Source organism: Dipodomys spectabilis, unplaced genomic scaffold, assembly GCF_019054845.1.
Source record: "Dipodomys spectabilis isolate Male_0828 unplaced genomic scaffold, ASM1905484v1 ptg000159l, whole genome shotgun sequence".
NCBI lineage: Eukaryota > Metazoa > Chordata > Mammalia > Rodentia > Heteromyidae > Dipodomys > Dipodomys spectabilis.
The window spans coordinates 3,389,571-3,461,659 of NW_024870836.1; positions in this window are offsets into that span (position 1 = coordinate 3,389,571).

Genomic DNA, 72,089 nt, shown 5'->3' on the forward strand with positions numbered 1-72,089 from the left:
ATTATCAGATCACTTAGTTGATAGGTTATGGTTTACTTGGACTCCCATTCCTTATGTTGGGTTCCATTCCCTTTGTGGTCTCTCTTTCTTCTTTCAGCTCTTTGTTAATGGATTCCATGAATGCCTTTAGTGATCTTTGTGTATTCTCTTCCTGCTCTCTCAATTCCTGTATTACTCTTTGATTAGCTTCCTCCCATTCGTGGGATTCCTGTAGTTCTCTATGTGTGTTCTCAGCCTGTTCAGGCCATTCCTGCCTTTCTCTTTGAGTATTCTCAAGCTGCTCATGCAAACCCTGTGTCAGTTTTTGAGTAGCTTCCTCAAGCTTTTGATATTCCTGTATAAATTTTTGGATTGCCTCCTCTCTCTCCCTATCACGCTCATACAGAGTCCTTTGTATGCTTTCAATCTTTTGATTTATCATGTTTGCCAACAGTGTTCGTAGAACTATTTGGGAATTCTCCTCTGGATTATTCATTATCTTTTCTGTTCCTTGATTATCGGTATTGGGAATTGAGATACCCGGATTTGCCATATTTCTTGTGTTTTTCCAGCTTATCCTGCCCATTTGAGATGAAAATAGCACCAGGTTTGTGCTAGAACACTATCTTAAGGCAAGCATCAACCCAAGTCTGAATTTGCACAGTCAATAGTCTACAGATGCAATCAAGTTCAACAGATACATCTATTCAACACCAAACAACTATATGTTAATGGGCTACGAACCGCAAAGAAGAATTTGGAAGACCAGAAATTATTAGAGTTAGGGAGAGATGTGGGTAAAAAAATAGGAATAGATTGATGTGGGGAGGCTCACGGAGAGTTAACTAAGTCCTAATCTCAAAGCAGGAAATAGGTTGGGTAGGATGAAAGTAGAGAGAGAGAAAAAAAGAAGAAAGGGAACGGGAAAAGAAAAGAGACCAGAAAAAATAGAAAGGTAGAAATTAATAAAATTATGTAGAATCGATAACAATCTAGATAAGAACGTGAATTTATTGAGCGAAGGGGAGGGATATAAAGGAGATGTGAAAAACTTAAAAATAAAAATGCTTAAAATATTATATAGTTATAAAGAGGTAGTACTGCTATTAAGGAATTTAAGTCTTAGAGGTTTTGACTTGAATAATAAATTTGTGGATTAAGTGTGTACACAATAGAGGATAGGGTCTAATAGTCAACTACGGGTTTATCTGAGGATGTGCAGGACAAGAATTAAGTCACATAAGGAAGAACGAAAGAGAAGAGAAGGTGAAAAGGATAAGAAAGGAAGAAGAAAAAGATGAGAAGTTCAGTACAGCTAAACAAAAAACAAAAAGATAATTAAAAAAGAAAAAAAAGAGAAAGAAGACCAAAAAAGAAAGAAAAAAAAATCATAAGGGGAAAAAAAGTTTCTGGAAAACAATTTTTTTTTTCAAAAAAGGCAAAGATTAAAGATTAAAAAAAAGTTTTAGAAAAGAAAAAAAAAATTATACAAGGTACCAAAAATAAAAAAGAAGACGAAGAAGAAGAGAGAAAAAAAAAAAAAAAAACAACACCAAAAAAAAAAAAAACTTCTTTGATTTTTTTGGGAGGAGTGGGAAAAATCCTGTATCTCCCTTGTGTCCATAACCAGCCTCTTGTTGGAGTCTCTGGTCTGCTTGTGGTCCTGTGGCTTGGTTGGTTTCTTAAATCAGTTTGTTCAAACAGGCAGAAAAATGCTCTGCTTTACACAGGATTTGGCGATCCTCCTCCCAGGCTAGTTCATTGGGAGGCAGATATGTTTTGAGTATCACAAAAGAGGGGGATGCAGTGATGAGGCTAGGTTCTGGGTAGAGTTGAGGCCTTTCAACAAACAGTAGCTTTTCCAGGGCTAGTTTGTGAAAACCTCACAGAGCCCAGCCTGGAGCCATTCTCAGGGTTTCTGTTTACTGAATTTCAATTGATTGTCGAGGCTGCTAGAGGGAGGGGCAGCCTCTGGCTATGATTACCCAGTGAAGAAACCCACTCCTAGGGCTGGCGCCCGAGCTGGGTGACTTTTCCATGGGTGGAGCTGTCTGGCAGGTCAAGCCGCCGTTAAGTTCTTGTGACCTGCTAAATGACTCATTTTATTCCAAGGCCTGAGTTGTAGCTAGCAGCTCCTCTGAGCTTTGTTGGTATCCAAGATGGAGATCACCGGTGCTGTGGTGGGGAGGGGTGGCCTTCCCTCCTCTGCTCCCTGAGAAGGAGTGAGGACGTCAGGCTACTACTCATGCCGAGTCTTAGTTCCTGGGTTGTCTCTGGTCTGCGAACTGCAGGATGAAGATGTCTGCTCCTTATCAGTTCTTGCTGGTGTTGAGTAGAATCCACTTGCCTGCTGCATCTGGCTCCTTCGTCCTGGACTCTCTGTTGCTCAGGTATGACTCCTGCACTCACCCACCGCCGGCTGCCGCTGCCGCGGCAGCTGCTGGCAAGAGCTCAGAAGTGTCTTCTTGCCTGGGTTTCCTTCTCTGACCTAACTCTCTATCCTGTGATGGCACACTTGGTGTAATTCTCTGGCTTAGGACTGTTCACTGGAACTCTAAAACTGCTTTCTATACGAGAGCTTACTTAGACTCCAGATTCTCTTCCACCATCTTCCCCCATCCTATCATATATAATTTTGAAAAAACATACTAGGAATGAAAATACAAAAGTCATAATTTAAAATACAATTTGTATTATAACTAGATAGTATAGCTCAGTCCTAAAACATTGGCCTAACATATGTGAAGCAATTGTGTGATCTCCCAAGCATTACAAAGTACACACAAAACTCACACACAAAAAACCCACATAAACCCCCACACACCACATACACACATTTGTTATTATCATATTAAACAGAGAAAATTATCACAAATAGTAAAAGTATTTTAATATATGAAATCATAATATTGCTCATACTATTTAAAAGTTTAGAAGAAATAAAATATTCACAAGATACTTGGATTCTTATAGATTAAGTAAATTGAAAATTAATAAATAAAAGATATGAGAACTTTGCAAACAAGTCTTAAATAATAAACATTTTGAAATATGTGTCCTTTTATTTTGACAAAAGATTGATGTTTCTGGTGTTTTAACTCAAGATTTAGAATATGATAACCAGGTGCTCTATATCTTGCTAGGGATGGCTGTATCTCTAATCATTTCACTCTGGAAATTTTATGATAAAGTATCATAGTTTTTCAGTCCCTCCCGATTTACAAACCCTATTTACACTTCCGACCATAGTTAGAAAATGGAAACCACAAACCACTATGCCTAGCTCAAACATTTTTTTTTTTATTCAAGTACAAATATTTCCAAAAAGTGACTAGGTAATAAAGCCTTTTGCAGGCCCAGAGTACAAGCCCCACGACCGACAAAAAAAAAAAAAACTATATAAAGCCTTTTTTAATAAAGTATATGCTTCTTGAAAATGCAGTATTTGTTACCTGCACAAATATCTTTAGAAATAATGAGAAAATAAATTTATTTAAATTCACCAACCATATAAAATTTAAGAAAATAATTTTTACATATTCACATGTTAACTATTTTGAAAGCAAAATATATGTCTGAATAATTTACATGTGTTAAAATTATGCAAAACTAAATTAACTAATTCTACAAGTCTGAAAAAAGAATTACCCTAAAGAAACAAAACAAAATAAGTTCAAAATTTGAAATTCAGAAAATAAAATGAAGTGTAATCTTTAGTTGACTTAAGTTACTGTAAACACTCTGTATATCAATTTTATAATAAAAAATGCAAGAACAAAGAAAGAAAAGTACCCATTTGACAATAGCGACAGGATATACCTTAGTAGTTTTTTTTTTGAGTGTGCAAAAAAATCAAAGGAAGAGATAACAATGTTCCTTCAATAATAAATGTACACATTACCTTAATTATGTAACTGTATCCCCTCTGTACATTACCTTTACAATAAAATTATATTGATATTAAAAATAAACTAATTAATATACCAATTAAGAATTCGTAGAGAACTAGGAATGTGGCTCAGTGTTAGAGAGCTTGCCTTGCATGCTTGAGGCCCTGGGTTAGATTCCTCAGCATCACATAAACAGAAAAAAAAGCCGGAAGTGGTGCTCTGGCTCAAGTGGTAGAGTGCTAGCTTTGAGCTAGCCTTAAGGGACAGCACTCAGGCCCAGAGTTCAGGTTCCAGGACAGAACCCCCCCCCCAAAAAAAACAATAGAATTACTAGAAGCCATTGGTTAAAACCTTTTTAGAAATTGACCCAAAGTACCCAAGTAATATAATTTGATGATACTATTTAAATACTTCAGCCTCAGCCAAGAAGCCAAAATTTTAAAAAGTGTTACAAAATAGAGTAATAAATCAGAATATGTTACTATTAATAATAATCATAAGATGAATTTATAGTGGTAGTCAAATATGTAAGAAATGAGGCAATTTGCCATTCGTTTGCACTGAATAAGTGAGAAAGAATTTTCTAGGTCTTTTAAAATATATAAAAATTTTAATGAAGAAACTATTGTCACATCATATGATAACCAGATGAAGCTGATATTAGAACAAAGAGCAGATTATACTAAGTTTTGGATGTTAATGTCCATAAATATTTTGGTTGTGGGAAATTGTGTTCAACTTGAGGTACTGTTTTTGTTAGACTGGTGTCATATCAGTAGTAAATTTTAGGATAGGGGTTCCCTTTTCACAAAACATGCACCTGATCTGTCTTTTTAGCCTTCCCATTATCAATGGCATAAGAGTTGCACACCAACTTGTCTAGATTCCTACCTTGGCTGGCCTGGATTCTGCAGTCCTTCCAATCTTAACCTGTAGATAGTGCAGGATGGTAGAAATAACCCAATGCACCAAGCTATAGATTGAGAAGGAAGTCCATTAAAATTTTGGCCTGGGTTCTGTTCTCAAGCTTCCTCAATAGTTTAGAGTTCAGATGGGAGCCCCTGGTGCCAAGCAGTAAGAGTATTTTTTAAAGCAACTAGACATATATATAACTTAAGCATGTGAACACCTCAGGACAAGAATAAAAGCGCAGTGAAGCATAGAGGACAGGCCCAATTTTAACTAGCTTCTTAGAGGCTGAAGAAGCTTAGCTAGCTACTCTGTAGGCTGAAATATGAAGACCACTATTCAAAGCCAGTCCAATCATGAAAATAAATGCGATTATCTCCAAAAAAAACAGAAGTGGAACAATGGCTCAAGTGGTAAACCACTATCCTTGGTCACAAAAGATTAGGGAGAGTTCCCAGGCACTATCAAGCCTCAGGAATGATGAATGAATGAATGAGCACTAGCACATGCGCGTGCGTGTGTACGCGTGCATGTGTACAAACACACACTCTCTCTCTCTCACACACACTCACACAAATGAGTATTTCAATGCGAAGTTCTTTTTTTAACCGTGCTGTAATCTATTTCCCTGTATTAGTTTACGAATATACAAAATCAGCTAAGCACTTATTTACATACAACTCATTATGTTTCTCTAAAGTCAACTCTCCTTTTGGAAGCAGACTTTCATTTGACCCAAAAGTAAATTATTCAGGTCGATTCATCTCCCTCAATTCTGTAGAATTAGATGATTGTTTAGCTTCCTCCAAGCAATATAATTTTGTGAAATCCTGCATCAAGCAACGTATTTCTTTCACTAGAAGGGAATCCTCTGTCAAACAATTAATAATAGGTTTTTTTTCTCCTTGCTAGCATCTGTAGTTTTATTATCTTCATATATTTCATGATCTGTCTGTGTATGGCAAAGACTGCTGTGAAAATAAAAAGACCCTTCGCAGCACTTATCATTTATATACAATTCATAGATATGAAGGTGTTTAAATATTATTGAAATTGCTTTGGAATAAATTATGTTCACATTGACTATCGTAAAAAATAAGAATTGGTTTCTCAGCACTTTAGGTAAGAACTTTATTGAAAGAAACAAAAGTAAAAGTAGGAACAACTCAACACATACATTCAAATGAAACAAAACAACCCAAGAAAACAAATTAATTCAGTACTCATGAACCTGCAGGAAATGCAAAGACTTAAAAATCATCAGCTATTACAAGCTTATGAAAATCCTGACTACATGGGAATCTCCTCTTGTGAGGATACAGGTTAAAGCCCAGACTGGACAGAAACATCTGTACACAATGCCATGTACCTGTTATTCTAAATTCCAGGAAGAATAACATAACATGGACTGAGAACAAGATCATACACAAGTATCTGAAAAATAATCAGGATAATTTAGGGCTGGAGACATGACAAAGTGATAAGAACACCCATTTAGGAGGCACAAGACACTCAATTCAAACTCTAATATTATGGGTATTAAAGTAAAAAGCTATGATTTTAAATAATTGGAGTAATTGTAAGATTTGAATATTTGAGTGGAAAAATGCATGAGAGAGCAGAAAAATGCATGAAAGAGATAGAATGAACCCATGGTGCAATGCTTTCAACTTAAGTAAAAATGTTTTGTGGTACTTCAGACAAAACAGAGTTAACTTGCAAATGAGCATGGTTGTGCATTTGGGTGATGGAAATACTTTACTTACACAGGTGTAAATTAAATAGATATTATTTGGGTACATTGTACTTCTTGAACTAAGAGCCTGGATGATGTCCCTGAGATTTTTCTCTCAAGGCTACCATTCTACTACTTTGAGCCACAGTTCCAATTCTGATTTTCTGTTGGTTGTTTGGTGATAAGAGGCTCCTGGACTTTCTTGCCCAGGATGACTTCAAACCATGATCGTCAGATCTCAGCCTCCCGAGTAAACAGGATGCCAGACAATAGCCACCGATATTTTTAATAATTTAGTAAATTGTACAGTAACTGAAGTTTTTCATTATCATTATAACTTATATAATATATGTGTGCATATATATATCAATGCATACGGATAGAAATACTTTAACATATTTTTGTATCTACAGTAGATTTATGAAATCATCCTTATAAAATAAAATGGAAACAAAAGTTAATAAGGATCAAAAAAAGGAAATTATCACGTTTCTTGTTGTTGAATGGAATATGAATTGCGAGAATCAATTTGGGAAAACCATCTCTACGTTAACAAAATGGATAAGAGGTATTAATTCCAATCCATCTATTTGCCCATATTGTGCAACCTCACACATGAGTGTCAAAATCAAACAACACTTTTTGCCTTTGCTTTTAACTCACCTGTTATAATTTACGGGTTAGATGATGTAATCAAATAAAGATTAAAATAATGTTATGTGAGGCTATGAAATACAGCTGAAAATTATTTAAAATATGATAATACCTAATTAAATTCCATTTTTCTTACTTTTACTCTGTCATGTACCTCATTCCCACATTAGGAAAGTATATAGAAGGTTCTCATTGAATTATATGTACAATTATGAAAAAATGTATTGAAAGAATATGGGCACAATGTGGTTTTAGCTTATTGAGACATGTAGGGTGAAGTGTGTTTTTGAGGACTAGCAATATATTGTGATGAAGATGAAGGGAGGGATGTGCTTATTCTGGAAAACAGGCTAGAGGATTGCTCCCATAAAGGTAGTTATGAATTCTTCTAAAAGGTTACAGTAAAATCACTTTCACAAGCATGTTCACTGATGCACAATTCACCGTAGCCAAGTTACGGAAACAGCCCAGATGCCCTTTGGCGGAGTGATGGTTGGAGAATGTGTGGCACATATACACAATTGGATTGCACCCATCCATTTTTAAGACTGCTACATTATTTGCAAAGAAATAGATAGATCTAAAAATTTATTAAGTGAACTAAGTCAGAGCCAGACACACAAAGGACCCATGTTCTGTCTCATATTTGGAAGCTAGAAATTTATACAAGTTTACACAGAAATCTTAACCAAAGCATGTGATTTGCAGAGGAGTATCTCAAAGGTGTAATTTCTTATAAAATTGAACTTTACTCCAACAAAATGAATACCAGGACACTATCACTTGGAAGATGTTAGTGGAAGTCAAAAGGAAGAAATAGAGTTATGGAGGAAGAGAGTGTAGGTATAATATTCAATGTAGATGTAAGAAACTAGAAAAATTAAAGTGCGATGAGCTTTGGAAGGGTGTGGAAAAGTTATATAAAGATCCATTATATTAAAAAAAAAACTGATTTGTTGAATGGAAATTCCCTTGTACAAGTATTTAAGATAAGAAAAATATAATTAAAAACAATGGAGACATCTGATCTTAAATTCTATTTCCATCTCTTTTAAAAAATAAAATTATTTGCTCTATAATTTGATCAGAGGGATGGATTTTGTGGCTAGCTAGATCATTGCACATCTGTCTCTCTCTTCCTCTCTCCCTCTCATGGTTCTCACAGGTAATATGATTACTCCATAATTATCTTAATTTATTTTGCTTTTATGTTTTTTGGTTGCATCATTTCACTTTCTGCTCTGTCATTTCCCAATTCATTTACATATAAGGCATTATTTCCTATTTTCTCATTCCTAGAATAAGCTGCACATGAAGACACCACTGATCCTCATTTTCAGTTTGTCCCTTTGAATACGGAGGAAAATCTTTCCTCTGCTCTCTACCAAATCCCTACTCTCCAGTTAGAATAATTTAGAATAGTATAAATGAAAAAAGAGACAATAAATAATAGTGAAAAAACAGATGCAGAAAATTCACCGGATTTTTCTGACTAGTTTATCCAATGTGAACTATTGGGGAAATACATGGACAGCTCATTCTCACTGGCACTCAAAGTGTCTGGTTAGGCAATTCTGATGAAGTTGAGGAACAAGATGAAAAAATGAGAAATGGTATCAATTGCAAGAAAAAATGGAATAGGATCAAGCAAATTTCTTCTTTGTTCTGCTGAAAGTAATCACCCTACTACAGTGCAGAGACTACTTTCCATAAACGCCACTCATGTGAACACTAGGGATAACGATGATTATACACCTCTTCATCTAGAAGCCTACTGTGGACACTTAGACATTATCCATGAGTTGGTGGCTCAAAGCAGATATTCATGGAATAACTGTGAATGACTGGACACCCCTGCACAGTCCTTATACATGGGATAATATCAGAGTGGCTTCTTTATTTCATCATGATGCAGACACCAATGGCCAAACCAAAGGCCTCTTGACCCCCTTGTATCTTGCTGCTGGGTATAGACATAGCAAAGATACGCTGGATCTCCTTCTGTTGACCCATTATATCAAACCAGATCTGAACACAACTTGGAAGAAACTGCATTTGATATTGCCAAAAGGATAAGTATGTATCACCACCTCTTTGAAGTTGTGGAAAGCTGTACAAATTGTTCTCTTAAGTCCTAATGTTTCCATTAAGTTTCTTAAATTTCAAAATTGCCAGTCCATCCCATGTGTCCATACAAAATATTTTCACAATACAAAGCAACAGCAATATTTTACTTTAGAAATTCATGGATTCCATGGTACTTTTCCAAGTGAATTGCCTGAGTTTGATGTCAAAATATATTCGAGGTTTTTGTATACATCTATAATGATTTCTATAGAGTTTGTGATTTTTTTAAATCAGAAATAATTTTAACTTATCTGTTGAAATGAGTAGTATAGAAACTAAGGATATTTCTGGTGCTTGTCTGAAAAAAGTATATTTTAAAATATTTAGTATTCTGTTTATATAATGTCCATAATCTATTTCTTTCTCTCCTAGATATAATACTTTGAATTCGACATTGTTTTTATAATATATGGATTCATTACTAAATGTGTCCTTTCGAATTTCATTCCATATAGAAACAGTTTAAGATTCCTTTAATTCCTAGGTCCTTATAGAATTTTATTTATTTGGGATAAAATGACAATGTTATCTAATTTCATAGTTTTATAAATGTTATGCTATGTAAAGGCCTTTCTGAAAAGGTAAAGATTGAATACACTGATGTCAAACTAACTTTTATTTCTATGAATTACATGTATTATTACACTTGTATATTTGTAATCAATTTTTTCATAACTGTTTTCCATTTCTTGCATCTGAAGAATGGAAAATATGGAATACTTCACAAATTTTCATATCATTAACATGGCTCTCGTGAAAGAGCCATGTTAACCTCTGTATTGTAATTCGGGTAGATGTGCTGCTAAAGCATGTAGTATCCTGTAAATTTAAGTAGTTAATGATGCAATCTTAAGACAGGCATATATCCTTGGTTGCCTATTTGTAACAAGGAAACCTTATTGTTCCCTAAATTGCTATTCATCTTATTTTTGTAAAATTTGTTTATGGTGGAAAAAACTTACATTGTTTGTTCAATTGCTTACATTTGCAATTTTTTGTCAATAGCCATTTTAAGTCTTTTTCATTTGAAATTTGATAATACTTTGAAGCCTTTATAGGGAGGTCCAAAGGTAATGGCTTTTCAAGTACTTATTTATCAACTGAGTTAGCTTTGTGGAGCTAATGGATTCAAAGTAAGCCTTGCTTAAGAGCTACTTCTAAATTTCTCCAGCTTAAAACTTCCCAAATGAGGTCTTACTGGCACAAATGTTTGCCTGACCCATTACCTTTGCTCCATTTAGGAACAGACCAACCAGAATATCTTACCCTGACAGCATAGCTTGTCTTACTGGAGCAGAAATAATCTTAGTAACAAGGGATTATAGAGAGATGAACAGTTCAGACAGAACTGTTCAGGCTAAAAGGTATTTTTTCAAAATATAATTATTTATTATCCCTATCATTTCAAAAGTAGCTAAAGCTTAGAAGGTGAAAAAATTGTTCATATGCATGATTACCTCATGTCCTGGCCTGTCTACCATCCAATCAGGCAGGAACTAACACCACTGATTTTCTATAACTAAAAATATTCCATAGCTCCAGGAGAAGTCCATATGTTTCTCCTTGTTATTAGGCCTTAAATTGGTAATGTTTTAATCACAGTGTTTCCTCTTGCCTCTAGGCTGTACATCTCCGAATGGTAAAGCTTTAAGTTTAATTCTACCAAACACTGAGGTAGAGGTAATGGAATAATATTTTAAAACAGTTGCCTTTGTTACCTTAACCACAACAGAACAATGCAAAGCATTTTCTTATATTATATATATTTATATATTTTATATTTATGTGCTGATTTTATATTTCACACAGTGAATCTTACTGGAATTAATTTATAATTTGACAAATTAATTGATATTTATTACAATAAATAGATTGGAATATAAATAATCAGGATTAGAATATATATTAGAATATAAAAAGTATCAATGCAATGTTTTCAGTATAAACTTGTGATACCTTCTAATTGTTCTTGGTTTCGGAATTCACATGGTAAAGAAAACAATGTTGTTTTCTTTAATCTATAAGGGATTTTACTCTGCTGCTCTGTTTATTGTTTTAACTCGCTGGTCCCAAACTGTTTTTCTCCATATTTCTGAAGCATTCCTACTGATTATACTCAAATTTTGCTGATATGATCTCTAAAAGGTATTATTCTTCCACAGGATCCACGGGTCCTAGGATCCCAGGTCCCAGTTACCTGCATCATCAAATAACTAGGGCAAGAGATCTCACCGAGGCCCATGCAACATACCAACAGAAAGTAATTGAAGACCCATCTCAATTTCTCATTTCCTATATTTCAGGGGCCCAATTCCTTGAAATGCAGGAATTAGCAGTAAGTACTTGGGAAATGCAAGGCAACTTAAAATTCAATATGAAATCACAAAATGTGAAAGTACAGTAATTCAAACTTTCTATTTTCAGATGACCATCCCATAGGAGTGAACAAGACCACAAATGTCACAAAATTATTTGTAATACCCCTCTTCTAATAATTAATGAATGATTTCAGTCCAGCATCATGAGGCCAAAAAATAGTTCCTGGAAAGGTAGATCCATAATTGATCTACCAATGCTAGGAATATTTGTCATACAGTTCAAATATAATTCAGAAAAAACATTGATTGAGAAGAACCTTATTGCTTCAAAACTCTAGTACTTCAGTCAAACTTGGTTCTGTAGTGTAAAAAGTTTGTCATTCTCAAACCAATGATAACCTACATTTAATCTCCTGAAAGTATATTCCTTTTCAAATAAACTTTTTAAAATCACATTTACCAAAATAACACTTTACAAGTAGATGATATTTAGTGACGTTACTAGTTTTTCAAGTGTAGGGAGCAAGTTACAATAGAGTTGATTTATTTACCCAGCACTAATGCCAAACAGGTTCAACCATTCATTAAAGTGTAGAAATAGGACCTCTCACCATTTGTGTTTTTCAGTAGGTGCTTTTGAAAATTTGTTAAATAGATCAGCCTCCCATATTTCAAACCAAAACATTAGCTAATAAAGTAAGTTTCATCACATAAAAAATACTTTTTAAAAAGTCATGAATAGTTGTCCTATCATATGGTGTTTTATGTTTTCCCTATCTGTCTAACATAGTAAGAAATATGACTTTAAGTCTTGAATATGGGTACTCTAAGTCTTGAATATGGGTACTCATCAGAGATTTGACAAACATAAAATCTGTCTTCTTTCTCTATCATATTCCTCTACAGTAGTAAATTTTAGTTTTCCTCTTTTTCCAAAACTCATAGGTAGTAGAAAATATTATCCCATGTAAAATAAAATAATCACAAACCACTTTACAAAGCCATAGGAATACATTCTCAGCCATTTTTAAACTTTCTTGTTGACTACAGATTAATCTTCCAAATGGAGGTGAATAAAATCAGGTCTAGGTGCTTCATGTCTCCAGGCTTGCAAATTGTTACTTCAGATGAATGAATTATGGAAATATAAGCTGACATCAGTTTAAGGATATGCAGAATTTAAACTCCATGGAATGTATATGAACTTTTCAAAGTAGGAGCAGACAGTTTAACAGAATGACTATCAGGAAGTTGAAACCAGAGAGGAATAATTGTAAAGACATAGAATGAATGAAAAATGGCACAAGGGTCAAGTACAGCTAGAATACTCAATGTACACATGTGAGAAAGGAAGTGGTAAATTGGAAATAAATCTTGTAGAAGGGGTTGGTTGAGAAGGATAGAAGGAGTGACTCTGATGCAGGAACATTGGACAATTAGATGGACATACTTAATTGAAACACACTAGCACAACCTTTTGTAATTCAGTGAAAAAATACAACAAAAAACAAAAAGACACAAAAAGCACAACCAAACAGCAATCCCTATAGAGTATGATGATGACTTCTCAAAATTTTAAATAGTTAATGAAGGACAATCTTGTGAAAGCCATACAAAGTTGTTTAAAGTGGGCAGTTAGGGGTAGAGGAGAATTTTTAACAGATTTAAATAGATTGTCTTAGGTTATAAATCACCTATATCTGCTGCAAATATTTTCTTCTGCATGTTCTCTTGGCCTGAACTGTGTACTCCAATCCTGAGCCACACTTGATAGCTTGTAAAGATAGAATGGAAGAAACAAGATCAAGAACCCATTACTCCACCGGAGAGGAAACAGACCTCTCTGTTTTCTCTCATTTCTATTGACTACTTTCATTCATAAGTTTATGTCAAGTGATTTGCATTATATATTTCCTTCTTTGTTCTGGCAAAATAATTGTTCAAAATAATTCAGTAAATATTATATTTCATTTTTTTTCTATCATGCTGTTTACTTATCCAAGCGGGTCCATTAAACTTTCCACTTGCATTTCGGTGCCACAGAAACCCAGCATCAATGTTAATGAGAACAATCTCTAATGTAAAACTTTGTCTCCAAAATACCAGTCCAAGAATCTGTGATCACAAATATTTAGCTATACTTTTTTCTTTTACCTTGAAAGTCTTCTTGTGTCTAAAGTGCCCTCAAAAATCAGTACTCCACCAATTTTTGGTTCAATCACTTCTAACCTCAAAGATATATTTTGCTAACAAGATGCTTAGAGGAAACCGAAGAATACTCCACTTTTATCTTCTCTCTTAAGACTCTCCTTAGATACCATATCAGGAATATTGAAGTTATTCTTTGCAAAATTATTTCAATAGATTATTTTTCTATCCGTCTTGCATTTACTCAAAAAGTTGTATGGAGAAGAATAGAGTATAATCACCCATACCTTGGATGACAGTATCTGTTACAAAAGGACAATGCTCCTATGTCTTATTTCTCTGTCCTCCTCTTAGCTCTTACCTGATTTCCCACTTATCACAGATTCTTGGCTTCAAGCCTAGTGAAGGTGAAGGACTATAAGGGCCTCCCCCATTGCTACATTTTAGGGCTAGATCTCCAGCATGAGGTAATCATGAACGATGCACACAAGGAACACATGTTGGGAGAACAGACTTAAGCATGTCTGGTTTATTTCTGCACAAGGGTTGGGATTTTATAACCCCAGCTTTCCCAACCTCCGGAGTCCTTCCCAGCCAATTACTTAGCAGGGAGTTGATGATGGGCACTGCTTGGTGACAGGCACTGTTTGGTCCCCTTGTGGCATGTAGGGATCTTGGATAGCTCATGGCTGGCAAGCTAGGCGGACATGACTGTGGGTCACGTCTCTATGAGCAGGAGGTGTGCTTCAACAGCTACTCTAGCTGACTCAACCAGATCTGACCGGCTCTACCCACAAATTTCCCCTTTTCTTTTGAAAGGACCGTCATTATGGTGACCCCTGGTTGGAGGCGTTTTTGCCGGGAGTGCAAGCATTTAATAATTCCTAGGAGAGAAAGCCCTACAAGTGCAAGGCCTCTCCAGATGACCAGAGAGGATGGCAAAAACCATTGTTGTAACTTTTTAAGCACATCTTCTAAAAAGGAGGCAGTGGGAATAAGCTGTATGGTGGTTTGGTTTAGGCGGGTAACATCATGCAGCAGGTTTGGGGTGAAGTTTAAGTACTTAAGGGACCAAGGGCCTTTGATGTAGTTACTAAGTTCAGTGACATTGGGTGCAGGAATGGAAAGCTGACAGACAGAAGTAGTCATTGCATTATATAGTCCTCCTTGTTGTAATTGAAGAAATGTAATCTGTTCTTGGAGCAAGTCTATTTGTTGTGGGAGCACAAGGAGGCCTCCCTTAAGATGATTGGCAACTAGTAAATGTTGTAATTCTATGGATGACAGTTGAGGGATGAGCTGGTTTATCTGTTGCACAGTGGACATGCTTTGGGACAGCAATATGGCAGCACTGGTAGATGAAGCCACTGTAGTGATGATTTCGGACCCGATTGCAATGATCAATCCTACTGCTCTTTTACTGCGTGGGCGAATCAATTGAACCTGGGAAAACTGAGTCATTAGTAGCCAGAACAATAAATGGGGGAACACGTACCAAACCTGCAAAAGGCTATGAGTCATTGGGTTGCCAGTGATTGCTGAGAGTGCAAGTAGTGGAGGAGTTGTCTCCTAGACAAAAAAAGAATGGGGCTCTACCCACTACCATTCCTGACACCTGGTCATATCCATATTGGTTACAGCGACGAGTATTGGCCAATAGGAAAGGGGACAAATTGAGGCAGGAATGTGATGAGCAAACGATTGGCATGGTGGCTCCTAGGTCTCCCAATCGTCCTCCTGAAGAGTCAAAAAACTCATTTAGATTTTGAGGTTTGGGATCTTTTTCAGATTGGTTGTATATAGCCGGGTAGAGGGACAACGCGAGCTCCCCAAACACTTTGCCTTGCCAGGAATTGGCACAAAGGCTAATCACTAATTCCTCAAGAGGAGTGCAAATAGTGCCAAAGCTATCAAACTCCCTGGTGGGCACAACTGCATATGAAAATGTATGTCAGTAGCCTGATTACAATTTTTTTCCAGTGGGACAAATGGGGTAGGGTCCTGTGTAGTTCCACCATCCCATCCCATGCGTTACTGTTGCGAGGGTATGGTACAGCCATCAAATTGCTTTATCATCTCGTTTGAAAAACAAAAAGAGATGGCTCCCTTCCATCTAAAAGTAAGGTTTGTTTTTTGATGCCATAAGGCATCTGCTGAGAAAGGAAGGCCAACCCTGCCATTGGAAGAAAGCATTTGAGATCATTAAGATTTGGGGGCTGGGCACTAAAGTTATCTTACCCTGCCCTGAAGCAGATTGAGAATTGGCTGTAATAATGGCACACAATAGGAGGAATAGAGTACCATGCCCCGGGTCAGGGTCTGGGGCCATAACCTGGGCTTGTTCAACCAATATCTTTAGGTCTCCCCAAGTGTTGGCATGGGCTCTAGCTCGAGGTTTGTGTCTCCTCCTCCTCGCACTGTTCAAGCATAGCTGACGCATCTTGTGCTTAGGTGGTGATGGTTGGTCAGACAACTCCAGCTGGGATCCAAACAGGTTTATCACTGGTGTCTGGAAAGATACAAGCAAATCCTGTCCCTTGTGCCATTAAGGGAGCAGGGCTCTCCCATTTTCTTGTGATGGGGTCCCTCCATCTATCCAAAGGGACCGGAGTAGGTGTTTCATGAGTCCCCAGTACAGGGAGGTGGGGGTCCCACATGTGGTGGGTGTGAATGTTAAAAAGATTTTACTATAAGGCAATAATTTAATTGTGTTTGGGGATTTTTAAGCCCTAGCCCCTCCAGTTCCCCCTTTTCTTTTAAAAGAATGGTCTTGATTTCTTTATGACTGTGTTCAACAATGGCTTGCTCTTGTGGGTTATATGGAATACCTGTCTGGGGTGTAATGTTCCAAAAGGTACAAAATTCACAAAAATGTTTGGAGGTGTAAGCAGAGCCATTGTCTGCTTTAAGGGTCCAAGGAACTCCCATAATTGTAATGGCATGTAGAAGTGATTTAACAGCGTGCCTTTTTTTTTCACTGTTAAGGCTAAACCAGTTATAAAGCCTGAGAATGTATCTATGCGTTCAGGGATGTATTTTTGTTTACCGAATTGGGGGATATGGGTTATGTCCATTTGCCATGTGTTATTGGTCTAAGGCCTCGTGGATTTGTTCCCATGGGTTGAAGTCATCCTAAGGGTAAAAGAGGTGCACAAGAAAGAGCAGGACCGAATCATGTGCTTGCATTGTTGGTGTGTTAAATCAGGAAATAACTGTTTGATATAAGCTGCCGATAAATGAAAACGATCATCTAACGTTCGGGCCTGGTCCATGCACATATTTGTGAGTAGTACAGTTGGTGTGACAGCATGATCAATGGCTTCATTACCAGCAGCTAGGGGTCTGGGGAGGTTAGTATGAGATCTAATGTGTTGAATGTACCAGGGTTGGACACGATTGTCTAATACATTTTGTAGTTTACACATTATTTTTGCTACATCATGACCATCATCTTGTAATAAAGCTCCAGGAAGAATGGCAACAGTTTGTACAGTATATAAACTATCAGAAAAAATATTAAGAGGTTCTTTGGGAAAAGATGTGAGGGCAAGCAAAATGGCCAGTAATTCAGCAGCTTGAGCAGACAGGGAATGTTTTTGAAGCATGTATTTTTTAGTATTGGCATTGTAAAATCCATAAATAGTTTTGTTAACATCTGTAAAAAGTACAATGGCTTGATGTATAGGTTGCCCATTGGGACGAGTACAACATTTCCATGAAAGTGGGAGTTCTTGGGTAACTTTTAAAACGAGGTTTTTGGGCATATGATTATCAATGTTAAAATAGTAATGGATGACTTGTAAAGCTAATGCCTCTTCGGTTGTTAGGAAATCAAAGATTGTTTTTGTAATGGGCCATGTAAGATGGTCAGGGAATCGGCCATAAGTTTGACGGCATCATTCCGCACCTTTGATGGCCAGATTGCATAGCATGGTAATGGATGTGCTAATTTTTGGTAATTGGGAAGTGGCAAGGTATACCCATTGTAACAAAACCATGGGTTTGCGTCAGCGCCACCATTAGGCCATTATTATTTAATATAATTAGGTTGATTTCTTGGGTGGTATCTAAAAACACCAAGGGTGTTGAAGGGTGTTGAACATAGTCAATCAGCGACTTGTGAAACTTGTTGAGCATCAGGTGAAAGTATATGAAGGGAAGTTGGGTCAGAGGGTCCTTGAAGCAATTGAAATAACAGTTGGAGTTGTTGGGTGGGGAGACACATAAAATTGCATAACCAGTTGATATGTCCACATAATTGTTGTAATTCAGTTAAAGTATATTGGGATTTAATGACAATATGAGGCCCATTTGGGGTAATTGTTTGATTTAAATGGTATCCAAGATAGGCGTAAGGGGCTTTGAGTTGAATTTTTTCGGGGGCAATATTAAGGCCCAGCACTGTAAAGTTCTCCTTGAGTTGTGTTAAACAGATTTTCATGGTTGTAGCATCTTTATGTGCTATTAAAAAGTCATCCATGTAATGGACACAAAAGCATTTGGAAAGCAAAGTCCTAATAGCATGGGCAACATACATCTGACATATAGTAAGGCTATTTTTCATACCTTTAGGGAGAACTTTCCATAGATATCAGTGAGTACGTAGTTGACAATTAGGTTCCCATACTGAGAAGGCAAAATATTCTTTATCTTTGGGGTGTAGGGGGGTGGAAAAAAGCAGTCCTTGATGTTAATAATGGCAATGTGCCAATCTTTGGGTATTGCAGAAGAGTGTGGAAGTCCGGGTTGAAGCGTTCCTATCTTTTGTATATGACTATGGAACGTAGATCATGGAGAAATCTCCACTTTGCTTGAGCCCTTTTTTGGATAATAGAAATGGGGAATTGTGGGGACTGATGCTAGGTTCTATGTGTCCCTTTTTTACTTGCTCCTCCACTAGAACCTGGAGATGAGGGAGCTTTTCAGAGGAAATAGGCCACTATTCGACCCAAATGGGTTTGGTGGTGTCCCATTGGAGTGGAACTGGCTCTGGTAATGCAACAGTGGCCATTGGAATTGGGGGTAGTGTGGGTTATTAACGGCTCGATCGGTTATGATGTCTTCATAAAAAGCCTTACCATCTGTTGTTATCAGAGTACCCATATTAGTGAGGACATCTCTTCCTCAAAGATTGTATGGAAGGCCAGGGCCAACAAGAGGTTTAAAAGCCCCGGTGGCCCCACCACAGTTTTCCCGTCTTACAGGCCATTGGACATGGAGGGAATCTGTTTTTCCACCGACACCTTGTATGCAGGCGCCAGGAATTAGGTTCCATCCCAATCCTTCTACTTCATCTTTTCTAAGGACTGTACAGTCAGCTCCTGTATCAATGATGCCCTTAAATTCTGTTCCATTGATTTTAAGTTTCATTCTAGCTTTTCCATTTTGGGTAGGAGTAGTCCATAATACTTGAGGTGGTGGCTGTTGCCTTTGTCCTATTGGGGTCGGGGCTGAGGACTGCCGCTTATTTAGTTGAAAGGCTGAGTCGTAGAGCAGCATTCAGAGGTCCAATGAAAACCCTTTTTGCATTTACGACATACAGAAGGAGGTTGTTTTCTTTTGGGTGAGCCCCAGAGTGATGGGCAATCCTTTATAAAATGACCAGTTCTGCCACATCCCCAACAAGGTCGATTTCCCATTCTGCCATTAGGGGGCGCGCGAGCACTGGCAGTCATAGAGGCGAAAGGAGGTGCAAGGATACTCAGCATGAGTTGATGACCCCAAATCTTTGGTGGATAGGATGCAATCAGTGATCTCCATATTTCGTTCAGGGGCAATGGCTTTTCTGCATTCCTGTGTAGCCCCTTCCCATATTAGGCTCTTGATTAGCACATCTCAGGCTCCAGCATGGGATACTTTCCAGGCCACTGCTTCTTGAACAAAGGCAACGAAGTCAGTGAAAAGATCATTGGGACGTTGTATGAGGGGTTTTAGTTGTTTGTTCCCTTCTTTAGAAGGGACTGAGGAGACAACCCTCAACGCACAGAGGCGTACTTGGTCAAAGTACTGTGGAGGTGCTACTGCTTGTGCGGCAGGAGACGCATAAGCTGCCTCACCTTTTAAACAATCAGGGTCCCCCATGGTGGCATCCTGCCCTCTGGTAGTGATATTTTGTGTGCTTTGTTGTTCACATTCATCAGAAAAAGCAGCCTTCCATAAAAGGAAGACCCTGAAGATAATGCTGTGTTCATTAAACTCTTCCAATCATGGGGCAGTTAAGATCAATGCTAAGGGTTTCAAGCATCTGTTGAGCATTCAGGGACTGTAACCCATCTTCCCTGACAGTGGCCCAGTATTTGTCAAGTACTTTTGGGTCATGGGGATACCATTGGTTAGGTCATACAGAGGTTCGGTGGACGTTTACCGGGAATATGAACTGGGGTTCATTTATAGGCTTGGCTGTCGTTGCCATGATAGTTGTGGGGCCCATGAACAACTGTTGTATTACATGGGGAACAATGGGTTTTTGTTCTTGGGCAAAGTTGGATATCTCTGCCCAAGGATACAAAGTTTTCTGAGGGGAGATCCCAGGCTGGCCTAAACAGCAAAAAGAAGTGATTGGGCAGGCTTCCTGGGACTGATAGTGTGGGAGAGGCGGTTTTACAAGCATAGCTGGCCAGCCCCCTGTGTCACTTGATAGTGGAAGTTGTTGGTTATCTGTGTTCTTGCTGGAATTGTTTGCTGTATCACAAGAAGATGGGAGTGCTTGAGCAGCTTCGCAATTTTCCTTTTGTTGTTTCTTCTTGCAGCGAGGTGTTAAATGCCTACAGAGTTTCCCCTTCTTCTTTCCCTGATAGACAGGCTTGAATACCTACTATGATGGGGTAAAAGGTTAGGGGCAGCTCAGCGCCTTCACGGATTTCCTTTTTATGAGCTTCCTGAAGGACGAGGGTCCACCTGTCTGGATCCCAAATGTCCCCGGTGTCAATCCAGGGACACAATTCACTCACTATTTCCCATATTAAACTAGCTTCCTTTTGTGATACTTTTATCTGCCTACTCCAGAACAGGGCAACAAGTGCTCATGATTGAGGCTCTCCTGCTGCGGGGGGAAGGTTACCCATAGAGGCACTAACCTTGCACTAGACCCTAGACCATCTATCTGCCAAAAGCAATCGAGCCTGTCGTTAGGCACCACTTGTAGGGCTAGTCTCTGGCAGGAGGTAAGCTTGAACGAAGCACACAAGGAACACACGTTGGGAGAACAGGCTTAAGCAGGTCTCGTTTATTTCTGCACAAGGGGGTGATTTTAAAGCCCCAGCTTTCCCAACCTCCTGAGTCCTTCCCAGCCAATTACTTAGCAGAGAGTTGCTGTAAGGCACTTGTGATGAGCACTGCTTGGTGACAGGCACATTTTTGTCCCCCGGGGGAATGTACGGAGTATGGACAGATCATAGATGGCAAGCTAGGCAGACATGCCTGTGGATCATGTGGATCATGTCTCTATGAGCAAGAAATGTGCTTCAACTGCTACTCTAGCTGACTCAACCAGATCTGACTGGCTCTACCCACACTACATCTTCATAGTTTTCCTTTTACAACTCTTTTTATTGGATGTGGAATTTATTTTCATGTCTTCATTCAATCTGTTCTGCATTGTAGTGATCTAAATAGGCTCTGTAAAATCACTTTAGGTAGCAAAAATATTAAGACAATGTATATCAAAAAGTTTGGCCTCCCTCCACTGCTGAAGCCAATATGCTTAGCTAGGGCTTCTATGTACGCGTTTTCTTGCCTTTTCAATTTGCTCAATTCTTTTCTGATCCCAAAACTTTTTGGCTTATGTAATAAGAAAAGTCTTCTCTATCTCATGTTAATAAGGATATTATATTTTGTGAGCTACTAAGAAATGTGAAATCATTGGTTTCAAGTATCCAATCAGATTTTCTTCTGTGGTTCAGGGCTTCATGTGCAAAGGCATTGTGGAAAGTATTACAAATAGAAAAGTCTAAACCCAATACCTTCTTTCATTGTTGAGGGCACTTTCTCCCTAAATATTTTGATCCAAATTATCTTTTTCAGAGAATTACTGTTTGGTAATTAAAGTCATTTCACAAATTTTGATGTGTTTTTTTTTTTAAAGAAGTTTGAATTTAAATTCCACTACAACCTTGTTTCACACAGTAAGAGTAGATTTCCTGGGTAAGGACAATTCTCAAGGGAACCTACAGGATTTATAGCAAGGTTTCTGAGGTTTGTTTTTTTAGTGTGAAAATGAGCCATCTTCACCCATATTGCTCCCTGTCAGATAAGTCTCCATGGATTACTTTGCATGAAAGCCTATTTTCCCAGGCAATTTTAAATTTTCATAATAGCTAAGTTGTTAAAAAGTTTGAACAAATTAAAATTTACCTGTTATAATTTTAAAACTCTTTTGAAATTCCTTTATTAGAACCACAAATTCACCAATCCTAACTCCTCCTTTACCATCAAAAACAGTTAACATATTGTTTTTATGATATAGTGTCCATGAAACTATTATTTTCCAGTGGCTATGTTATGCATATATATAACCTTATAATCTGATTCTGAACAAAATGAACTCCAAGATATGGAAACAGAGAGTATTATTTGCGGTTGTTGTTTTTAATGTATATGTGATTTCTATTTTCTTTTGGGTTTTTCCCCTATGCTTTATTCCCTGCTGTATTTGATTTTGGTAGCCTGTGTATTGTGTATATATTTACCTTAATGAGGGAAGGGAAGAGGAACAACAAAATGGTGATACAAAGGACAAAGGCAAACCAATGCAACAGCAATACTCACAAGACAATATGTTGGAAATGTGCATTACAACTTGTGAGGGGTATTGGGGTAAAGGATAACTGAAGAAAATGAGGGATGGAGTAACAAGTTTTTAAAGTTATGTATTCACTACCTTAAAATTGCTATAACCCCACTGTACATCACTTTGACAATAAAATTAAATTTTAAAAATAAGCTGCATGAAATAAAATTAAACTGTATTGGTATAGTAAATATTATTCTTTATGCAGTAACTTTTAAAAAATCAATATTGTTTGGCATCTAATTTGAAGTAATTATCCCTTTTTAATCAGAGGACCATCAACTCGAATGCTATCTGACTAGACAATATTTTCACACTATACTTACCAATATTTTGAAAAAAGAACATAGTACTTTCTCATATTAAAAGCGAAAACAGTTTAATTCTATGGAAACCTATAACTTTTAAAAGTAAATAAGCAGTTAAAAAGACAGGATATATGTGTTCTTCAACTTTCCAATGACTAATAATTACTCATTTCAATTCCGGAAGATTCCATACCTGAGAGATTCAAAACAGTACCGGCTTGCATGGTATGTAATTCTGCAATAGATGCATTTTCAAATGGGGTGTTACAGATTGAGATTCAACACAAAAATAACTACATTCTGGTAGAAGATAAAACTAATTAGCAACGGTAATAATTCTTCAAGAGTAAGCAATTTTTTATCACAGTAAGCTATTATTTTTATGACCACCAATCCTAATATTTATGATATAGAGACATCCTAGCCCAACAGTTTAGAACTTTTAGGGTGCACCTCAAACTTCTCTTAATTCACATCATGAATAGCTTATCTCTATTGTGAAAAAAATGCAACTCTGCTAATGTGATGCCATACATGTTCTGGAAAGAACACCACAATAAACTTGTTTGCATCATTTTCCCACCACTGGTATACTTGAGATTGGAACACTTGCAAATATTATTTATATTTATACTTTTTAACTATCATACAAATTGTGGATGCTAAGATCAGAAGATTACAGTTCAAAGCTCACCGAGGCAGGAAGATTCCCTAGATTCTTATCTCCAATAAACTTATCAGCAAAAATCAGACACAAGTGGCATTGAGGTTGAAGTGGTAGAGCACGAGCCTTGAGCATAATCAGGCTCAGAGACAGTGTCCAGGCGCAGAGTTCAAGCCCTAGGACAAACCAATAAAACAAAAATAAAAATAAAAACAAACCCCAAACCTAACATTTTTCTCATTGTATACAGTGGCAAATAATTAAGGAAATTGCTTCCTGTGTTACATACAGGTAGAAGAAAGAAGATGTCACACAATTATTCTCTTCATACCTTGTTATACCAAATCCTCAAAAAATTGCTCTTATTATAATTTATAAATTAATATCATCAATTTTTGGCAACTCTGTCTCCAACATTCACATTATCATTTTATACATGAACTATTTTAATTATCTATTAACTAAATTCTAATTATGACTCTCTTGAAAGAATATTCTAGGCAAGTAGAATGCAAAATCATTTGTGATTTTGTCAATTAAACCCTCTACTTAAAACGAATTTTGTAGTATCCTATAGAATATGAAATTACAAACAAAATCAAAATATTTATTTTAAATCTAAATTCTAATTCAGCAAGATCCTCATAATCCTACATTAGATGAATGTTATTTTTAGACGAATTATTATTAGATGAATTGCTATTTTTCCAAGCTTAAGTTTTTGTAATCCTTCATCATTTCTTTGGGATACAACAGAATGATGATTACTTACTTTTTCAAATTTTGGATGGCAATCATGAGTCATTTTCCATCTGGGAGTGTTCTGTAACGAAGAGAGAATTTAAAACACAAGTGAAGATTAAGTATGAGTTGCATTTCAACAGGAAATTTGACTTCTCAAAACATAATGACAAAATTAACCCAAACTTCCAACTATGTATTCCTTTCTTGTTTGTTTTGTTTTATTAAGACAAAAGTATACTACCTGGTCCAGGGAAGGTATCACTATGTGATTCCACTCTCTAATCTCCTGTCTTAATCTCAGTGCTAGAATTCTAGGCTTGTATCACATTGCCCTGCCATAGTTTCTTAGTTTATTTAATCTAGATACAGACTACCAATTCTGAACTTCTCCAGGGATATTATACACCAGAATGACTGTTCAGACAGTTTATCTACTATTTTCAAAGATGTTCTAACATTTGACACAGGATATGAATATTTTCAGATGCACCTGCGGGGTCTCTGATTCATTCCTCCATGGATGCAATCCTTTTAATAATGATTAATTGACTCTCTTACTATCTCTGGTCACTACCTATGTAATATTCTCAAACTTTATTGAAGGAAGTTCACTTGAGGACTTTCTAATATTAAATATTATCACTTGTTTCTAGTCTTCTTCAGGCTATATATTCTGTTGTTTTCTAACTTTTCTACACATTCTGAGAGTTGTTTCATTTGTGTATTTGTGTGTGCACATATAAGTGCCTCTGTGTGTATTTGTATGTTTGTATGTATGTATGCAAAATCCTCAAGCTCTTATTCAGCAATCTTGCTCATAACTGATATTCCATCACCTGAGCCATCTTCCAATCCAGGTTTGGCTGCTTTATTATATGTACTGTTGCAAAGAGTATTCTGCCCAGGCTGGATGCAAACTTAACTTCCCAGACTCCTTTACATTCTTAGGTTTTATTTCTCCAGGAGTATCAACTTTTAAACTACAAATATTTTGGGGCTGGGAAGGTGACTCAGTGGTAGAGCGCTTGCCTTGCATGCCTGAGGCCCTGGGTTCGATTCCTCAGCACTACATAAGCAAAAAGAAAAGAGCCGGAAGTGGCACTGTGGCTCCAGTGGTAGAGCACTAGCCTTCAGCTGAAGAGCTGAGGGACAGCGCCCAGGCCCAGAGTACAGGCCCCACTACCGGACCCCAAAAAGAAAAAAAAAAACTACAAATATTTTTGTGAGGATAATGTCTAAGCTGTAGCCTAGATTTTTAACTGAAGAATTCTTTTTTGTTGTTGTTGTTTTGGTGGGTGGTCCGGTGAGCCACCTTCCCAGCCCCTAACTCAAGAATTCTTATAAATATAAATGAACACACACATTACATATCCTGAGTGTACACTGTTAGAAATGTGATTGTAAGCTGGGTTGTGGTGAGATATGAGGATTGGGGTTCAAAGCCAGTCCAGGTAGGAAAGGCCCAGAGACTCTTTTCTCCAATTAACTAAAAGAAAACTGGAAATGGCACTGTGATGAAGTGGTAGAGCATTAGCCTTGAGCTGAATAGTAGAGAGACAGCTCACAGACCCAGAGTTCAAGTGCCAAGACCACGGCCAACAAAAAATATACATATATAAGTAAAGAAAAAATAAAAGAAATGTGATCTTAGCCACCAGTTCATTGCTAGTATAATCCCTGCTCTCACAAGATGAACATTTTTTTCCAGTTAAATCCATGCTCTTATATCTGACTTGCTTTGGAAACAGGATTATTCTTCCATTCTACTTTCTACGAAGTTGCATGATTACCAAGCATGATTTAGAATGAGATTGGCCTCATACTTCATGTTCCACGTATGAGTCTTGCTTTCTGTATATCACTCCCATAAATCTACATCCTGGAATTGGCTTTATTGTTTCAATGTTGTCTTATTTGTCGTCTTCTATATTGTATTGAACCTTTATACTTAAACACAGAACTTCTTTTTCTCCTATTATTGCTATTGTTTCCCTTACTGTTAGCTCATGTCCACTTGGGAAATAATGAATAGCACATACACTCACAAAAACAATGTTCTGAGAACCTTCTTCCCATTTAAAATTCGTTTCAATTTACAGAGAACTTACAAAGTTTGAACTCAATGTTGTCATGTATAATGTATTTATAAGCAATATAAATTTCATATTTTTTCTTTACTAAGTTGTCTCTGAAACACGTGTTACCTCAGGCCAAAGGTGTCAAGTGTGATTTCAGTGAAGCCAGAAAAAATTCATTATACCTCAAGCAGCACCATCGATTGTTACTGGAAGTAACTGTTACTGGATGTGGAAACTGACCCCAGGAGAAGAATGGAACATAGAGGAATAACAAAGTTCAAGTTTCCTTGTGCTTTCCTTTTTAGAGTACAAGAAAAGTATCTCAACGCTTGAAGGAAACTCTGTCCCTGGCTTTTTCGAGTGTGTTCTTTACTCATATAAAATTTTTCTGTAAACTTCTACTTGAAAGTATTTCAAAAGGAAATAATGTACCATTTGAATGCCAGCATAGAACAAAAGGAAATAACGTTGATTTAAATGTGTTCTCCTGCAAAGGAACAAAGACATGGAAGTTATAAAGTGTCATATGGATGGATATTTCACCCCTGAGATGATTCTCTTGATGCAGAAGTCAGTTATCAATTCCTTTGGTCTGGTCCTGCGTTCTCCAGAGCAATAAGGATTCCAAAAAAGCAGATTCCAGTGAGTATGATCAGCAAAAGGTGCCTCTTCTCAGACCAGCACTCCTTTAGGGAGGGTCCCAAAGAAAGATCTGTGATTTTTATTTGCTTTTTTGTTTAGTTTGTGCTGGTTCTGGGGCTTGTACCCAGAGGCTGGATCATGTACCTGAACAGTTGTCTTTCCTGCCCACCTGCTCCCAAAGCTAATGCTCTACTGCTTGAGCCATAACTCCACTTCTGGATTTTTGGTGTTCAATTTGCGATAAGAGTTTGACAGACTCTCCTTCCTGGTTTGGCTTTGAATTAAGTAATAAGAAAGCTAAGTGACATCAACTGTATAGACTTCTCTTTTGAAACAAGAAATATTACATGAAGTTTATTGTAAAGCTAATGTTTGACAATTTTTAAATTAAATAGCTCAGTACAAGTAGGTGCACTGACTCTCCTTGGATACAATATCAGGATCAGTGAAGCTATTCTTTCCAAAATTATTTCAATAGATTATTTTTCTCTTGGGCTTGCATTTGCTCAGCAGGATGTATGGAAAAGAATAGAGTATAATCACCCATACCTTGGATGACAGTGTCTGTTACAAAAGGACAATGCTCCTATGTGCTATTTCTCTGTCCTCCTCTTAGATCTTGCCTGATTTCCAACAAATCACAGATTCTTGACTTCAAGTCTAGTGAAGGTGAAGGACTATAAGGCTTTCCCCACTTCTAAATCTTCATGGTTTCTCTTTTAAAACTCTTTTATTTGGATGTGGAATTTATTTTCATATCTTCATTCAATCCCTTCTAAATTGTAGTGAGTTAAATAGGCTCTGTAAAATCACTTTAGTTAGCAAAAATATTACACCAATCTATATCAAAAGTTTGGCCTCCCTCCACTGCTGAAACCAATATGCTTACCTTGGGCTTCTAAGAATCCGTTTTCTTGCCTTTTCAATTTGCTCAATTCTTTTCTGATTCCAAAACATTTTGGCTTATGTAATAAGAGAAGTCTTCACTTTCTCATGTTAATAAGGAGCTACTAAGAAATGTGAAATCATCGGTTTCAAGTAACCAATCAGATTTTTTCTGTGGTTCAGTGCTTCACGTGCAAAGTCATTGTAGAAGATATTAGAAACAGAAAAGTGTAAACCCAATACCTTCTTTCATTGTTGAGGGCACTTTCTCCTTAAATATTTTGACCCAAAATATCTTTTTCAGAGAATTACTGTTTGGTAATTAAAGTCATTTCACAAATTTTGATGTCTTTTTTTAAAGAACTTTGAATTTAAATTCCACTACAACCTTGTTTCACACAGTAAGAGTAGATTTCCTGGGTAAGGACAATTCTCAAGGGAACCTACAGGATTTATAGCAAGGTTTCTGAGGTTTGTTTTTTTAGTGTGAAAATGAGCCATCTTCATCCACATTGCTCCCTCTCAGCTAAGTCTCCATGGATTACTTTGCATGAAAGCCTATTCAACCAAGCAATTTTAAATTTTCATAATAGGCCAAGTTGTTAAAAAAAATTGAACAAATTAAAATTTACCTCTCATAATTTTAAAACTCTTTTGAAATTCCTTTATTAGAACCGCAAATTCACCAATCCTAACTCCACCGTTACCATCAATAACAGTTAACATGTTGTTTTCATAATATAGTGTCCATGAAACTATTATTTTCTTGAGGCTTTGTTATGCATATATATAACCCTATAAGCTGATTCTGAGCAAAATGACCTTCAAGACATGGAAGTAGAGATTATTGTTTGCGGTTGTTGTTTTTAATGTACTACGTGATTTCTATTTTCTTTTTGTTTTTTTTCCCTATGCTTTATTCCCTACTGTATTTGATTTTGGTAGCCTGTGTATTGTGTATATATTTACCTTAATTAGGGAAGGGAAGAGGAACAACAAAATGGTGTGACAAAGTTAAAAGGCAAACCAATGCAATAGCAATACTCACAAGACAATATGTTGGAAATGTATGTTACAAGTTGTGAAGGGTATTGGGGTAAAGGAAGACTGTGAAGAAATGAGGGATGTGGTAACAAGTTTGAAAAGTTATGTATTCACTACCTTAAAATTACTGTAACCCCACGGTACATCACTTTGACAATAAAATGAAATTTAATAAATAAGCTGCATGAAATAAAATTAAACTGTATTGGTATAGTAAATATTCTTTTTGGAGTAACTTTTTAAAAATCAATACTGTTTGTCGTCTAATTTGAATTAATTACCCCCTTTTTATCAGAGTACCATCAACTTGAATGCTATCCGAATAGACAATATTTTTACAATATATTTACCAATATTTTGAAAAAAGAATAAATATAGTACTTTCTCACACTAAAAGCGAAAACAGTTTAATTCTATGGAAACCTATAACTTTTAAAAGTAAATAAGTTGTTAAGAAGACAGTGTATATGTGTTCTTCAACATTCCAAGGACTAGTAACTACTCATTTTCAAATTCAGAAAATTCCATACCTGAGAGATTCAAAACAGTACCAGCTTGCATGTTATGAAATTCTGCAATTGATGCATTTTCCAACGGGGTGTTACAGATTGAGAGTCAACAGAAAAATAACCACTTTCTGGTAGGGGATAAAACTAATTAGCACTGGTAATAATTAATTCTTCAAGAGTAAGCAATTGTTTATCACAATAAGCTATTAGTTTTATGAACATCAATACCAATATTTATGATATAGAGTCATCCTAACCCATAAATTTCAAAATTTTAGGGTACACCTCAATCTTCCCTTAGTTCACATCATGAATAGCTTATCTCTATTGTGAAAAAATACAACTCTGCTAATGGGATGCCATACATGTTCTGGAAAAAACACCCCAACAAACTGGGTTACATCATTTTCCCCCCACTGGTATTCTTGGGATCGGAACACTTGCAAATACTATTTATATTTATACTTTTTTAACCATCATATAAATTCTGGATGCTAAGTTCGGAAGTTTACAGTTCGAAGCCCACCCAAGCAGAAAGTTTCCCTAGATTCTTATCTCCAATAAACTTCTCAGCAAAAGCCAGACGCAAGTGGCACTGAAGTTGAAGTGGTAGGGCACGAGCCTTGAGCATAGACAGGTTCAGAGACAGTGTCCAGGCCCAGAGTTCAAGCCGTAGGACAAACCAATAAAACAAAAACAAAAATAAAAACAAACCCCAAACCTAACATATGTCTCAGTGTATACAGTAGCAGATAATTAAGGAAATTGCTTCCTGTGTTACATACAGGTAGAAGAAAGATGTCACACGATTATTCTCTTCATACCATGTTATACCAAAGAATCCCAAAATTGCTCTTATTCTAAATTTATAAATCAATATCATCAATTTGTTGGCAACTCTGTCTTCAACGTTCAAATTATAATTTTATACAAGAACTGTTGGCATTATCTATTAACTAAGTTCTAATTATAACTCTCTTGAAAGAATATTCTAGGCAAATAGAATGCAAAATCATTTGTGAATTTGTCAATTAAACACTCTACTTAAAAAGAATTTTGTAGATTCCTATAAAATATAAAATTACAAAAAATTCAAAATATTTATTTTAAATCTAAATTCTAATTTATCAAGATCTTCAAAATCGGACATTAGGTCTGGGATGGTGGCTCAGTGGTAGAGTGCTTGCCTTGCATGCCTGAGGCCTGGGTTTAATTCCCCAACACCACATAAGCGAAAGAAAAAAGCTGAAAGTGGCGCTGTGACTCAAGTGGTAGAGTGCTAGCCTTGTGCTGAAGAGCTGAGGGACAGCACCCAGGCCCAGAGTTCAGGCCCCAAGACCGGGTCCTCCTCCCCCCAAAAAAATCCTACATTAGAGGTACTTTGCAATTTTTCCAGGCTTAAGTTTTGTAATCCTTCATCATTTCTTTGGGATATAACATTATAATGATAACATACTTTTTCAAATTTTGGATGGGAATCATGTGTGATTTTGCATCTAGGAATGTTCTGTAATTAAGAGAGAATTTAAAACACAAGTGAGGATTAAGTATGAGTTGCATTTCAACAGGAAATTTGACTTCTCAAAACATAATGACAAAATTAGCCCAAACTTCCAACTATGTATTCCTTTCTTGTTTGTTTTGTTTTATTAAGACAAAAGTATACTACCTGGTCCAGGGAAGGTATCACTATGTGATTCCACTCTCTAATCTCCTGTCTTAATCTCAGTGCTAGAATTCTAGGTTTGTATCACATTGTCCCGCCATAGTTTCTTAGTTTATTTAATCTAGATACAGACTACGAATTCGGAACTTCTCCAGGGATATTATACACCAGAGTGACTGTTCAGACAGTTTATCTACTATTTTCAAAGATGTTCTAACATTTGACACAGGATATGAATATTTTCAGATGCACCTGTGGGGTCTCTCTGATTCATTCCTCCATGGATGCGATCCCTTTAATAACGATTAATTGACTCACTTACTATCTCTGGTCCCTACCTAGGTAATATACTCAAACTTATTTGAAGGAAGTTCATTTGAGGACTTTTTAATATTAAAAATTATCACTTTATTCTAGTCTTCTTCAGAATATATATTCTGTTTTTTTCTAACTTTTCTACACATTCTGAGAGTTGTTTCATTTGTGTATTTGTGTGTGCACATATAAGTGCCTTTGTGTGCATGTGTATGTTTGTATGTATGTATGCAAAAGCTTCAAGCTCTTATTCAGCAATCTTGCTCATGACTGGTATTCCATGACCTGAGCCATTCTTCCAATCCAGCTTTTGACTGCTTAATTTTATATACTGTTGCAAAGAGTGTTCTGCCCAGGCTGGATGCAAACTTAACTTCCCAGACTCCTTTACATTCTTAGGTTTTATTTCTCCAGGAATATCAACTTTTGAACTACAAACATTTTTGTGAGGGTAATGTCTAAGCTGTAGCCCAGATTTTTAACTCAAGAATACTTTTTTTTGTTTTGGTTGGGTGTCCAGTCATGGGGCCTGAACTCTTGGCCTGGGCTCTTTCCCACAGATCTTCAGCTCAAGGCTAGCACTCTACCACGTGAGTCACAGCGCCAATTTCAGCTTTTTTCTTTTTTGCTTAAATGGTGCTGAGGAATCGAATCCAGGGCCTCATGCATTCGAGGCAAGCGATCTACCACTGAGCCACCTTCCCACCCCCTAACTCAAGAATTTTTATAAAGATAGATGAACACACATATTACATATCCTGAGTCAACAAATATATGTGTGTGTGTGTGTGTGTGTGTGTGTAAAGAAAAAAAAAGAAATGTGATCTTAGCCACCAGTTCATTGCTAGCATAATCGCTCCTCTCACAAGATGGACATTTTTTTCCAGTTAAATCCTTGCTCTTATATCTGACTTTCATTGGAAAAAGAATTATTCTTCCATTCTTCTTTCTACAAAGTTGCATGATTAGCAAGCATGATTTAGAATGAGATAGGCCTCATACTTCATGTTCCACGTAGGAGTGGTCCTTTCTGTTTATCACTCCCATAAATCTACATAATGGACTTGGCTTTATTGTTTCAATGTTGCCTTATTTGTAGTCTTCTATATTGTATTGAACCTTTATACTTAAACACAGAACTTCTCTTTCTCCTATTATTGCTATTGTTTCCCTTACTGATAGCTCATGTACACTTGGGAAATAATGAACAGCACGTACACTCACAAAAAGAATGTTCTGAGAATCTTCTTCCCATTTAAAATTCGCCTTAATTTACAGAGAACTTACAAAGTTTGAACTCAATGTACTCATGTATAATGTATTAATAAGCAATATAAATTTCATATTTTCTCTTTACTAAGTTGTCTCTGAAACACGTGTTACCTCAGGTCCATAGGTGTTCTAGTGATATTTCAGTGAAGCCAGAAAATATTCATTATACCTCAAGCAGCACCATCGATTGTTAGTAGGAGTAACTGTTACTGGATGTGGAAACTGACCCAGGAGAGGAATGGAACATAGAGGAATAACAAAGTTCAAGTTTCCTTGTGCTTTCCTTTTTAGAGTACAAGAAAAGTATCCCAACGCTTGAAGGAAACTCTGTCCCTGGCTTTTTCGAGTGTGTTCTTTACTCATATAAAATTTTTCTGTAAACTTCTAGTTCAGAGCGTTACAAAAAGAAATAATGTACCATTTGAAGGCCAGCATAGAACAAAAGGAAATAACGTTGTTTTAAAAGTGTTCTCCTGCAAAGGAACAAAGACATGGAGGTTTCAAAGTGTCTTATGGATGGATATTTCACCCCTGAGATGATTCTCTTGATACAGGAGACAGTTATCAATTCCTTTGGTCTGGTCCTGAGTTCTCCAGAGCAAAACGGATTCCAAAAAAGCAGGATCCATTGAATATAATCAACAAAAGGAGCCTCTTCTCTTACCAGTACTTCTTTAAAGAAGGTCCCAAAAATTATCTGGGATTTTTATTTGCTTGTTTGTTTAGTTTGTGTTGGTTCTGGGGCTTGAACCCAGAGGCTGGATTCTGTTCTTGAACAGCTGTCTTTCGTGTCCACCTGCCCCCAAAGCTAGTACTCTACTGCTTGAGCCAAAACTCCACTTCTGGTTTTTTGGTGTTCAATTTGCGATAAGAGTTTGACAGACTCTCCTGCCTGGTTTGGCTTTGTATTAAGATAGTAAGAAAGCTAAGTGACATCAACTGTATAGACTTCTCTTTTGAAACAAGAAATATTAGATGAAGTTTATTGTAAAGCTAATATTTGACAATTTTTAAAGTAAGAGACTATGTCTAGCAAAGAAGCCATAACTTAAATAACTCAGTAAAATAGGTGCACTGAATCATTTGATATTTTTTCTGCTTGGCAAGATTATTGATCTTGTCCTAACTTTTGGGGAAACTTAAGGCTATAATTGCACTTTTTGTTGGTTGTGGGGCTTGAACTCTCATCCTGGGCACACTCCCTCAGCTCTTCAGCTCAAGTTGAGCACTCTACGGCTTAAGCTACAGCACCACTTCAGGCTTTCTGGTGGTTAATTGAAGATAAAGGTCTCATGGACATTCCTGACCAGGCTGGCTTTGAACCACAATCATCTGGTGTCCAGAATAGCTAGGATTACAGGCGTGAACCACCAGCACCCAGCTCATATTTGTGCTTACGTGCACTGAATGACACTATGTAGACAAATGATGGAAATTTGAATCAAATGATGGCATTGCAGGTTTTCAGAAAATTTGTGGTAACAATAAATATGTCCTCCTTTTCCAAGTTGTTTCATTAATGATTCATGAGCTATGGGACCCTTAAATTAGCATTCTATGTCATCTGTGTAGGTGTATTTAGTATCAGGAAATGTTCATAGAGAAATATAGAAAGGCTGAGATTTTCAGAAAGCAAAGAAGATAAGGTAAGAATAAACAGCACAGAAGGAGATACATTTATTACACAGAGATTAACAAGTAGCCTAAGAGATTTAGAATGCTAAAGGTAATGAGGAATAAGACTCGTTGATAACTATTTGTTCAATAACCAAAAAGAGTTCTCTAAAACAGTTTCTGGTATACCTTAGTTACTATCATTTATTGCTTAACTCTGGAGTTATTCCTTTTCTTCTGTCACAACTGTTACTTTGCCTCTGCCGTTTTGGTGCCATGACTAACCAAAAAGACTTCCAAATCTCAGACTACCCTTCTCATTGTGATTAGCAGTGACCATTCAAAAACCTGGAAGCTTTGAATTTCCAGAATTAATCTTCACTTGACATCTGAGCACATTCAAGCCATTAATTGCTGTCACCTAATGAACAAAATTTTTTTCAACATAATATCCTAATATAAGTAAAGTACATGAATTAGGGACTATTGTCAGGTGTCAGTATGGCAGGAGCAATTATATATTCCAAGTATGGGTTCTTTATTTTGCATTTACTAACTAAATGTTTTTTGGTTTTGTTTTGGTTTGGGTTTGTTTTTTTTTTTTTTTTTTGCTTTTTAGCTCAAGGCTATCACTGTACCACTTCAGGCACAGCACCACTTCCAGTGTTTTTCTGTTTATGTGGTACTGAGGAATTGAACTCAGGGTTTCATGCCTGCTAGGCAATCACCATATCATGAAGCCACATTCCCAGATCCCTAAATGACTTTCTTAAGTTGACATTACATTTTCATCCAGTAACTATGTACCATAATATTGGCCAGGTGCTAGAAAATGATGTAGAAAAGAAAACAATATAGTAAATCCAGTAAAGCTAGATGGACAATGAATAACGCTCACAGTCTTTCAAGGGCATAGAGGGCTTACCTCATGGAGATGTATCAATACGCTGAATGAGACAGCTCCTGACCCACAGCTCATCTCAAGAATGAGTGGGCCATCTTGGGTTCCAGCCACCTGGGGACGTTGGACCACCTCCTATAGCACCCATTCTACCAGTTCCTGAGAGCGAGAGTGAGAGAGAGAGAGAGACAGAGAGACAGAGAGAGACAGAGAAAGAAAATAAAAATTACACTTAAATCGGGTGCCAGTGGCATAAAACTCTAATCCTAACTACACAGGAGGCTGAGATATGAGGATCATGGTTCATAGACAGCCCAGGCAGGAACAACTGTGAGAATCTTATCTCTAAAGAACCACCAGAAAATTGGAAGTGGCACTGTGGGCTCAAGTGATAGAGCGCTAACTTTGAGATGAGGAGCTCGGGAACAGTGTCCAATCTTAGAGTTCAAGACCCATGACTGAAAAGAAGTGAACTTCCCACAAGAAGTGGACTGAATAGCACACATTGTCCTAGGGAGCATGGTAGAGAAGTCAGGCCAAGCTTCCTGTGAACTTGAGGTCATAAGTGGGTCACCTGGCTTCTCTGTGCCTCTGTTTCCCCAGCTGCAAAACTGAACAAAGTGAAGGATCTCCTTCCTCATGGGGATAGTGTAATAATGAAAGAGAGCCATGTTTTGGTTCATAATCCCACACCTGTTCAATGATTTATAACAGGCCCCACCTGAGCCCTTTCTGGTATCTTCCTGTCATATGCTCACAGAATTGCCAAAACCTTATCTGAAGGCCTCTCCCTCTCTGCCTAGCCATTCTCCAGAGATCTCTCTGTATAAATCCCTTGTTACCTCACAACTCTCCTGTGAGGAGACTGAGGTCCAATGGTTGAGGCCCTACCAAGAGCTGCACGAGTGGTCAAGAATCCACTGCTGTGGACTGAGTTTGGAATAATCCATCTAAACCTATGACTGAGCATGACACCACATGTCTACCATCCCAACTACAGAGGACCAGGCTTGGTGGAGCATACCTTTCATAGGAGAACCGCCATCCAGTCCAGCCTGAGCATATATTTAGTTTCTATCTCAGAAATGATCAAGACAGAAAGATGGCTCATCAGAGCCAGGGAGAGGAAACAAGTAGGGGGGTCATAGTGCTCCCAGAGGGGTGTTTGACCCAGGGTAGGTTGGTGTTGGGACGCCCACTCACCTGTGATGCTGGGAGAAGCTGTTGGCAGCTGCTCCAAATGGGGCAGCAGCGATGGCGACAGCATTGCGGACACATGGGCCCAGAGCAGAAGACTCGGGGCAGGGGCCAGGTCGGGGATTTAGGCAGGCTGGCAGCACACCATTGCCTGAGGTTTGAAACCTGGCACCGTGTAAAGGGCCGGGTTGGCGTGGGACCATCATTTTTTTACTATACTTCAAAGTCACCTCGAGTCTCTTCCTCACCACTCAGCCACCTCTACCTTCCTCAACTGCTGGTAGTGGTGTAAACTAACAGGGAATCCCAGTGCTACCAGGCAGCATGGAATGTGGGCGTGACCACCATTCTTGTATCCCATTGGTCAAAAAGAAGCATGAAAGAGTGGGGGTGTGGCCAGAATCCTGTGAGGCAAGCAGAATGGGGGGAGTCAAGATGACAGCTGTTCTCAAAGCTCTTTTCCCAGGGTATTCTGTCCTATTCAGTTGGAGACAAGAGGGAGACCTGCTTTAGCTGGATGTCTACACAGATTGTTGTGTGTTTCTGTTTGTTGCCAGTCCCAGACCTTGGACTCAGGATCTGGGCACAATCCATAAGCTGCTTTTGTTCAAGGCTGGTCCTCTACACTAGAGCTACAAGGCTTCTGGCTTTGTTGGCAATGAAGTTGGACAGGGGTCTCAAGGATTTTCCTGCTTAGGATGACTTTGACCATGATACTCCTATCACAGCCTTGTAAGTAACAAGGAGGACTGCTGAGAGCCACTGGTGCCTGCCTAATCACTGCTCTTCTTGATGTTCTTGGACAGACTTGTCAGTTGCCTATCCTCGGGTTGAAGTGGTGGGAGCTGGAGCCCACAATTTGAATCCTGGTCCTGCCATGTCCAAATGGTAGGAGATCCTAAGAAACTTGTTCCTATCCATATGACTAACAATGGAATGTGATGTAAGTCATGATTGAGTGAACAGTTCTTGAAAGATTCCAGGATAAAATTATACACAATTACATTACACGACACTGATCAATTTTAGTTAATATTTTATTAAACATTTAAACAATCACATTCATTAAATGGAGGCATAATGAAGTACCTAAGAATTGGGCCTCACATACTATAAAGATGACATTTTTTCTACCAGGACTGGGATTGGAACTAATAGTCTGGGTAACTCTGTTGCACTGTGTGGGAAGGGGAAGCTTGCCTCCTTGAAATCAAGAAATTCATGTATGTTCCTTAGGCCTGAAATCGATCCCCAGCACTAGAAAACACCCTATTCATGTACAATTTACATATATGTTTTATATTTATATACATATGTTGACTCCATAGTGTGTTCAGTGTAGTTATTTTATTTTTGTTGTATTCATGTATGGACCATTTATTTTATTGACTATTATAGCACATAGAACATTGATTACATAGGCTATAGGTCTACATATGTATTCTACTTCATACCTGACACCCATAAGATTCACAGTAAAGGAAAACATGTGTCACAATCAGCTTCTTACTCCAAAATTCATTGTTTGGCAGCACTGGCAGCTGAACTCATGGCCTACAAGGCCAAATTCATGAATGGTTGAGTGTAAACATGCCATCCTCGGGCAAATTGAGCTGACAGGTTGTTCCCAGGACCTGAGAATGAGCCCCAGGAGCGAACGAAATAAGAACAGATTGACATGCAGATGACAATATGCCAATAAATATATATCTTTATAGAGTGCCACAGATGTCTATACATTATTCAGTTATATAGACTACATTCCTACCAGTTCCTGGGTATTTCTTATGCGTCCATGTAATTAATGTTATTGTTTTCATCCTGAAAATATTAATGAATGCACTCAGTGTCCTGAAATTATTGTGTTCCTGTAAGTAATAATATTCTTTTAATGATTCATAAATATTAAATAAAATCAACCAGCCTTCTGAAATGCTGCTGTTTAATTTTATAGGATCATCATTCACAAACAACTCATTCAACTGTGACATTGACAAAATTCCAGTGTTATTCCTTTGGATGGGAACCAGTTTATTAGTACCTCTGGCCATTGGTTGGTGTCAGGACGGGGATTCGAAATGAGGGCCTATGTTGCCATGTGGGCCTATGGCTTCCCTGAGAGTCTGCCAGCCTTCAGCAATGCAAGGTGAAGTACCCTTTGCAACAGTGTCATTCAGACCCAGAAGGGTCACTGTGCAAAGGAATAGAACATAAAAGGCCACATTTTTTTCTGTACATTGTTTTCCCTGCAACACTTGGGGTCTAGGATCACAGAAGCACCTGTGTGTCAAGTGGCTGCACCCGATCCTAGCGTGATCGAAGCTGAGGCAGACTTGCCAAGACCTGAGTTCAAGCCCCACACTGAGAAAAAAATTAGCTCCCTGGCTTGCAATTCACAGTTTATTCATACAGGCTTTGGATTTCAACTCAGTATCTGGGTAAATCTGCAGCAATGTGGATAAAGGGGAAGATCACCTTAGATGAAGATAAAAAATCAGGTCTGTTCACTAGTCCTGAATTCAAGACCTAGCCCTGGAAAACATATTATTTATATATATTTTAAACATAGGATTTATACTTACCTATAGATGTTCAGTCCATACATGTTTGGTGTGGTTGTTCCTTGTATCTTTTGTTTTATTCATTTATTTACCATTGATTTTACTATGATGAAACCCATTCTGTTTATTACATTGATGACAACCTATCACAGAATATCTAGATTTGTAGAAATGTTCTCCATCATGCCTGACCCACAGGATTCTCAGAGAAAAGGAAAAAAAGTTTCAAACTCTCCTTCTTACTCCATGATCCACTTGGTAGTGCTGGGATCTGACCTCAGGGCAGAGCAAAACCAATTAGCCAATCAGTCAAGGTGATCATATGAGCCTGTGAGCAACTAAGGAGTGTGGCCATTCCCAGAATCCGACATTGATGCCCAGGGTGGTCCACTATAGTCATAAATTCATAATTTAAACATAGGATCTATATTGACATACATGTGTGGACAGCATCTTGTGTTCAGTGCAATTATTCTCCTTATTTTGCCTCTAATTCATGGAGGTAATGTGTATTTTAATAAGTATAGTGACAGGTATAACTGTGCTGACATGGATGACAGGGTTGTCTATGCATTCTCCATCATTTTTGAGACCCAGAACTTTCACAGGAGAGGATAAAAGGCACAACAACTGGCTTCTGACATCAGGATGAATATTTGGTCAGTGCTGGGATTTGAGCTCAGGTCTGAGTAACTCTGTTGCACTGTGGGGGAAGGGGAAGCTCACCATCTTTGAAGACTAGAATGTCAGGCCTGGTGTAGGGCCTGATTTGAAGCCCCAGAACTGGACAAAATAACAAGCCAACTTTTTTAAACATAGGATTTCTCTTTACCTACAGATGTGGTATGCATCTTGCATTCAGTGTAGTTATTCGTTCTATTTTTGTCTTATCCATGGATGTATTGTGTATTTTATTGCATATGGTGACAGAAATAAGTGTGCTGACATGGATGACAACCTATTCCCATGGCTAAGAGTTGCCTATATAGCATTCTCCATCCTCAATGAGACCCAGGACATTCACAGGACAGGAAAACATGTGCCACCATAGGCTTCTCACATCAGAATGAAACTTCTGGTAGTGCAGGAATTTAAACTCAAAGCCTAGCATGCCCAATTGGTGAATGGGTCATGGTGAGCACACCAGGCTGTGAGCCACTAAGGAACTAGGCCATTCCTGGGACCTGAGATGGAGTCCTGGTGGGGGCCAATATAGTCATAAATAAACAAAGGATCTATATTTCCAAACATGGGTAGGCAACATCTATCGTTTGGTGTAGTCATTATCTTTATTTTGTGTCTTATTCATTGATGTATTGTGTATTTTCTTGAGTATAGGTTGACAGATATAACCGTGGTGAACTGGATGACAACCTATTCCCATGAAAATAGAGTTGCCTATACCTTCTCTATCCTAGCTGAGACCCAGAATTTGCACAACACATGAAAACAGGTGCAACGACTGGCTTCTCACATCAGGGTGAATTTTTGGCAGTGCTGAGATTCGAACTTGAGGCCTAGGAAGCCCAACTGCCCAATGGGTCCACGTGATCACACAAGACTGTGAGCCAGGAAGGAGCTGGGCTGTTCCCAGGAACTGAGATTGAGCCCCAGGGAGGCCAAAATAGTCCTCAATGCATCATTGAAACATGGGATGTATATTCACATCCGTCTGTGCACTGCATTGTATATTAAGTGTAGTTATTGTCTTTATTTTGTATGCCATTCATGGATGTATTGTGTATTTTCTTGAATATATGATGACAAATATAACTTGGCTGACATGTATAACAACTTATTCCCATGACCACAGGGTGGCCCATCCATTCTCCATCCTAGCTGACACCCAGGAGTTGCACAGGAAAGGAAAACAGGGGCAATGATTTGCTTCTGACATCAAGATGAATCTTTGGCATGGCTGGGATCTGAACTCGGGGCCTAGCAGGCCTAATTGGTGAATGGGTCCACATGAGCACACCAGCCTGTGAGCCATGAAGAAACTAGGTGTTCCCAGTACAAAGAAATAATCTTATAAATATGTTCGAAATAATTGCAAGAACGAAAGAAAAAAAAAAACATTTCAATACCTATCTTGGGGTTCATTTCACCTATTATATTGATCTGGTTTAATCAATTCTCTGCCTTCACTACCAGATTATTTGAAGAATACATAAGATAATTGCACTGAGAAGTGATTTAGAGAATAAATTCATATTGTTTACTTTTAATTTTTTGAGGTAAGTTCTTGGATTCAAATTCAGAGCCTTGCATTTGCCAAGCAGGCATCTGACCACTTGAACCGTGTCTCATTCAGCAATTTTTGCTTTGATTGTTTTTGAGATTGAATCTTGTATTTGTTTATTCCTAGGCTACCTGGATAGTGAACTTCCTAGTTTTATGTTCAACATAGGTAGGATGACAGCCACACATTGGCACACCCAGCTTTTATTGATTGAGCTGGACTTTTCTTGTATGTTTTCCAGCTTGATCTTGAACTGTAACTATCAACATTTCCATTTTCAGAGTAGCTAGGATTATAGGTATGAACCACCTCATTTTACTTCTCTTCTATGTGTTTACAAAAATTCTGAAAGTATGAGAAAATGCTCTAGACTTACTAACCATATCCAGATTCTAGCTGGTACACTAACAATTATTCGGTAAAAAAAAATTTTAACATTATTCTGACAAACTTTTCAATTTTTTTTGCAAAATAGCATACAGAGGCGGTTCCGGGAAGATGGCGGAGGAGAAGCTGGAATCTGAACAAGCTCTTGCATAGAAAACAGTTTCAGAGTTCCAGTGAACAGTCCCAAGCCAGAGAATCACACCAAGTGTGCCATCACAGGACAGAGAGTTAGTCAAGAGAGGGGAAGCCAAGCAGACACATCTGAGCACCTGCCAGCAGCTGCTGCTGCGGCGGCAGGGTCGCGGCAGCGACCACCGCCGCCGCGGGGGCACACCTGAGACACAGTCCGGGACGAAGGAGCCAGACGCAGCGGACGAGCGGATTCTACTCAACACCAGCAAGAACCGACAAGGAGCGGACAACTTCATCCTGCACTTTGCAGACCAGAGACGACCCAGGATCCAAGACTCGGCGTGAGTAGAAGCCCGGCTTCCTCACTCCTTCTCTGGGAGCAGAGGAGGGAAGGACACCCCTCCCCCCCCCAGCACCAGTGATCTCCATCTTGGATACCGACAAAGCTCTGAGGAGCGGCTAGCTCCAGCTCAGGCCTTGGAATAAAACAAGTCATTTAGCAGGTCACAAGAACTTAACGGCGAAGTGACCTCACAGACTCAGTTCCATCCAGGGAAAAGTCACCCAGCTCAGGCGCCAGCCATTGGAGTGGCTCTCCTCACCGGGTAACCAGAGACAGAGGCTTCCCCTCCCTCTAGCAGCCACCACAATCAATTAAAAAACAGAAACCCTGAGAATGGCTCCAGGCTGGGTGCTGTGAGTTTTTTTCACAAAATAGCCCCAGGGAAAAGCTACTGTTTGTAGAAAGGCCTCAACTCTACCCAGAACCTAGTCTCATCACTGCATCCCCCTCTTTTGTGATTCTCAAAGCAGATCACCCTCCCAGTAAACTAACCTGGGAGGGGGATCTCAAAATCTTGGGTAAAGCAGAGCATTTTTCTGCCTGTTCCAACAAACTGACTTAAGAAACCAATCAAGCCACAGGACCTCAAGCTGACCAGAGACTCCAACCAGACTCTGGTTACAGACAAAAGGGAGATACAGGACTCTTCCCACCCCTCCCAAAAAAAAAAAAAATCAAAGAACTTTTTATTTTTTTTCTTCTTCTTCTTTTCTTTTTTCTTTTTTTTGTTTTTTTTTTTCGTCTTTTGTTACCTTATTTATATAAAAAATTTTTTTTTGCTTTTCTAAAACTTTTATTAATCTTTAATTTTTGCCTCTTCTGAAAAAATAATTGTTTTCCATTAACTTTTTTTTTTTCTTTCTCCTCTTATAATTTTTATTTCAGGAATAAGTGAATGTGTGTTTTCCTTTCTTTTCTTGTCTTCTTTCTCTTTTTCTTTCATTCTTAATTATCTTTTTGTTTTTTGTCTAGCTCTACTGAATTTCTGATCTTTTCTTCTCACTTTCCTATCCTTTCCATCTTTTCCTCTTTGTTCTTCTTTATATGACTTAACTCTTGTCCTGCACATCCTCAGATAAACCCGTAGTTAACCAGTAGACCCTATCCCCCATTGTGTACACACTTAATCCACAAACTTATTACTCAATTCAAAATCTCTGAGACTTAAATTCATTAATAACAGTACTACCTATTTATACCTACATAATATTTTAAGCATTTTTTTAAAGTTTTTCACATCTAATCTATGTCCCTCCCTTTCTCTCAACATATTCATATTCCTCTATAAATAGATGGTCTTTTAATCTCTAAAATAACATTAATTTTTACGTTTCTTTTTTTTTTCTGGTCTCTTTTCATTCCCCTTTCCCTTTCTTCTTTTTCTCTCTCTCTCTACTTGCATCCTACCCAACCTATTTCCTGCATTGTGATTAGGACATAGTTAACTCTCCCTGTACCTCCCCACACCAATCTATTCCTATTTTTTACCCACATCTCTAACTAACCCTAATAATTTCTGATTTTCCAAATTCTTCTCTGCGGTTCGAAGCCCTTTAACATATAGTTGTTTGATGTTGAATAGATGTATCTGTTGAACTAGATTGTATCTGTAGACTATTGACTGTACAAATGCAAACTTTGGTTGATGGTTGCCTTAAGACAGTGTTCTAGCACAAAACTGGTGCTATCTTCATCTCAAATGGGCAGAGTAAGTCGGAAAAACACAAGAAAAATGGCAAATTCGGATATCTCAATTCCCAATCTTGATAATCAGGGGTTAGAAGAGATAATGAATAATCCAGAGGGGAGTTCCCAAACAGCTCTACAAACACTGGTGTCAAACATGATAAATGAAAAGTTTGACAATGTACAAAGGACTCTGTATGAGCGTGATAGGGAGAGAGAGGAGGCATCACAGAAGTTTATACAGGAATATCATAAGCGTGAGGAACCTACTCAAAAACTGATACAGGATTTGCGTGAACAACTTGAGAATACTCAAAGAGAAAGGGAGGAATGGCGTGAGCAGGCTGAGAACACTCCAAGAGATCTGCAGGAATCCCACGAATGGGAGGAAGCTAATCAAAGAGTAATACAGGAATTGAGAGACCAGGTGGGGAACACAAAAAGATCACTAAAGGCATTCATGGAATCCACTAACAAAGAGCTGAAGGAAGTCAGGGAGACCACAAAGGGAATACTGAATGGAACCCAACAGAAGGAATGGGAGCCCAAAGAAACCATAACCAATCAACTAAGCGATTTGAGGACAAACACTGAACACCAAATTAAGGAAGTAAAGAAATTCATACAAGACCTAAAACAGAGCTTCAACAAAGAACTTGAAGCCATCAAAGCTGACCAACTAGAAGGAAAAGAGATAAAAAACAAAGTAGAGAGTCTTGAAAGCAGGTTAGACCATGCAGAAGATCGAATCTCAGGGATTGAAGACAGCCTAGATATTATAGAGAAAGAACATACAACCATCCAAGACAAGTCCAAGAAATATGATAGATCTATCCAACACCTGGAAGACACCATCAGAAGGCCTAATCTAAGGATAATGGGTGTAGAGGAGCACCTAGAAACAGAAGTTAATGATCTAGGAAATTTGTTTAACAGGATCCTAGCAGAGAACTTCCCAAACATGCAAAAAGATAGGCCTGTCCAGATACAAGAAGCCTTTAGAACCCCAAATAGACCAGACCAGAATAGGACATCCCACCGCCACATTTTAATCCACACAGGATCAACTCAGACCAAGGAAAAGATCCTTAAAGCTGTCAAGGAGAAAAGGGTAATCACCTATAAAGGGAAACCAATTAGAATCACCTCAGATTTCTCAGCAGAGACAATCAAAGCAAGAAGAGCCTGGAATGATGTATGCCATGCCCTGAAAACAAACAACTATCAACCAAGAATACTGTACCCAGCTAAACTCTCCTTCATAACTGAAGGCCAAATAAAAACTTTCCATAGCAAAGAAAAATTGAAACAATACATCTCCACCAAACCAGCCCTACAAAAGATTCTTAAAGATGTCCTACACATAGAAAACCAACAAGACCGCAATAAAGGCCAAGAAACTGCACCCAAACTGAGAATCCAAGAACCATAGGAAGAACCCAGTTTTCGCAGCCCCCAAGAAGGTAGATAACATGGCAGGAACTCCCAAATACCTCTCAGTCCTATCTCTTAACGTTAACGGACTGAACTCTCCAATTAAGTGACATAGACTGTCTAGTTGGATTAAAAAACAAGACCCTTCTATCTGCTGCCTGCAGGAGTCACATCTTGCCCATAAAAACAAACACATTTTCAATGTTAAAGGCTGGAACAAAATCTACCAAGCAAACGGACCACATAAACAGGCGGGAGTTGCAATCCTAATATCAGATAAAATAGACTTCAAATTAAAATTCGTGAAAACAGATAAAGAAGGTCGCTACATACTAATTAAAGGATCTCTCCTTCAGGAGGATATTACAATTCTAAATATCTATTCGCCAAACAATGGAGCACCCAAATTTATCAAAGAAACACTACTTTCCCTCAAATCCCATATAGATCCAAAGACATTAATTGTTGGGGATTTTAACACACCACTCTCCCCACTAGATAGATCAACTTGGCAAAAACTCAACAGAGAAACCGCAGATCTAAACAGCTGCATAGATCAACTAGACTTAACAGATATTTACCGAACATTTCACCCAGCAGCATCAGAATACACGTTTTTCTCAGCAGCACATGGAACGTTTTCTAAAATAGACCACATTTTAGGCCACAAAGCAAACTTGTCTAAATTCAGAAACATTGACGTTATACCTTGCATTCTCTCTGACCACAAGGGAATAAAATTAGAACTCAACACCAAAAGCCACCAAAGAAAGTCCGGTATCACATGGAGGCTGAACAACACACTGCTGAATCATGAGTGGGTCATGGAAGAGATTAGAAAGGAAATTCTAATGTTCATGCTATTCAACAAAAATGAACACACAAAATACCAGCTCCTCTGGGACAGAGCAAAGGCAGTACTCAGAGGCAAGTTTATAGCTCTGAGCTCCTACATCAACAAATTGGAGAGATCTGAAACTAACAATTTAATGACACATCTAAACCTCCTTGAAAAAGAGCAGCAAGATAAACCCCAATACAGTAGACGGAAAGAAATAATCAAAATTAAATCAGAATTAAATGAATTAGAATCCAAAAAAACTATAGAAAGAATCAACAAAACAAAGAGTTGGTTCTTCGAAAAACTTAACAAAATTGACAGACCCTTAGCAAATCTTATCAGAAAAAGAAGAGAACACACCCAAATTAATAAACTCAGAGATGAGAATGGAAACATCACCACGGAAACAACCAAGATTCAGAACATTATAAGGGAATACTTCTCAAAAATTTATGCTAATAAGTTTGAGAACTTGACAGAAATGGACCTCTTCCTAGCAAATATTGACATGCCAAAACTAAACCAAGATGAGTTAAACTATCTTAAAAGGCCCAAATGAAGCATTGAAATAGAAACAGCAATAAGAGACCTCCCAGCTAAGAAAAGTCCAGGACCAGATGGTTTTACAGCGGAATTTTACAAGGCCTTCAAAGCAGAGCTCACACCAATTCTCCTCCAACTCTTCAATGAAATTGGAAGAGAAAGCTCACTACCGAACACATTCTATGAAGCCATCATAACCCTCATCCCAAAACCAGGCAGGGACTCATCAAAGAAAGAGAACTATAGACCCATTTCTTTGATGAACATTGATGCAAAACTTCTCAACAACATTTTGGCCAATCGACTTCAACAATTCATCCAAAAAATCATACACCACGATCAAACAGGATTCATTTCAGGGATGCAAAGCTGGTTCAATATACGCAAATCAATTAATATTATTCATCACATCAACAGGAGCAAGAACAAGAACCACATGGTTATCTCAATAGACGCAGAAAAAGCATTCGACAAGATCCAACACCCCTTTATGATGAATGTTTTGGAAAAATTAGGAATCCATGGAACATTCCTCAATACAATAAAGGCTGTATATGACAAACCTACAGCCAGCATTATACTCAATGGTGAAAAACTAAAGCCATTTCCTCTTAACTCAGGAACAAGAAAAGGTTGCCCACTCTCTCCACTTCTTTTCAATCTAGTATTAGAATGCCTAGCTACAGCAATAAGACAAGATGCAGACATAAAGGGGATCCAAATAGGGAAAGAAGAAATAAAACTCTCCCTCTTTGCAGATGACATGATCTTGTATTTAAAGAATCCCATAGACTCCACTCCCAAATTACTCAAGCTGATTCAAAACTTTGGCAAAGTAGCAGGTTATAAAATTAACCCCCCAAAATCAATGGCTTTTCTGTATGCCAACAATGAGAAAAGTGTGGCTGAAATTAGGAAAGCAACTCCATTTGTAATAGCCCCACAAAAAATAAAATACCTAGGAATTAACTAAAGAAGTGAAGGACCTCTATGATGAAAACTTTAAAATCTCGAAAAAGGAAATCAACACAGAACTTAAAAAATGGCAAAACCTCCCATGCTCCTGGATTGGAAAGATTAACATCGTGAAAATGGCAATACTTCCCAAGGCTATCTACAAATTCAACGCAATACCTATCAAAATTCCACCCTCATTCTTCAAGGAAATAGAAGAGGCAATCCAAAAATTCATATGGAACAATAAAAGACCCCGAATAGCAAAAACGCTCCTCAACAGAAAGAACACTGCTGGAGGAATATCAATACCAAATTTCAAACTCTACTATAAAGCCATAGTAATCAAAACAGCTTGGTATTGGCATAAGAACAGACCTCAGGACCAATGGAATAGAATTGAAAACCCAGAAATGAACCTACAGACCTATAGCCATCTAATCTTCGATAAGGGAGCTAAAACAATCGAATGGAAGACAGACAGCCTCTTCAGTAAATGGTGCTGGCAAAACTGGTTAACTACATGTAGAAAACTAAAGCTAGATCCTTATATATCACCCTGCACCAGAATCAACTCCAAATGGATCAAAGACCTTGAACTCAAAGCAGACACTCTGAAAACATTACAGATGGAATAGGAGAAACCCTGAGTCTCCTTGGCTCATGCCGAAATTTTCTGAATAGCGACCCGGAAACACAACAAATCAAAGAAAGGTTGGACAAATGGGATTGTATAAGGTTGCAGAGCTTCTGCAGGGCAAATGACATAGCTAGCAAGATCAATAGAAAGCCCACGGACTGGGAGAAGATCTTTACTAGCCATACAACGGACAAGGGTCTCATATCTAAAATATACTTGGAACTCAAAAAATTAAACCACCCAACAACAAATCCTCAAAGAAGCAACTGCCCAATAAGTAAGTGGGCGAAAGACTTAAAGAGAAGCTTCTCTGAAGAAGAAAGAAGGAACGCCAATAGACACATGAAGAAATGTTCAACATCCCTAGCCATAAAAGAAATGCAAATCAAAACAACATTGAGATATCACCTCACTCCAGTTAGAACAGCAAAAATCAAGAACTCTAACAACAACAGATGCTGGAGGGGATGTGGACAGAAAGGAAGCTTACTTCATTGTTGGTGGGAATGTAAACTTGTTCAACCACTTTGGAAAGCAGTATGGAGGTTCCTCAAAAGACTTCACATAGAACTCCCCTATGACCCAGCAATCCCACTTTTGGGCATTTACCCTAATGTTTACAAAAAAGACCACACTAAAGCTACCAGCACAACTATGTTTATTGCAGCATTATTTACCATAGCTAACATATGGAACCAACCCAGATGCCCCTCAGTAGATGAATGGATCAAGAAAATGTGGTATATATACACAATGGAATTCTATGCCTCCATCAGAAAGAATGACATTGCCCCATTTGTTAGAGAATGGAAAGGCTTGGAAAAAATTATATTAAGTGAAGTAAGCCAGGCCCAAATAAACATAGGTCCCATGGTTTCCCTTATTTGCAATATCTAGTATAGGTATGAGTCAAGCGGAAAAAGTCAGAGAATGTGATGTTAGGAAAACGAACCCTCAAATATGTATTTTAATGTTTTTGTTTCTTTCATGCATGTGTTTCTAACGCATTTATAAGATTATTTCTTGGTTGCTTTGTGGGTCCCTCCCCCACAGTGTAACCCCTGCTTTCACTATATTTGATGTCAGTATAACATGTGGAGGAGATGGGGACAAACAAGTCGTTTAAGGATTCAGGTGGACCTGTTGCAACAATGAGAAGTACAAAATGTCATGTCAAAACCAGCTTTACAATGTCGGAGGGGAAGGAGCGGGGGTATGATTGGGTGGGCGGGAGGGGGGAGGCTGGGAAGGGAGGTGAAGGGTAAACAAAGGAGGAGGCTGCAATGCTTGGTAAGAAATGTATGCATTATCCTGCCCATGTAATTGTAACCCCTCTGTACAGTATGTTCTCAAATAAAATAAAATAAAATTTAAAAAATAAATAAATAAAAAAAAATAGCGTACAGAGGGGTTACATTTACATGGGTAAGGTAATGAGTACATTTCTTATCAAGCGTTGTTGCCTCCTCCTGTTTCTACTTCTCATCCCTTCCCATCTCCCTTCTCCACCCCTCCCAACACCCCGCCCCTGGCAAAAGTTGTAAAGTTAGTAATTGGACATGATGAGTTGTATATCTCATTGTTGCAATGGGTCCAACGTATCCCCATTTAAAGGTTGGTTTTTGACCATTTCCTCCACAAATTTTACCAATATCAAATAAAATGGAAGCAGGGGTTATACCATGGGGGAGGGACATACAAAGCAACAAAGAAATAATCTTATAAATATGTTAGAAACAATTGCAAGAAAGAAAAAATACATTTCAGTACTTATCTTGGGATTCATTTCACCTAACATGAACTTATCTTAACTTTTCTGCTTGTTTCAAAAATATACTAGTTATTGCAAATAAGGGAAACCATGGGACCTATATTTTTGGACCTGGCTTACTTCACTTAAGTTTTTCCAAGTCTTTCGATTTTCTAACAAATGGGGCAATGTCATTCTTTCTCATAGAGGCATAGAATTGCATTGTGTATATCTACCACATTATCTAGATCCATTCATCTAATGAGGGGCATCTGGATTGGTTCCATATCTTAGCTATGGTAAATAATGTTGCAATAAACATAGTTGTGCTGGTAGCTTTAGTATGGTCTTGTTTGTGATCATTTGGGTAAATGCCCAAAAGTGAGATTGCAGGGAAATAGGAGAGCTCTATATGGAGTCTTTTGAGGAACCTCCATACTACTTTCCAAAGTGGTTGAACAAGTTTACTCTCCCACCAACAATGCAGTAAGATTCCCTTCTGTCCCCATCTCCTCCAGTATCTGTTGTTATTAGAGTTCTTGATTACAGCTATTCTAACTGGGCTGGGGTGGTATCTCAATGTTGGGTTGATTTGCATTTCTTTTATAGCTAGAGAGGTTGAGCATTTCTTCATATGTCCATCGCCCATCCTTCTTTCATCTTCAGAGAAGTTTCCCTTTAAGTCTTTAGCCCACTTATTTATTGGGCAGTTGTTTCTCTGAGAATTTGTTGTTGGGGTATTTAATTTTTTGAGTTGCAGGTATATGAGACCCTTGTCCGTTGTATGGCTAGTGAAGAACTTCTCCCAATCCGTGGGATTTCTATCAATATTGCTAGCTATGTCCTTTGCCTTGCAGAAAGTATGCAATTTCATGCAATCCCATTTGTCCAAACTTTCTTTGATTTGTTGTGTTTCTGGGTCTCTATTAAGAAAATTTCAGCCTGTGCCAAGGAGATCTAGGGTTTCTCCTATTGCATCCTGTAATGTATTCAGAGTGTCTGCTTTGACTCTGAGGTCTTTGATCCATTTGGAGTTGATTCTTGTGCAGGTGATATATAAGGATCTAGCTTTAGTTTTCTACAAGTGATTAACCAATTTTGCCAGCACCTTTTACTGAAGAGGCTGTCTTTCTTCCATTCTAATTATTTAGCTTCCTTATCGAAGATTAGATGGCTATATATCTGTAGGTTCAATTCTATTCCATTGGTCCTGAGGTCTGTTCTTGAGCCATTACCACGTTGTTTTGATTAATATGGTGTTGTATTAGAGTTTGAAATTTGGTATTGATATTCCTCCAGCACTTTTCTTTCTTTTAATGATCTTTTATGCTATCCAGGGTCTTTTATTGTTCCATATGAATTTTTGGATTGTCTCTTCTATTCCTTGAAGAATGAATTTGGGATATTGATAGGTATTGCATTGAATTTGTAGATAGCCTTGGGAAGTATTGCCATTTTCATGATGTTGATCCTTCCAATCCAGGAGCATGGGAGTTTTTGCCAGTGTCTAAGTTCTGTTTTGATTTCCTTTTTCTGGTTTTTCAAGTGTTCATCATAGAGGTCCTTCACTTCTTTGGTTAAGTTAATTCCTAGGTATTTTATTTTTTGTGGAGCTATTATGAATGGAGTTGCTTTCCTGATTTCAGCCACACTTTTCTCATTCTTGGCATACAGAAAAGTCATTGATTTTTGAGGGTTAAATTTATACCCTGCCACTTTGCCCAAGTTCTGAATAAGGTTGAATAATTTGGGAGTGGAGTCAGTGGGATTCTTTAAATACATAATCATGCCATCTACAAAGAGGGAGACTTTTACATCATCTTTCCCTATTTGGATCCATTTTATGTTTTCATCTTGTCTTATTGCTATATCTTGGCATTCTAATACTAGATTGAAAAGGAGTGGCGAGAATGAACATCCTTGTCTTGTTTCTGATTTAAGAGGAAATGGCTTTAATTTTTCAACATTAAGTATAATGCTGGCTGTAGGTTTGTCATATACAGCCTTTATGGTATTGAGGAATGTTCCCTGGATTCCTAGTTTTTCCATAGTCTTCATTATCAATGGGTGTTGAATCTTGTCAAATGCCTTTCCTGCATCTATTGAGATAAACATGTGGTTTTTATCCTTGTTCTTGTTGATGTGATGAATAATATTAATTGATTTGCGTATATTAACCCAGCTTTGCATCCCTGAAATGAATCCTGTTTGATCGTGGTGTATAATTTTTTGGATCAATTGTTGAAATTGATTGGCCAAAATTTTGTTGAGAAGTTTTGCATCAATGTTCATCAAACAAATTGGTCTATAGTTCTGTTTTTTGATGAGTCCCTGCCTGGTTTTGGGATGAGGGTTATGATGTCTTCATAGAATGAGTTTGGTAGTGCACTTTGTCTTTCAATTTCATTGAAGGGCCATGGTGTGAGCTCTGCTTTGAAGGCCTTATAGAATTCTGCTGCACATCTTTCTGGTCCTGGGCTTTTCTGAGATGGGACTTCTCTTATTGCTGTTTCTATCTCAATGTTTGCTATGGGCTGGTTAAATGTTTTAACTCATCTTGATTTAGTTTCAGCATGTCAATATTTCCTATGAAAAGGTCCATTTCTGCCAAGTTCTCAAACTTATTAGCATAGTTTTGAGAAGTATTCCCTTTTAAAGTTCTGAATCTTGGTTGCTTCTCTGGTGATTTTTCCGTTCTCATCTCTGAGTTTATTATTTGGGTGAGTTTTCTTCTTTTTCTGATAAGATTTGCTAAGGGTCTGTCAATTTTGTTAATTTTTTCGAAGAACTAACTGTTTTGTTGATTATTTCTATGGTTTTATTGGATCCTAATTCGTTTAATTCTGATTTAATTTTAATTATTTCTTTCCATCTCCTAGATTAGGGTTTATCTTGCTGCTCTTTTTCAAGGAGGTTCATATGTCTCATTAAATTGTTGGTTTTAGATCTCTCCAATTAGTTAATGTAGGAACTCAAAGCTATAAACTCTCCTCTGAGTACTGCCTTTGCTCTCTCACAGAAGGGCAGGTGATTTGTGTGCTCATTTTTGTTGAATATCATGAACATTTGAATTTCCTTTCTAATCTCTTCCCTGACCCACTGGTGATTCAACAGTATGTTGTTAAGCCTCCATGTGTTACAGGACTTTCTTTGATGGTTTTTGGTGTTGAGTTCTAATTTTATTCCCTTGTGGTGTGAGCGAATACGAGGTATAACTTCAATGTTTCTGAATTTGAACAAGATTGCTTTGTGATCTAGAATGTGGTCTATTTTGGAAAATGTTCTATGTGCTGCAGAGAAAACTTTTATTCTGTTGCTGCTGGGTGAATTATTCAATAGATGTCTGTTAAATCTACTTGATATATGCAGTTGTTTAGATCAGTGATTTTACACTTGAGCTGAAGAGCTGAGGGACAATGCCCAGTCCCAGAGTTCAGGCCCCACAACCGAACAAAAAATCCCTGTGCCACATCTGCCTTGCTTGCTTTGACTCCTCTCATGTTGGCATACTAGGAGGCCAGCATAAGATGAAGCTCCAGAAAACTTTTGGCTAGAAAAAGAAACCACTTCATGGGAAGTGAGGGGTGTTTTAGAAGGGATTGGGAGCTGAACACAGGCAGGAGGGCTCATGGCTTCAGCCTCAACTGTCTTCTGAATCATTGCCCAGTTATCAGCTGTAAGTTTTCGCTCCAAAATTAATATGGAAATGTCTGCAATTCTTATTGACTCATCCACATACACAGACCTAGTTAGGCATCCAGAATGACTTAAAATGTGGATTTCCTAAGTCAGAGAAATCTGTACCAGAGTAAATGGGCAGAAAGAACTTCATTTAATCAGGTTCAATTCATTTTTACTTGCTTATAATTTAACTGAGAGAACAATATCAAACTAACCAAGCTTTCACAAAATCAAAATATCCAAGCCACTACATTTTACAGGAAATAAATATTCACAGCACAAATCAGAATTTCTGAAGATGTGGTGCTCTCAGAAAATAAGGAATTAGGGTTCAGGACACGTCAGAGACATTTGACAACAGCATCAAAATTAAATTCATTACCACTGGTGTCAAAAGTTGCTTATTCTCAGCATGTAAGCACATATTTTTTCCTGGTCCTTAATAAAAAAGACGGTAGAATTTGATTTCCCTTCTCAATTTCAATCTTCAAATTCACATTTTCTTCTAAGGAACTCATTTATCTCACACACCTGACAATATAGAATATGTCTTCAAACCAGGGTCTTCTGGGCATCTGAGAGCAAAATATGAAGAGTGAAACAGGCTACAGGAAGCTTGATTGTTCAGGAATAAATCATGTTTGCACTTCTTCTTTTTCTTTTTAATTGTGAAAATACCGTACAGAGAGGTTACAATTACCTGAGCAAGGTAATGAGTACATTTCTTATCCAGCATTTTTGCCATGGAAAGACTTGATCGCACAGCTAAGCTAGTTTGGGAAGATGGTTAGTTGGGAGGGGAGAAATGTCATAGAGTTTCAGAAAAAGGCCAAAGAATTGTGCATGGCTTTTCTTCTCAGAAAAGAACGTTTAAATAAGTTAGGTTTTTCTCTTCAAAAAATAATTATACAGTAGTCCCCTTCACTGTAATTTCCCCTTCTGTAGTTAGTTATCTGTGTTCAACTGTGCTCTGAAAAGATTGAATGGAAAAACATCTCATATTTTGAAAGAGATCACATTCACATAATACCTTTTTTATGTTTTTTGGGTTCTTTTGGAGGTAAAGTTTCACTGTATATCTCTTTGATTATTTTCCTGCCTAGGCTTCTGTTTCCTGGAATTACAGGTATGCACTTCCACATCCATTTCACATTACTTTTTTTTAAACAGTATATTGTTACAATTTTCCTATTTTTATTAGTTACTGTTTTTATTGTCTTACTGTACCTAATTTATAACTGAAGCTTTATTGTAGCTATATTTGTCTGGGTAAAAGCATAAAATGGTCATCTTGGTATTTACAGTGTTGCTTCCTGAACTGATTGAGTATACTAAAATCAGCATAGGCTCCAGTCCCATATAGAAAATAACATAATATGTCATACAAAGTAAGTTACACTTTAAATCACGTCAAGGTTATATCTATTACCAACATACATGTAACAGTATATAAATAGTTGCTATATTGAATGTTGGGGAACAATTTTTTTTCCTGAATATTTTAAATTTCTTGTTGATTGAACACCTAGATGTGGAAATTCTGGATACTGAGGGTTAACTCTATAAAGTACCTCATTGATTTCAGGTGTCCACTTGAAATGTATATCCAGAGGCTAAATAGGAACTACTGTAAAGATCAAAATGAAACTTGAACCTCTTCTTTGCCATAATTATTCATTAAATAAAATGTGGATAAATTTGATTCTGTACCTCTTCCTCCTCCTCCTTTTCTTCCTCTTCCTCTTCCTTGCTCCTCTTCTTCTTCTTCTTCTTCTTCTTCTTCTTCTTCTTCTCTTCTTCTTCTTCTTCTTCTTCTTCTTCTTCTTCTTCTTCTTCTTCTTCTTCTTCTTCTTCTTCTTCTTCTTCTTCTTCTTCTTCTTCTTCTTCTTCTTCTTCTTCTTCTTCTTCTTCTTCTTCTTCTTCTTCTTCTTTCTTCTTCTTCTTCTTCTTCTTCTTCTTCTTCTTCTTGTCCTCCTCCTCCTCGTCGTCCTCCTCCTCCTCCTCTTCCTCTTCCTCCTCCACTTCCTCCTCCTCCCTCTCTTCCTCCTCCTCCTCCTCCCTCTCTTCCTCCTCCTCCTCCTCATCCTCCTCCTCCTCGTCCTTGTCTTCCTCGTCCTCCTCCTTCATATTCTTTTTCTTCTTGTTCTTCTTCTTGTTCTTCTTCTTGTTCTTGTTCTTCTTGTTCTTGTTCTTGTTCTTCTTGTTCTTGTTCTTGTTCTTCTTGTTCTTCTTGTTCTTCTTGTTCTTCTTGTTCTTGTTCTTGTTCTTGTTCTTGTTCTTGTTCTTCTTGTTCTTGTTCTTGTTCTTGTTCTTGTTCTTGTTCTTGTTCTTGTTCTTGTTCTTGTTCTTCTTCTTGTTCTTGTTCTTGTTCTTCTTCTTCTTCTTCTTCTTCTTCTTCTTCTTCTTCTTCTTCTTCTTCTTCTTCTTCTTCCTCCTCCTCCTCCTCCTCCTCCTCCTCCTCCTCCTCCTCCTCCTCCTCCTCCTCCTCCTCCTCCTCCTCCTCCTCCTCCTCCTCCTCCTCCTCCTCCTCCTCCTCCTCCTCCTCCTCCTCCTCCTCCTCCTCCTCCTCCTCCTCCTCCTCCTCCTCCTCCTCCTCTTTTCTCAGTGCTGAAAATCCAGCGCAGGGCCTTGCATATGCTAGGCTTGGTATCTAACACAGTTCTACATCCCAACCCTCTAGAGCTCCTAAAAAGCTAGTTTGCGAATTTCACAATGTTTAATAATTAACACAAATTTTCCTTTTCCTTTCTAGGCTCCAGAACAGGGAAAAGTTGGGTGGGGGAGTAAATGGGACAGTCACCAAGGGAAAATTTTTCTGATTAACATATTTTTTGTTCATATGGCATTTAAAAATATGTTACCATGTAATTTAAATCCTATTTTTAAAATTTCTTCTTAGGAACAAAGACCAACTAAATTTTTTTTTCGTTTTTATGTATAAAGTTCACAATGCTGTCTCTATAAGAATCTTTTATTTATTTATTTATTTTTGCATCTGAGTGTATCTTTATTGAGGTGAATTAACATTTTTATACAGTGTGTGATTGTGACATATATTCTTTGTTTATTTAAGTACGTTATAAGAATCTTTTAAAACATTCTTTTGACATGACTTCTACAATCTCCATAGAGGCAAAACTGAAGTCTATATATTAAATATTCTAATCATCATATGAAATAATTAGGAAGGGCAAATCAATAGAAACAACGAAAACTTTGTCAAACACAATGAGCATGACAATTACCCACCAAACATATGCTTATCATCTTTGAGAACAACAGTCTGAGAATATGCAGAATTACTGACAGGAAAATGTTTGAATTCAAAGGAAAGAGGAAAACCTTTAAAATATTGAAAGACAAACTTGCACCAATATGTCATGCCTGTAATCCTAGATGTTCAGGACGTTCATTAGTGGCTAAAGAAAAGCAAGAAAAAACCGGATAACATCAAGTGATAATCTTTCAATATTCAAAGGACACTATAACAGAAATGAAAATATATCCAACAGATACATGGCACATATTTATTAATGCTACAATGTTAAAGCTACAATGATCCTGAGTCTTAAGTATTTTTATATCTTATAATTCTCTCTATATGTATTTTTGGTGTCCGGTCATGGGGCTTGAACTCTGGGCCTGGGTGCTTTCCCTCAGCTCTTCAGCTCAAGGCTAGTGCTCTACCACTTGAGCCACAGCGCCACTTGCTGAATTTTTCTTTTTGACTATGTGGTGCTGAGGAATCGAACCCTGAACCTCAAGCATGCAAGTCAAGTACTCTACTACTGAGCCACCTTCCAGGCCCCTAATTCTATATATTTTTTTCCTGAATAGTATATTTCTTTTTTTTAATTCTGAAAATACTGTACAGAAGGGTTACAATTACATGAGCAAAGTAATGAGTATATTTCTTATCAAGCCTTGTGGCCTCCTCCTCTGTTTCCCTTTCACATCCATTCTCATCCCCCCATCACGTGTCCCCCAACCTCCTCCCAGGCCAAAACTGTAAAGTTCATCTTTCAACATAATGACTTGTATAGCTCATTGTTGCAATAGGTCCATCTGTAGCCCTATTTAAACTATTTGCTTTTTCCCTTCCCCTCCACAAATTATAACAACATTAAATACAGTGAAAACAGGGGTTATCTTGTTGGGGAGGGACCTGCAAACAACAAAGAAATCAACTTATTAATGTTAGAAACAATCACAAGAAAGAAAAAACCATTTGAATAATTATATTGGGGTTCACTTCACCTAACATCAACTAATATGACCGTTTCTGCATGTCTGACAAATATACGTTATTGTAAATAAGGGAAACCATGGGACCTATGTTTCATTGGGCCTGGCTTAGTTCAATTAATTAAATTTTTTACAAGTCTTTCCATTTCCTAAGGAATGGGACAATGTCATTCTTTCTGATAGAGGCAGAGAATTCCATTGTGTATATATACCACATTTTCTTAATCCATTCATCTACTGAGGGGTATCTGGGTTGGTTCCATATCTTACCTATGGTAAATAATGCTGCAATAAACACAGTCGTGCTGGTAGCTTTAAAATAATCATGTCAGTATCATTTGGGTAAATGATCAAAAGTGGGATTGGTGGAAAATAGGGGAGCTCTATGTGGAGTCTTTTGAGGAATCTCCATACTACTTTCCAAAGTGGCTGAACAAGTTTACACTCCCACCAACAATGCAGTAGGGTTCTGTTCTGTCCACATACCATCCAGAATCTGTTGTTAGAGTTCTTGATTATAGCCAAACTAACTGGGGTGATGTGGAATCTGAATGTTGTTTTGATTTGGATTCATTTTATAGCTAGGGAGGTTGAGCATTCCTTCATGTGTCTACTGGCCATCCTTCTTTCCTCTTCAGAGAAGTTTCTCTTTTAGTCTTTACCCCACTTATTTATTGGGCAGTTGTTTCTGTGAAGATTTGTTGTTAGGGGATTTAAATTTTTGAGTTCCAGGTATATTAGATATGAAATCCTTGCCTGTTGTATAGTTAGTGAAGATCTTCTCCCAATCCGTGTTTTATTGATCTTGCTAGCTTCATCCTTTGCCCTGCAAAAACTCTGCAATTTCATGTAATCCCATTTGTCCAACCTTTCTTTGATTTGTTGTGTTTCTGGGTCTCTTTTAAGAAAATTTCGGTTTGTTCCAAGGAGACTTAGAGTTTCTCTTATTCATCCTATAATGTTTTCAGAATGTCTGCTTTGACTCTGAGGTCTTTGATCCATTTGGAGTTGATTCTGGTGCAGGGTGATATACAGGATGTAGCTTTAGTTTTCTACAAGTGATTAACCAATTTTGCCAGCACCATTTACTGAAGAGGCTGTCTTTATTCCATTCTAGTTTTTAGCTCCCTTATCGAAGATTAGATGGCTATAGATCTGTAGGTTCATTTCTGGATTTTCAATTATATTCCATTGGTCCTGAAGTCTGATCTTGTGTCAGTAATCAAGCTGTTTTGATTAAAATGGTGTTGTAGTAGAGTTTGAAATTTGGTATTGTTACTCCTCAGGCACTTTTCTTTCTGTTTTTGATCATTTTTGCTATTCGGGGTCTTTTATTGTTTCATATTAATTTTTGGATTGCCTTTTATATTTCGTTGAAGAATGAGGTTGGAATATTGATATGTATCGCATTGAATTTGTAGATAACTTTGGCAAGTATTGCCATTTTCAATATGTGGATCCTTCCAATCCAGGAGCATGGGAGTTTTTTCCACTTTCTAAGTACTGTTTTGATTTTCTTTTTCAGGTTTTTAAAGATTTCATCAGCCGGGCACTGGTGGCTCACGCCTGTAATCCTAGCTACTCAGGAGGCTGAGATCTGAGTATCATGGTTCAAAGCTAGCCAGGGAAGGAAAGTCAGTGAGACTCTTATCTCCAATAAACCACTAGAAAATCAGAAGTCTTGCTGTGCCTCAAGTGATAGAGCGCTTGACTTGAAGTGAAGACCTGTGGGACAGCACCCAGGCCCAGAGTTCAAGACCCATGACTGACAAAAAACAAAAACGTTTCTATCATAAAGGTCCTTCACTTTTTGGTTAATTCCTAGGCGTTTTATTTTGGGGGGCTATTATAGATGGAATTGTTTTCCTGGTTTCAGCCACACTTTTCTCATTGTTGGATTAGAGAAAAGCCATTGTCTTTGAGGATTAATGTTATAACCCGCTACTTTGCCAAAGTTTTGAATCACTATCAGTAATTTGGGAGTGGATTCCATGGGATTCTTTAAATACAAGATCACGTCATTTACAAAGAGGGAGAGTTTTACTTCATCTTTCCCTATTTGGATCCATTTTATGTTTGCACCATTTCTTATTCTTGTAGCTTGGCATTCTAATACTAAATTGAAAAAAACTAGAGAGAGTGGACATCCTTGTCCCCTTCTTTTTTTTTATTGTGAAAATACTTTACAGAGGGTTTATAAATACATGGGCAAGATAATGAATACATTTCTTATCAAGCATTTTAGTCTCCTCCTTTGTTTCCCCTTCCCATCCCTTCCCACTCTCCCCCTGCCCCCAATCCTCCCCCCCTCCCTGCACCAAAGTTGTAAAGTTCGTTTTCGACATAACGACTTGTACATGTCATTGTTGCAATGGGTCCACCTCTATTCCTATTTAAAAGATTTGTTTTTCCCCTTCCCTTCCACAAATTATACTGACATCAAATACAGTGAAAGTAGGGGTAATACTGTGGGGGAGGGACATACAAAGCAACGAAGAAATCATTTTACAAATGTGTTAGAAACAATCGCAAGAAAGATAAAATAGCATTTGAATACATATTTAGGGTTCATTTTCCTAAAATCAAATTATCTGACCTTTTCTGCTTGAGTCAGACATATACTAGTTATTGCTAATAAGGGAAACCATGGGGCCTATGTTTCTTTGGGCCTGGCTTACTTCACTTAATATAATTTTTTCCAAGTCTTTCCAGTTCCTAACAAATGGGGCAATGTCATTCTTTCTGATGGAAGCATAGAATTCCATTGTGTATACATACCACATTTTCTGGATCCATTCATCTACTGAGGGGCATCTGGGTTGGTTCCATATCTTAGTTATAGTAAATAATGCTGCAATAAACATAGTCATGCTGGTAGTTTTAGTGTGGTCTTGTTTGTGAACATTTGGGTAAATGCCACACAGGCCAAAATTTTCTTAATAGAGTTCCAGAAACACAACAAATCAAAGAAAGGTTGGACAAATGGGATTGCATGATGTTGCAGAGCTTCTACATTGCAAAGGTCATAGCTAGCAAGGTCAATAGAAAGCCCACGGATTGGGAGAAGATCTTCACTAGCCATACAACGGACAAGGGTCTCATATCTAAAATATAACTGGAACTCAAAAAATTAAATCCCCCAACAAAAAATCTTCAAAGAAACAACTGCCCAATAAATAAATGGGCTAAAGTCTTAAAGAGAAACTTCTCTGAAGAGGAAAGAAGAATGACCAATAGACACATGAAGAAATGCTCAACCTCCCTAGCCATAAAAAATGCAAATCAAAACAACATTGAGATACCACCTCACTCCAGTTAGTATGGCTAAAATCAAGAACTCTAATAACAACAGATGCTGGAGGGGATGTGGACAGAAGGGAACCTTACTTCATTGTCGGTGGGAGTGTAAACTCGTTCAACCACTTTGGAAAGAGCTTCCCTATGACCCAGCAATCCATTGTCCCCTTCTTGATTTAAGAGGAAATGGCTTTCGTTTTTCATGATTAAGTGTAATGCTAGCTGTAAGTTTGTCATATACAGCCTTTATTTTATTTAGGAATGTTCCCTGGGTTCCTAATTTTTCCAGAGCCTTCATCATAAAGGGTTTATTGGATGTTGTCAAATGTTTTTTCTCCAACAGTTGAGAGAACCAGGTGGTTCTTTTCCTTGCTCTTGTTGGTGCGATGTATTATATTAATTGATTTGCGTATATTGACCCAACTTTGCATACCTGAATTGAATCCTGTTTGATCGTGTTGTATTATTTTTTGGATGAATTTTTGAAGTCAATCGACCAAAATTTTGTTGAGAAGTTTTGCATCAATATTCATAAAAGAAATATGTTTAAACTTCTCTTTTTTGATGCATCCCTGCCTGGTTTGAGGATGAGGGTTTTGATGGCCTCATTGAATAAGTTCTGTAGTGAACTTTCTCTTTCAATTTCATTGAAGAGTTGGAGTAGTATTGGTGTGAGTTCTGCTTTGAAGGCCTTGTAGAATTCTGATGTAAATCTGTCTGGTCTTGGTGTTTTTTTAGATGGGACTTCTCATATTGCTGTTTCTATCTTAATGCTTGATATGGGCCTGTTAAAATGGTTTAACTCATCTTGGTTTAGTTTCGGCATGTCGATATTTGCTATGAAAAGGTCCATTTCTGCCAAGTTCTCAAACTTATTAGCATAGTTTTGAGAAGTATTCCCTTATAATGTTCTGAATCTTGGTTGTTTCTCTGGTGATGTTTCCATTCCCAACTCTGAGTTTATTTATTTGGGTGAGTTTTCTTCTTTTTCTGATAAGATTTGCTAAGGGTCTGTCAATTTTGTTAATGTTTTCGAAGAACCAACTCTGTTTTGTTGATTCTTTCTGTGTTTTTTCTTTTTTTTTTTTGGAATCTAATTCATTTAATTCTTATTTAATTTTAATTATTTCTTTCCATCTACTGGGTTGGGGTTTATCTTGCTGCTCTTTTTCAAGGAGGTTCAGATGTGTCATAAAATTGTTGGTTTCATATATCTCAAACTTGCCTCTTTGTACTGCCTTTTCTGTGTCCCAGAGGAGCTGGTAATATGTGTGTTCGTTTTTGTTGAATATTGTGAACACTTGAATTTCCTTTTTAATCTCTTACATGACTTACTCGTGATTCAACACTGTGTTGTTCAGCATCCATGTGTTACAGGACTTTCTTTGGTGGCTTTTGGCATTGAATTCTAATTTTATTTCCTGTGGTCTGAGAAAATGCAAGGTATAACTTCAATTTTTCTGAATTTGGACTTTTGTTTTGTGACCTAAAATGTGGTCAGTTTTTGAAAATGTTCCATGTGCTGCTGAGACAAACGTGTTTTCTGATACTGCTGAGTGAAATATTCGTTAGATGTCTGTTAAATCTAGTTGATCCTTGCAGTTGTTTAGATCTGCAGTTTATTGAGTTTTAGCCAAGTTGATTTATCTAGTGGGGTTAGTGGTGTGTTAAAATCCCCAACAATTAATGTCTTTGGATCTATGTGAGCTTTGAGGGAAAGTAGTGTTCTTGGATAAATTTGCTTGCTCCGTTGTTTGGCAAATAGATATTTAGAATTGTAATATCCTCCTGAAGGAGCAATCTCTTCATTAGTATGTAGCGACCTTCTTTATTTCTTCTCACGAATTTTAATTTGAAGTCTATTTTATCTGATATTAGGATTGCAACTCCCACTTTTTTATGGGGGTCATTTGCTTGGTAGATTTTGTTCCAGACTTTCACTTTCAAAATGTGTTTGTTTTTATGTGCAAGGCGTGACTCCTAAAGGCAGATAGAAGGATTTTGCTTTTTAATCCAACTAGACAGTCTAAGTCGATTAATTGGAGATTTAAGTCCGGTAATGTTGAGAGATAGGACTGAGAGGTATTTTTTTTTATTGTGAAAATGCCGTACAGATGGCTTATAATTACAAGATAATGAGTACATTTTTTATCAAGCATTTTTGCCTCTTCCTTTGTTTCCCCTTCCCATCACTTCTCAGACTCCCCTTACCCAATCCTCTCCCCCCACCAAAGTTGTAAAGTTCATTTTTCAACATAATGACTGGTACATTTCATTGTTGCAATGGTTCCACCTGTATTCCTATTTAAATGATTTGTTTTTTCCCTTCCCCTCTACAAATTATACCAATATCAAATACAGTGAAATCTGGAGTTATTTTTTGTTATGTCGAAAAACGAACTTTAAAACATTGGCCGGGGAATGGGGGAGGGAAGGAGTGGGGATCAGTGTGGGGGAGGTGCAAGGGATGGGAAGAGGAAACAAAGGAGGAGGCAACAATGTTTTAAAAGAAATATACTCATTACCTTGCCCATGTAATCGTAACCCCTTGGTACAGAATTTTCACAATAAATAAACTTCAAAAATGTTTATCACTTATTATAATTCAAATACCCAAGAGTAATTTTATATAATCATTACAGGTATCATTTTATCACTATCATAAAACAGAATAAAAGACCAGTCCCAATTATTACCTACCTATCATTATTCTTAATTCCTAATCATTACCTAAATATCTTAAACAATCTAAATAGTCATGTCTTTAACATAGACACAAATATTCTATCCTTTTTACTTAAAATTTTCCAGGGGCATGTATTCATGTTTCTAAGAAATGTTCACAGCAGTTTAAAAATGCTTTTGTGAAATTAATGTGAGACATGTTGTTGTTGTTTGCAAGTCCTGGGCATTGTCCCTAAGCTTTTTTGTGCTCAAGGCCAGCACTGCACAACTTGAAGCATAGGGCTAATTTCTGTTTTTGAATTGTTAATTGTTGATATTAATCTAACATGTACTTTTCTGTCGGGGCTAGATGTGAAAACAATTGTTATATCTCAGCCCCCAGAGGAGCTAGAATTATAGGCGTGAGTTACCGGCAATTGGTTTGATGTTTTTTTAATTTTAATTATGTTTTAAGATGTTTATTTCACTATAATGCACATAATTCTATACATAAATATATATATGATGTCAAATTCTCACTAAAAATGTATGACTTTCTACACATTACATTTATACACACACACACACACACACACACACACACACACACACACATGTATTTCTGAATGTATACACTCCCTCTAAAACTTTTATGCTACTATTTTTTACCCTTTTCATTTCAAAGATATATAGTCTATTTTTCCAAAAATTTCCTAGAGTAAAATGACTAATATTTCAATAGAAAGTAGAATACATTATTTTCAAGGTAATTTTAGATATATACATGATGTTGTAGTAATATTTATAGAATATTACTTGAAAAATTCTGTTCAAACCCTTAAATATTTGTGTGTGATGACAGGGAGAGAGGAAGTTAATTCATACTGGTTAGAAATGTGCAATGCTTCAAAATCTGTTCAATAATTTGTTATAATCACATAGTCAAGCTACCTGTTATGGTTTAGTTTTTTTGTTTATTTATTCAAAAATTTAACATGGATGCATGCACAGTGGTAATATTAAAATTATTAATCAAAGTACAAATAATACAAAATCATATACACATACCAGACTTTCAATAATTAGCACGTATGTTGTAATAATAATTTTGTTGAAAATGATGATGACCAGAGTGACCCTGATAATGACAATGTTATAATTGAAAAGGAAAAATTTTTAGACATCTTTGAAGCTAGATTTCCCACATTGAATACATAATAATAAACAGTGTTGGATTACATAAAATAAGAATAACAAGGGGAGAGCTTCAATATCAAGAAATACAATCACATAATCAGGTGAGACAGTAAATCCCTAATGTTATTCTTGCAGTCTCTCTAATGTGTACTCACTTTTCTTTTTTTTTTTTGTTGGTCGTGGGGCTTGAACTCTGGGCCTGGGCGTTGTCCCTCAGCTCTTCAACTCAAGGCGAGCGCTCTACCACTTGAGCTACAGCGCCACTTACTCACTTTTCTTGGTGGTATCATTTGCTTATAAATAAAATCATTTATTTTAAATTGTTTATTGTCCCACATAGATAAAATATAATAAGCTGAGTGCTTTGTTATCAAATGATCTTGTTTGTTCTAGCCTTGGGAACTTAGGAGAAAGCCTTTCACCACCCACATCGCCAGTTTCTTAGTTATATATCCCTAGAAGGTAACAACACATGCCTCAAGCATGCTTCACTATTAGACAGAAATCCTTGGTCAGTTTTAGATTCTATCCAGTTCACTGAAGAAAATTCTATCCAGTTTATGAAGAACACTTGGCAACACATAAAGCAATAAGAAAATTTTGATGGACTAATATTAGTTTTCAACTTAGTGCGATTAGTTCAATTAACATTCTCATATAGATACTATTCAATAACCAATGTTTTCCAATGATATGTTGAGTATGTTCTTCAATACAAATGTAGACACATGACCCAATTTACATAATACCACTTACATATCTGTAGTTGCCTTAAAAGGACACAACCCTTAGAGCCAGGAGGTAAAATTTATTTTTATTTCTGCATGAAACAATTTGTGACTTTATACCAACAAACCGAATTTGACTCTATCCTTATTTGTAAGCTAAGGTGGAAAATGTACGGACTCTTCACTTTTCTTTTTTCTTGCTCTAGGAGTAAGCAAATGTATTCGTCAATATTTCTGGTAGATTACACCCATTTACAGATGAGAAATGTACGGCCAACACTCAATGTAGTGAGGAAATAATGATACTAGAATTTGTGTCTGAGATCTTCCCTCTGCATACTTACAAGGAGCAGTAATTTATTGATGGAGAGGACAAATATGAAAAGACTATAGGGAAAAAACATACTTTCTAAAAATTGTTTAAGACTAGGTGACCAGGGACGAGTACATGAAACAGACTTGTGACAGGGGCATAAAAAGGAGTACATAGAAATCATATTAGTGTTGGGCGCCAGTGGCTCATGCCTGTAATCCTATCAACTCAGGAGGCTGAGATCTGAGGATCACGGTTCATAGCCAGCCCAGGGAGAAAAGTCCACGAGACTCTGATCTCCAATGAAAACCACTAAAAAACCCCGAAAGTGTTGCTGTAGCTCAAGAGGTAGAGTGCTCGCCTTGAGCTGAAGAGCACAGGGACAGCACACAGGCCCAGAGTTCCAGCCCCACGACCAACAACAAAAAAAAAAAAAAGAAATCAAATTAGTAACAGAAACTGAGAAAATGTTGATCGTTCATCTTATATAATGGGTGAGAGTAGAAGGGTAAGAAGAAATCTAAAGGGTTCTACATCTCTGCCCAAGCAAATGTGTGAGTGTTATTCTTGGTGATAAGGATTATAGGTGAAAATGATGTATTTAGGGGAAAAAACTCTCTGATATTTCCAAAGTTTATATTAAACAGATGCAAAGATAGGTCTGTTTAGATATCATCAAAATATCCACGACCATGGATATGAAAAAGAATGATAAAATTGGGGGCATTATTAAAGGTAAGAGGAAAAGAAAAGTTATGACATAAGTGTAGCAATGTGAGCACCAGTGTGGACAAGATTGGAAGAAAGATATAAGGAAACAAGAAAGTAATAGAAAAACACAAGAAAAATGGCAAATTCGGATATCTCAATTCCCAATCTTGATAATCAGGGGTTAGAAGAGATAATGAATAATCCAGAGGGGAGTTCCCAAACAGCTCTACAAACACTGGTGTCAAAAATGATAAATGAAAAGTTTGACAACGTACAAAGGACTCTGTATGAGCGTGATAGGGAGAGAGAGGAGGCATCACAGAAGTTTATACAGGAATATCATAAGCGTGAGGAACCTACTCAAAAACTGATACAGGATTTGCGTGAACAACTTGAGAATACTCAAAGAGAAAGGGAGGAATGGCGTGAGCAGGCTGAGAACACTCCAAGAGATCTGCAGGAATCCCACGAATGGGAGGAAGCTAATCAAAGAGTAATACAGGAATTGAGAGACCAGGTGGGGAACACAAAAAGATCACTAAAGGCATTCATGGAATCCACTAACAAAGAGCTGAAGGAAGTCAGGGAGACCACAAAGGGAATGCTGAATGGAACCCAACAGAAGGAATGGGAGCCCAAAGAAACCATAACCAATCAACTAAGCGATTTGAGGACAAACACTGAACACCAAATTAAGGAAGTAAAGAAATTCATACAAGACCTAAAACAGAGCTTCAACAAAGAACTTGAAGCCATCAAAGCTGACCAACTAGAAGGAAAAGAGATAAAAAACAAAGTAGAGAGTCTTGAAAGCAGGTTAGACCATGCAGAAGATCGAATCTCAGGGATTGAAGACAGCCTAGATATTATAGAGAAAGAACATACAACCATCCAAGACAAGTCCAAGAAATATGATAGATCTATCCAACACCTGGAAGACACCATCAGAAGGCCTAATCTAAGGATAATGGGTGTAGAGGAGCACCTAGAAACAGAAGTTAATGATCTAGGAAATTTGTTTAACAGGATCCTAGCAGAGAACTTCCCAAACATGCAAAAAGATAGGCCTGTCCAGATACAAGAAGCCTTTAGAACCCCAAATAGACCAGACCAGAATAGGACATCCCACCGCCACATTTTAATCCACACAGGATCAACTCAGACCAAGGAAAAGATCCTTAAAGCTGTCAAGGAGAAAAGGGTAATCACCTATAAAGGGAAACCAATTAGAATCACCTCAGATTTCTCAGCAGAGACAATCAAAGCAAGAAGAGCCTGGAATGATGTATGCCATGCCCTGAAAACAAACAACTATCAACCAAGAATACTGTACCCAGCTAAACTCTCCTTCATAACTGAAGGCCAAATAAAAACCTTCCATAGCAAAGAAAAATTGAAACAATACATCTCCACCAAACCAGCCCTACAAAAGATTCTTAAAGATGTCCTACACATAGAAAACCAACAAGACCGCAATAAAGGCCAAGAAACTGCACCCAAACTGAGAATCCAAGAACCATAGGAAGAACCCAGTTTTCGCAGCCCCCAAGAAGGTAGATAACATGGCAGGAACTCCCAAATACCTCTCAGTCCTATCTCTTAACGTTAACGGACTGAACTCTCCAATTAAGTGACATAGACTGTCTAGTTGGATTAAAAAACAAGACCCTTCTATCTGCTGCCTGCAGGAGTCACATCTTGCCCATAAAAACAAACACATTTTCAATGTTAAAGGCTGGAACAAAATCTACCAAGCAAACGGACCACATAAACAGGCGGGAGTTGCAATCCTAATATCAGATAAAATAGACTTCAAATTAAAATTCGTGAAAACAGATAAAGAAGGTCGCTACATACTAATTAAAGGATCTCTCCTTCAGGAGGATATTACAATTCTAAATATCTATTCGCCAAACAATGGAGCACCCAAATTTATCAAAGAAACACTACTTTCCCTCAAATCCCATATAGATCCAAAGACATTAATTGTTGGGGATTTTAACACACCACTCTCCCCACTAGATAGATCAACTTGGCAAAAACTCAACAGAGAAACCGCAGATCTAAACAGCTGCATAGATCAACTAGACTTAACAGATATTTACCGAACATTTCACCCAGCAGCATCAGAATACACGTTTTTCTCAGCAGCACATGGAACGTTTTCTAAAATAGACCACATTTTAGGCCACAAAGCAAACTTGTCTAAATTCAGAAACATTGACGTTATACCTTGCATTCTCTCTGACCACAAGGGAATAAAATTAGAACTCAACACCAAAAGCCACCAAAGAAAGTCCGGTATCACATGGAGGCTGAACAACACACTGCTGAATCATGAGTGGGTCATGGAAGAGATTAGAAAGGAAATTCTAATGTTCATGCTATTCAACAAAAATGAACACACAAAATACCAGCTCCTCTGGGACAGAGCAAAGGCAGTACTCAGAGGCAAGTTTATAGCTCTGAGCTCCTACATCAACAAATTGGAGAGATCTGAAACTAACAATTTAATGACACATCTAAACCTCCTTGAAAAAGAGCAGCAAGATAAACCCCAATACAGTAGATGGAAAGAAATAATCAAAATTAAATCAGAATTAAATGAATTAGAATCCAAAAAAACTATAGAAAGAATCAACAAAACAAAGAGTTGGTTCTTCGAAAAACTTAACAAAATTGACAGACCCTTAGCAAATCTTATCAGAAAAAGAAGAGAACACACCCAAATTAATAAACTCAGAGATGAAAATGGAAACATCACCATGGAAACAACCAAGATTCAGAACATTATAAGGGAATACTTCTCAAAAATTTATGCTAATAAGTTTGAGAACTTGACAGAAATGGACCTCTTCCTAGCAAATATTGACATGCCAAAACTAAACCAAGATGAGTTAAACTATCTTAAAAGGCCCAAATGAAGCATTGAAATAGAAACAGCAATAAGAGACCTCCCAGCTAAGAAAAGTCCAGGACCAGATGGTTTTACAGCGGAATTTTACAAGGCCTTCAAAGCAGAGCTCACACCAATTCTCCTCCAACTCTTCAATGAAATTGGAAGAGAAAGCTCACTACCGAACACATTCTATGAAGCCATCATAACCCTCATCCCAAAACCAGGCAGGGACTCATCAAAGAAAGAGAACTATAGACCCATTTCTTTGATGAACATTGATGCAAAACTTCTCAACAACATTTTGGCCAATCGACTTCAACAATTCATCCAAAAAATCATACACCACGATCAAACAGGATTCATTTCAGGGATGCAAAGCTGGTTCAATATACGCAAATCAATTAATATTATTCATCACATCAACAGGAGCAAGAACAAGAACCACATGGTTATCTCAATAGACGCAGAAAAAGCATTCGACAAGATCCAACACCCCTTTATGATGAATGTTTTGGAAAAATTAGGAATCCATGGAACATTCCTCAATACAATAAAGGCTGTATATGACAAACCTACAGCCAGCATTATACTCAATGGTGAAAAACTAAAGCCATTTCCTCTTAACTCAGGAACAAGAAAAGGTTGCCCACTCTCTCCACTTCTTTTCAATCTAGTATTAGAATGCCTAGCTACAGCAATAAGACAAGATGCAGACATAAAGGGGATCCAAATAGGGAAAGAAGAAATAAAACTCTCCCTCTTTGCAGATGACATGATCTTGTATTTAAAGAATCCCATAGACTCCACTCCCAAATTACTCAAGCTGATTCAAAACTTTGGCAAAGTAGCAGGTTATAAAATTAACCCCCCAAAATCAATGGCTTTTCTGTATGCCAACAATGAGAAAAGTGTGGCTGAAATTAGGAAAGCAACTCCATTTGTAATAGCCCCACAAAAAATAAAATACCTAGGAATTAACTAAAGAAGTGAAGGACCTCTATGATGAAAACTTTAAAATCTCGAAAAAGGAAATCAACACAGAACTTAAAAAATGGCAAAACCTCCCATGCTCCTGGATTGGAAAGATTAACATCGTGAAAATGGCAATACTTCCCAAGGCTATCTACAAATTCAACGCAATACCTATCAAAATTCCACCCTCATTCTTCAAGGAAATAGAAGAGGCAATCCAAAAATTCATATGGAACAATAAAAGACCCCGAATAGCAAAAACGCTCCTCAACAGAAAGAACACTGCTGGAGGAATATCAATACCAAATTTCAAACTCTACTATAAAGCCATAGTAATCAAAACAGCTTGGTATTGGCATAAGAACAGACCTCAGGACCAATGGAATAGAATTGAAAACCCAGAAATGAACCTACAGACCTATAGCCATCTAATCTTCGATAAGGGAGCTAAAACAATCGAATGGAAGACAGACAGCCTCTTCAGTAAATGGTGCTGGCAAAACTGGTTAACTACATGTAGAAAACTAAAGCTAGATCCTTATATATCACCCTGCACCAGAATCAACTCCAAATGGATCAAAGACCTTGAACTCAAAGCAGACACTCTGAAAACATTACAGATGGAATAGGAGAAACCCTGAGTCTCCTTGGCTCATGCCGAAATTTTCTGAATAGCGACCCGGAAACACAACAAATCAAAGAAAGGTTGGACAAATGGGATTGTATAAGGTTGCAGAGCTTCTGCAGGGCAAATGACATAGCTAGCAAGATCAATAGAAAGCCCACGGACTGGGAGAAGATCTTTACTAGCCATACAACGGACAAGGGTCTCATATCTAAAATATACTTGGAACTCAAAAAATTAAACCACCCAACAACAAATCCTCAAAGAAGCAACTGCCCAATAAGTAAGTGGGCGAAAGACTTAAAGAGAAGCTTCTCTGAAGAAGAAAGAAGGAACGCCAATAGACACATGAAGAAATGTTCAACATCCCTAGCCATAAAAGAAATGCAAATCAAAACAACATTGAGATATCACCTCACTCCAGTTAGAACAGCAAAAATCAAGAACTCTAACAACAACAGATGCTGGAGGGGATGTGGACAGAAAGGAAGCTTACTTCATTGTTGGTGGGAATGTAAACTTGTTCAACCACTTTGGAAAGCAGTATGGAGGTTCCTCAAAAGACTTCACATAGAACTCCCCTATGACCCAGCAATCCCACTTTTGGGCATTTACCCTAATGTTTACAAAAAAGACCACACTAAAGCTACCAGCACAACTATGTTTATTGCAGCATTATTTACCATAGCTAACATATGGAACCAACCCAGATGCCCCTCAGTAGATGAATGGATCAAGAAAATGTGGTATATATACACAATGGAATTCTATGCCTCCATCAGAAAGAATGACATTGCCCCATTTGTTAGAGAATGGAAAGGCTTGGAAAAAATTATATTAAGTGAAGTAAGCCAGGC